The 61,046-nt window shown below is 41.4% G+C and overlaps 2 protein-coding genes across 8 annotated transcripts in view; one reads left to right on the top strand and one right to left on the bottom strand.

Moving 5' to 3' along the window:
* Window positions 1–1,457: 1,457 nt before the first annotated feature.
* Window positions 1,458–42,229, top strand: slc2a4rg (SLC2A4 regulator). 2 transcript variants are annotated; one of them, XM_042408918.1, is made up of 9 exons: window positions 1,458–1,947; window positions 3,512–3,747; window positions 29,019–29,119; window positions 31,440–31,678; window positions 33,969–34,069; window positions 36,074–36,347; window positions 38,092–38,238; window positions 41,270–41,397; window positions 41,854–42,229. In XM_042408918.1, the coding sequence occupies exons 1-9, from the start codon at window positions 1,678–1,680 to the stop codon at window positions 41,963–41,965; spliced, it is 1,608 nt and encodes a 535-aa protein (XP_042264852.1). In that variant the 5' UTR covers window positions 1,458–1,677; the 3' UTR covers window positions 41,966–42,229. The 2 variants fall into 2 exon arrangements, with proteins under 2 accessions (XP_042264852.1, XP_042264853.1); XM_042408919.1 differs by lacking the exon at window positions 38,092–38,238 and having other exon boundaries at window positions 1,459–1,947.
* A 5,720-nt stretch (window positions 42,230–47,949) lies between these two features.
* zbtb46 (zinc finger and BTB domain containing 46) overlaps window positions 47,950–61,046 on the bottom strand; it is a 61,850-nt gene continuing 48,753 nt past the window's right edge. For 4 of the 6 annotated variants that reach the window (XM_042409603.1, XM_042409604.1, XM_042409605.1 and 1 more), the window contains exons 5-7: window positions 57,933–58,285; window positions 56,428–56,470; window positions 53,522–56,304 (exon numbers count right to left, since the gene is read on the bottom strand). In XM_042409603.1, coding sequence (XP_042265537.1) covers window positions 55,505–56,304; window positions 56,428–56,470; window positions 57,933–58,285 — 1,196 coding nt within the window. In that variant the 3' untranslated portion in view covers window positions 53,522–55,504. Of the gene's footprint in view, window positions 52,534–52,631; window positions 52,808–53,521; window positions 56,305–56,427; window positions 56,471–57,932; window positions 58,286–61,046 lie in introns of those variants that run through there. The other 2 variants (XM_042409607.1, XM_042409606.1) reach the window with 2 other exon arrangements.

Below are 61,046 nucleotides of genomic sequence, written 5' to 3'. Positions count from 1 at the left end.
AATTGTCTTCAGATATAATTATGGGCCAATACTGCTGTGACAGCTGTAGCCAATGTTGTATGTTCTTAAAGCACAGGGTTTAGTTTAAAAATAATAAATATAATAAAAAATATAGTGTGACAGTGCAGATATGCAAAAGATTGTAATGTTTTATATTAACCTTCATAAAATATTAAAGTGAGTTTTTACTTTTCTAATAAAGTGGCACATTATAACGTGTGTTTGTCTTTTGCTTTTAGTGTTATTGCTTTGCACAGACCAGAGTATCAAACTAGGCAGCATTACAGTCTTACAACTCTGCAGCAGCCTCTTAATAATAACTGTAACTTGCAATAAATGCAGCTTGCTATAAAAGGTGTTTGTGTAAAATTAAGCAATAAAACAAAAGTGGCTGCGCTGTGCAGGCATTTTAGAATAGGCTAGATAAAGAGGCATTCAACAACGAAAATGGAGAGAAAACAAATGTCAATATACTGTAGGCTATCTTTGAATAATAACTGTTGTTTGAATATGTGTATGGATTTCACATTTTCACAAAGCACTCATAACTTTAGGTAAAGGAATTAGTTGGAAAAAAAGAATATAGAGGCAGGAACATGTTCTAATAATTTGCAATCTGATTAAACTCTTCAGAGTGTATTTTGTACACAGGAAGTGGACACACGAACACTAAAAATAAAAAAGGAAGAAATAAAAAAATAAACAGTATGTACCTTTGTGAAGCGTCTGATGCAATTATCCTAACAATGCAATGTTGCACTAGAGAAAGAGTTTCTGTTACTTTAACTTATAATGCAATTAAGACAACGTCACGAACTATGACATCAAGTGATAAAAAATCAAGCACAACTCTATGACTGTCTCATAGAGCTGACCCTTGCTTCACAAAGTATTACGACAGGGCTATTTTCTTGGATTTCATTATTTTACACATGGATTCATGTTATTGTGTCCGGACATTTGTTAATTTTGATATCAACTATGGTTAGGATATGAAATGTTTACTCTTGTCGACTAATAAAGGGGTTTATAACTTTTGGAGGAGGAAACAATCTGACCAGAGATGTTCATTTCATCGATAATAACCCGTTTGTAAAGTATAGTATGTGCAAGGAAAACACGATCAGCTAAATCACCATTTGATTAGCAAAAAACATAAATGCGTAGTTTGCAGCTGAGGCATGCAGGCATTTTTTTCCTCTGCCCTCCCTCTCCTACCTCGCAGACCGGCTCTTCGTCGTCGACAGACACCGGCCGGTAAACTGATGGACACGCCCCCTCCCCCTCTTCCACCCACTTGGATTAGAAAAAAAAAAGTGATTGACAGAGTTAGAACAGCCAATCACAAGCCGCCTCGCTGTGGACGCGTGCCAAAGTGTAATGTTTATGTATGGCGAGGACCAATAGGAGTGAACTAGAGGGGGCGTGGCATTCTTTTGGAGGAAAGAGGCAAAACAATCTTTTATCCTCCTGACCGGGCGGCTTTTTGGATATCCTGGGTAGTGGTGGCGGTGGCGTTGGTGGACAACTACATGTAGGCTAGAGTAGAAGTAAAGACACAGACAATACCTGTCAACTCGCGACAATCCTGATAAATGTATCTAACTCCAGTAAATTGCACTAAAATCTATAGAAAGCTGGTTTTCTTTCTTTAGTCTCCACTCGCCCTGTCTGAATATGGATTCCAGATATATTTTGGACAAGCCGTTGGTCGGGACGAGGGTCGGTGGTGCGGATTTTCACTGCCGGGCAGGCCGCTCCGTGCTTCGCGACACCCGGGTCCCCACGGTGGAAAAAAGCGGTCCCATGCCGGCGTTCACAAACGGGCCCGTCTTCTACCAAATTGTAATGGACGGCGGCTCCGCGGCGGAGGTTAAAAGCGAGAAAACCTCTCCTAAAGGGAACGGACTGTCTCTGGGTGGTCGGATATTGCTCGACATGGAAAAAGTAAGTGCCATTTAGCCGTGTTAAGTGTGTACGCACGACTCCATTAGCCGGTACAGTCAACTGCACACCAACTCAACACTGATTATATCAAGCATGTAACGTCACCCTGTCATTACCGGCTGTATAATGATAAGTTTAAGAGCTCACACCGCTTTCATGCGCCGTTATTACATTTTAACGGTTGATATATTGCTAGTGCGACGCTCACGAGACACTACAACTATTGTGTATTGTGTTGTGCGGTGTTTTTTTATTGAATGTCGTCTTTACAACTCTAAACCCACTTTATTTAAAGTGTACGCAACTTCAGCTGCTGTCAACCCTTGTTCGTAAGTCATGTCGGATCCCGACCGCTTTAAATGGCGGCTCATTCTGTGTGCAAAGTTTACTGAAAAAAAAGGGGGCAGGGACTGCTAACTACAGTAGTAGCCATACCCCCTCCCCCATAACTTGAGAGTGGAGCTACGGCAAGGCCCGGCTCCTCACATACTACTGAACAAGTATACGTACTTGGAAATAGACTTTTAATATATTTTCTGATTATTTTCTAGCAGTTTATTTTTGTATTTGTCTTGCACTGCTTGTGTGTTTTTGCACTGCATTCCAGCATTCCTGGGCCATGTGTGTTTGCAGGGTCAGTAACTTTAATCATGTCATATAGTTAATAATTAGCCCTGCAACATAAAATATGCATATTGGCAAGTTGCCACACCTACTTTGAGATGGATCAAATGGCATTTTATTCAAATAGGTTCTGTGGTTTGCTGTGTCTGTTTATAGAAACATGGAAATATTTATGGTGCATTTTGTAATTGGATATAAAAGACTTTTATATCCAAAACAATTAAACAAATCACTCAGTCATAAAATAGACAATGGTAGCTGGAACCTTCACCATCACACTAACAAATTGTGTCTTTATTTTGTTTCTGTGTTAGCTGTGGCCCCACTGTGATACTTTTTACTTTTCTGAGATTTGTAAAAAAAAAAAAAAAAAAGCAGCAGAAACAGAAATTGATATTTTTAAATCTGGGATTGCTTGTGTGTTTTGGTTGGTTCCTTAAGTTTCTTGAATGTGAGGTGATAAATTACAATCGTACTTCTTCTTTCTTAATTGCACAGAAAAGTGAAGACATTCAAAAAGGTGCTTTCTGACACCCTAGGGGTCAAGCCACTGACCATGAACTGCAGCGTCCCTGGTTAGCGTCTGGCTGTCATTTCCTGTCATCTATTCAATGTCAGCTGTCAGTAATGGCCCCAATACCCCCAAAATACTTTCAAAAAAGGAGTCATCACTAAAAAGGTGATTTCTTTTGTGCACCAATCTTAAAAAAAAGTTTAACCAAAAAACACACAGGGTCTCTGTGATCATTCAGATTCAAATAAAGGTATAAAAACATCCAAAACCACCAAACAGTCTCATGTAAATATATTATATTTCATGTCACTAGTGATGATGTTGAAGCTGAAACTTAATATTTCTTAAAATGTCTGGTGTAGGCATGCTGATAAAGGTCTCAAATGTTAGATTGGCCGTCATTTTTTTATTTCTGCATTTTTCTAGACTGGCCTGGGGGACCAAAAAGATACCGGTTCCACTGGGATCCTGAAGAGGGCCAGTCCTACTCACTGCCCAGGCATAAATGGGCAAATGCCAGGCAGCTTCATGCACTTGGACATCAGGAACCCAGGGAAACAGGCAGAGATGGCCAACAACTTCAGGGCAGCACAAGGGCAAAACATACCACCGACAGAGAGACAACCTCTCCCCTCCTCCCACATCCCCGTCCCCAGAAACAGGTACAGAGAGGCTGATGTCTCTTCATCTTTGGTTTTATTCCCTGAGTGTTGCATGTTAAGTAAATGAGACATCACATCCAAACAATAACAGCGATTGATACAATTCAGACTTTGGCTTGGCATCTAAACATGAGCTTTGGGCAGATGTGTAATCAACCCTATAGGATTCTGGGGCCTGCTGTGAACTATCAGACCTACATTTGTGTACCTAGCCCTTGTTTCTGCTGACTCTGAATTTATGGCAATAATTGATATTGGCTATTTTAATATTCCACTCACTCCAAACCTGTGCTCCCTAGCAGAGACTTGATTAGAAGTGGAATTCACCCTCTGGCTACAACTGTGCAGTGGTTTGGGCATGAATGGTGTGGGGGCGTACTGGTCAACTGACCACATGTTTGGTGTTCCATCCAGAATTGTTTCAAAATATGCGTTAAGGGAGCCAAAGCTTGAAATGAAGGCCAGGATTGCCCAATCGTCTTACAGAAGCAAAAAAGAGAGAGAATGAGATAGTTATAGTAGGTTGTAGGGGTGTAACGGTACACAAAATTCACGGTTCGATATGTACCCCGGTTTTAGGGGCACGGTTCGGTACGAAATAAAAGAAAGATAGAAAATAGCATTTTGGTCTATTTTGAAAAATGTAAACATCCAACAATGGCTCATTGACCAAAACTATAACTGAAACAGTTTATTTTTGCTGCAGTGGAAACTATTACTGAAACCTTTTAGTTTTTCTGCAGTGGAAAAGGAAAACAAGCTTTCTGTTTCCTGAAAGGAGTCAGAACACCTGCTGACAGCTGTGTTATGCTGATTTATGGTCTAACTGTATATAAAGTAGTTGAAACTAGCTCCACTTCTAGCAACTACAACAGTAACATGCTGCTTACTGATGCTTCAGTATCAATAATCTAATAATATATATATAATAAATGGAAAATTTAAAGCCATGTTAAAAGTCCATGTAACTGAGAATTGCAACTGCCTTATTTGAGCTGGATTGAGTCTCTTCCTTGTGTGTTTGATATTTGTGTTCCCTATCTGTTGTTTTTATTTCTACTTAAACTGTAACTGGTGTGCTGTTTTGGCCAGGTCTCCCTTGGAAAACAGATTTCAATCTCAAGGGACTTCCTTGTTAAATTAAAAAAAAAAAAAAATCAGTTAGAGGGACCAAACCACTACTTTTACTTTCATACTTTTTAACTATATTTTTCTCTCTCAGAACTGGTTCTTACGACGTGCTGTCCGACCACGTCAGAAATCACGTGTTTTTATCGTTCCAAGTGGCGTCACTCAAAGGCGAAGTGAAAAACCGACCATCACAGAGAGGGGAGGGGGACGGGGAGATGTGATATTGTTTTGCTACAGCGATAACAGAGCATGTTTTAATAATAGTGTTGCACTAGGTAAGTGTTACTACAGGCTACCTTGGCTAAGCTGGCTAGCATACATCCATAAGCTCAAGTATATCCAGCTGTAGCTATGCTATAGCTAAGTGATGCGCTGCCAAAACCGTCACATCCATACTGTGACGGTTATGGGCGAATACACGTACTGCTACACCCCTACATCCCTAGTATGTTGGTGTTGTTAATTGGTAAACGTTTTTGTTTATTGGACTTCTCCATGTCCTGCTTGACTGTTTCTAAGCCCCAGGCCTCTCCCCGTTGACCCTGTCGCTATTGACTGGCCAGGCTAGTGGATGTGTTAGTGTGACATGCCCACTTTGTGTCAGACAGGAAGATGAGCCTTGATGTGTTTAGTTTAGTTTATTTGTACATATATATATAAAAAAAAGACAGTAAGAATTTAAAAAAGTTTGAACATTGTGCAGAAGAGGTTGGAAGCCAATAATGGCTTATGAAGATACCTCCCCTATATAAACATCAATAATCATACTTAAAAAAAAGAAAAAAAAAAGATTAAAAAAACAATGATAGCAAAATCATCAAAGTTTCAAGACTAAGCAGTAATGTAAAATTGATAGAAATGTCCAATTTACATAGAAGTATATGTTTACAAGTTGTGATGAGTCACAATGAAATCCATGAAGTGTTATAAATCTTTGCTAATTATAGTCCAAATGTTTGCTAACGTGTTTTGTTTGATGTTTCATGTGCAGTACACTCTTTGATAGTCCTTGGGCCAAACTTACATGCGCGTGCAAACTGTTCCACACAGAACAAGCAGAAAATGCATCCAGGGACAAGCCTAGTGCACTGATAAATGATTATGTAACAGTAAAGAGGATTGGGGCGAGGCTTATGGGCAGAAAATTATGTCATTAGAAACTGAATTTGAGTAATGTGTATTTGAATTTGAATTGCTCAACTTGAATAATTGCATTAAAAAACTGAATTTTAATCACATAATTTGAATTTGTATTTTTAACTTGAATAATTACATTGAAAAACTGAATAGCATAGTTTGAAATTGAATTTATTAGTTTGGAACTGAATTCCAATAAACTTGAAACTGAATGTAATATTATGAAATTTGATTCAGTTGCTTTAAAACTGTATTTGATCCTCACAGAAAATTCAACTCTATATACCTCAGATTCCGTTCACTGAGACACACATCTGGTCATTGAGGAAGAGCAATCGAGTGCAGATTCACAGATTCATACATGTTATACATTTATACAAACCTGTGGTTATGCTTCAACATGCTGAAAACTGATGGTGTTCAGCTCAGAGTGTCATGTCCAGAGAACTGAAGTGAATTGTGCAATTTCAAAAATGAGGCACAAAACTCAAAAGTAATTTTTCTCTGAAATGGCTGGACATAAAACTACAATTTTTACATAGAATAGAGAAACACTTTAGGCTCTTGAAACATCAAGCTCCAATTGGTCGTTGATATCGTTGAGAGAAAATAGTCCTTACAGTATGTGAAAAGGAGTTCTGTGAATCTGCACTCAATTAATCCTCCTCAACAACCAGCTGTGTGTCTCAGTGAATTGAAATTGAATGGCCAGAACTTAATTTGAATTGTGAGTACTGAATGTAGAAGTATAAAGAAAACTAATGAATTCAATAAACTTGCTTCTTCAAATGATGCTATTCGGATTCAGTTTTCCAATACAGTTATTCAAGTTAAACAATACAAATTCAAATTATGGGATTAAAATTCAATTTTTTAATGCAATTATTGAAGTTGAGCTATTCAAATTCAAATATAAATTATTCAAATTCAGTTGCTAATGACACACATTTCTGCCCATAGAGGCTGTAGGCGGTGCCGAAGCACTCTTTCCTTCATTTTACACAACTATTGGTTACTGTCTGTCTCAAGTCTGTGTCTGTCAGACTGCACAGTACAGTCTACAAACTGAGGAGCTCTTCATCAAATTTGTATAGAGGCGTGATACCACAGTATACAATCATTCAAAATATGTCAGGATATTACAATCTTTAACATGAAAACAACAAAGATAGGTCGTAAAATGACTATAATCCATCAACAAAACAGGATACAACTGCCGAGATTGTGCTTGATCCCAGGCGTAGGGGTTTTGGGAATTTTAAACACCTCACTCAGCTCTTTCCTTCCTTCTCTCATCATCACGTGAACTTCACGTGCCACTGGTCATGTATGATGTGTGAGGGGTGTCTCTGGGGAGCATGCAAGACTGAACATGTTTTGAAACGAGAGTGAAGTTGTTCCTACTTCTTTGTGAGTGTGTGTTCGAGTGTGTGTGTGTGTGTACTTTTTCCCACTACGGACAACAGAGCGGCTGCTCTCACATCCCAGTCCAGGTCTTAACCATAATTTGAAACATCTCTTTTTTTCACACTATGTTGACGGCTATCTCAGCACACTCCCACCACAATAACAAACTCTGAGTTGACACTACTCGGCCGCTTAAAAAAGTTGCATAACATTATATAACTGTGTGGTCATATTAGCTGGGCCTCTTTGTTGCTCCATTGACCTTTCAGATTACCTCCCTGTCTTTATCCCGCTCAAATTGGCTTTTGTTTTGAAGTTGTTGACAAGAGGCTCCTCTCCTCTCTCTCACCATGAAACAAGCAGCTTTCTTAGTGCTTAGTGCTACCTGGCATTACATTTTGGTTTGAAGCATTTAAGTGTTCAGTTTAAAAAAGGGACTCTTGTTTGCCATGTAAACCCAATAACAATACATAGTTGCACTTCACTTACACACTATTGGACTGCAGTGTGAGACATATTTTTCTGGCCATAGTGGCGAGGTTGCTTGACATCCCAGTGTGTGTTTGTGCATCCGTATATGTGTGTGACACATTCTGCATTTGCCGCATTATGTGCCCTGCTTAGGATAATGTCAACAAAACCATTTATTTTAATTTGCTCCCCACCATCTAAGATAATACACTCATTTTGTTGCAGGATTAAATATGTTTAAAAGACCTTAGCTAGAGAGCTGCTGCTCATCTCTGTTTGTTTTACATCAACCGCTGTATCAGTTTCGTATTGCTTCTCACATACAAGCTAATGCTTTCACACCTTTTCTTGTCAGTTTGCTAGCGCTGAAAAAGTAGGTCACTGTCCTTTAGACAAGCCCAGGCAAGGATCTTGCGGAAAGAAAAGGGAGGAACCAATACATTCACTCACTCACACATGTACATATTCATCTAAACACATTCAAACCAACACCATTTACTTAAACATTCCCACCTGTCCTGTCAACCTTGCCTCTGTGTGTCTTTCTCTCTTATCGTCGGTCTGTCTCTGATTAGTCTTTCTTTCACTCACACCCCGAAGCAGAGCCCGTTCTACCTGTCAATACTCATCAGCGTGGGATCCATCGTGCTGATAAAGGAACAAAGAGCAGTTTCAGTGAACAAAAAAAGAAAAAAAGGAAAAAAGAGGTCTGACAAAATGAAGAGGGGAGGGGGCGTTTTGTTTTGATGTTAAAAGCTTTTCTTTCTTATCTGTCCTTGGTCAGGTACACTGTCACCACAGTAGGGAAGCATGAATAGAAAACACTGAGTCGGCATAAACAAGACACCAGAGCAACCAACTGCAGTGAGGAGGGGGGGGGGTCGGGGGTGGAGGGGAAAAAAGACGGCTCTGTTTTTAACATAATTACTGCCCAGCCTTTGACTCAGTCTGTTTAGAGTCACCAGGAGGGTTTAGGCTAGGCAGGCAGGCAGGCAAGCCGGAGCACAGTCCACCACTGCTCCATCCCCCTCCGACCACCCCACCACCAATCCTCTTCTCCCAAAGGAGGCATTACAGCCGGTTGTTGAAGGTCAGAGGAACAGCTACTCGCCCCCACTGTAGTCTGGGATGTCTAACCCACATCCAGCCTGCTGACATGGCCCCTTCTCAGGTGGTTGCTTTATTTTATATTTCCATATAAACAGCAGTTGCCTATTAGTTTACCAGTATTATCATTAGTGGCAAAATTCCTTCTGAATTTGAATTAGTATTTCCATCCTTCCTTGTAGCCTTTTTTTTTTTTTTACTCCCTTCCAGACAACAAGAGGTTAAAGCTCTTGCACCGACACAGGCGGGGGGTGAAAGGTCATCCTCAATGAATGGAGTCATGCAAGAGGGGAGGGTCAAATCAGGACGCGAGCAGGCATCTGGCACGTCCACCAGGTCAGCCTCAAGATCTGGCTTACGTGTCGCATAGGCAATTTATAACCACAGAAGATTGTAGCAGACGTCTCATCATCTAACAAACACGTCTTTACTGTCTGCCAACTTAGATATGTACGGAGGAGTGAGGATCTAGTATCAAAGAAAAAAAAAACTTTTCTTATTTAATCTGTGTTTTCAGTGTGCAGCTTTGCGGCTGGCTCTGAATCACTCATTCTTTAACAGTAATGAGGGCCTCTGGAAGAAGCTCCTGCTAATGGGTGAAATATGTGCTGTGTGTGTGTGTGTATGTGTACAATGCCCTAATGAGATATTAATCATCTCCTGTTATGCAGTGGATAAGAGAGGCAAAATCAATTTCATAAGTGAGAAGGAGAGTAGGAGGCATGAAGGAATGTTTTCTGCAAACGGTCCGCTGTGGTGCAAAAGTAATGTTACGCAGGCAAAGTTGGAAGTGGTTCCAACAGATCACGCGTTGACTATACTTTTTTAATGTATAGTAGTGTATGAGTGGGTTGTGTACTGTGCATCTGTCCTCCAGCAGAATGCCCGTAGGGACAGAGAGAAAAATAAACTTATCAAGAAGGAAGGAAACCCTTGTTGTGCAGCTTTGGCACTGCTGCAGTAAAATGCTTTACCCTTTGCTCACCCACACTAATAGACACTTACATAAGGCGTCCTGTTCTGCCTCAGTAGCATTTAGAGATGACACAGTCAACTCTCTCTTTCAGCCTCTTTTCATCTTTCATCATATCCCTCCCACAACTTCTCTTTCATACAAGAATTATCACTCCTTTGATATCGTTCCCTTCTCTATCTGTGAGTTATTAACACGCTCATAAAAGTGCTGAAAAGTTAGACGCAGTGAATCGAGCGTTTGTGCCGGTGTCTCAGTAGTGACGTTTAGCTCCATATTTTATCACAATCTAAACATTGATACCGTATAGTGTAAGACAAAAATGCTCCATAGTTTGGCTGAGATGTTGAGCTTTGTAAGATGCCCTTTCCTCCCTCTTTTATGTCTTTTATCTGTTCCATACATCTCATTTTCTGTTTCTCTTGGCCTTTAGCCCTTTGCCCCTTTGTCTGAGGGTCGACTGGCTAAATCCTATTCAAATCCAGAGGAGATGAAGCCACCAGAACAATGCTGAGTCTCTCTCTGCCCCGGAAAGATTACTCCATCCTCCTATAGAAAATAATACGATTTCTTATCTTTTTGTCATGTGTTTGTCTTTCTCTTTTCTCTCTCTATTTTTTTTTCTGGAACATAAACATGCATGTTTTCAGCATTTTTGTGATATTGTTTAACTTTCACAATTATTCAGTGACTACATCCATTCATAAGGTAGGAAAATGATAGCATACTCATCACTGGAATGTTCACAATGTTTCTATTGGCACTGAAATCACAGATCCACTGAACATTTGGCAGACAGTAGATGTGCAAGCCAAGGGTTGATTTTTGGTTAGAAATATTTCTGCACTGTAATGCAAGTTCAAAGCTTCATTTATCTTGAAATCACACAGGCTGCTTAGATTATATAATTATACATTTAAACTGCAGATTATAACGATAAAGCTAATCTTGCCTGTTTTATGACTTCTCACTGTGGCAGATTAATAGGCACAACACAGTAGGAAAATTCTCTGAATGTACTTTGTAACGCTCCAGTGAATTTGCAAATGGCTTCCAAAACCAGATCCTCGGTGGCTGTGAGAGTAAGCCTTTTAAAGTCCGAAGTAACTGTTTTAGAAATGTTCTGTAAGGCCTTAGTTTCATGGGTTTTGCTTTCTCCTGCTCTCAATCACTGCACATATAAATATCTGAACACACACACACACACACACAGAAACACACACAGCGTGTTGCGTAACTCAATCATAAGTCATCCCAGTCTGCTGATGACAAGCAGTGAAATACAGTCCAGACTGCAAACAGAGAGAAGTCTGAGAAACACCTAACACTTTGTATTCTGCGGAGCTGAATGGCTTACATCTGTTTGAATGTCAGAGCTTTTTTTCTACTACTTGTGTATTAGTGTAGCATTTAGTTTAATACGCATATCGCATTTAAAGCTAATTTGTGGGTTTTTCTCTCTTCCAGGGAATATTTAAAATAGTTTATTTTCATAAATGCTGCTTTTTTCCTATGAATATTTTCCCAATGTTGATAGTTTTATGTAGTTTATTAGTTTATAATTCTCGAATATGATAAAAATCTGAGTTCCTCTCTTCTTGTTATAACATCAAGACTTCATTCACCTGACTACAGCAGTGTGCATGACATAGAAAATACAATGCTCCGTCTAATCACTGAGGTTTCTGACTTCATCCCGAGGAACGTCAGATGTTCATGATCCCACTTGTAATTTAAGGATTATCGACAGCCCTGTCTTTTAATTTGTTTGTAAAAGAAAGCTGCGCTGAACTTCTGGAATTCCGATTGATTTTATATTGACAGTTAAGTAATGTGGGAATTGACTTTTCAACATGTCTGGGCCTGCAAGGGATCGGCTAAATCAAAACATGAATAAGAGCCGAAGATTGAACGGCTAGCAACTTCATTAGAACACATTTCAGAGATTCAACTTGAATTAACTATTTTAAACAGCATGCCACACCCAGGCTGCTGGAACCAGTGGGCCCAGTTCCACTCTAAGCTCCTAGAAACCCACAACGCTATGTGTGTGTCCTTCAGTGCATGTGTGTGTGTGAGTGTGTGTAGACATGCGCATCCCTAACAATAGAGCTGTGTGGACGAACGGTGCAGGAGGACAAGACAATCGATCGAGCAGCTCTACAAGTGAACAAGTTTGTGTGTTTTCCTTTTTTTTAAGTCTCATTTCTCTGTTTCTCTCTCTCTCATCTACACACACACACACACACGTGTACTTAGGTCACTTTTGGGGACATTACATAGACTTACATTAATTTCCTGGACACTTACAAAGTCCCTAACCACTACATGCCTGACCCTAACCTTAAACCTTACCCTTACCTTAACCACCCAAAAATCAGCATTTTACCAATCAGAGACACGGCTTTTGTCCCCAGTTGGACAAGCTGTCCTCAATGTCTTTAGTCTGAAATTTGTCCCTGAAAGTAGCCTATGACACACACACGCACACACACACAGACTATCATTCCATAGCCATAGTGAGGTAGTCAGGTTTCACTTAACACAGATCTGCTAATAACGCCGTTCTATTCTCACCTCCCGGCTATTGCATCATGCATCAAAGTATTTGCTATGCCCTGCTGATACAGTGTCAACGTTTACACGTATGTTTACTATATCTATATGTACAAAGTCACACGCCCACGACTACATACTGTGCAGAGCTATATCTGATGTTCATGAGTCATTTTCGTGCAGTGATACAGAGAGAGGCGGGGGAGGAGTTTGACAGCTTCTTGCTTATGTCCACAATGTTTGTTTTTTCACCCATTAGCTTGGAATCTGCGGTCTCCTCCTTCTTGCTATAAATTTATTGATTTATTAATGTCTTCCGCTCACACAGTATTCTGTTGTGTATCTATCTACAGGCACTTAAAAAAGTGGAAAGAATAGTTGAAATTGAAATGATATAAAATTAAGACCTGAGCTTTGTAAAGACTGCTTTATTTTCAATGTTTGTCTAGTTTTACATTAATAAAGAACAAATAAACAAATGGAATGAATCAACTTTACATCCCTAAAACAAAGTTTCCATTTTACTGTGATATTCAAAGTTTAACTAGGATTAGGGCTGCGAAATTTATGTTGTTTTAAATTGGTCTTCAACTCAATTGTAGTTTATTGAAAAGTCTTAAACCAAGTAGGTGTGACTGTGACAAGGTGTTAAAAATGTGTTTTAGCCAAGAGCATTTTTTTTTTTTGAGCAGAGTAGTCTCTTTAAACGGGAGCAGACACACACCTCTGAAGTCCTCTGACTGCTGCCAAGATAACGTGGAGATTCCGGCCTGGGGAGAGGTAAAAAGTATCCCCTCTTCATCTTAGTGGTGGTGGCTTCCAGCACCAACATGCCATTGCACAAAGCATTGAGTGTGCGACGCCGGTCAATCAGGTGCAGCGCAGGGCCCAGATCACTGCCCAAATAACCCCCGCACCAACTCGTAGCTGTTCCAGGGCATGGGAGTACAGAGCGGTTTTCACAATCTGGTTATTCTCACTCTTCTCCGATCAACTGCACTTCCGCCCACTCTTGGTTTTCATCCAGGGATGCCAGTATTCACTTTTTTTTCTTGTTGTTTTGTTGATATACAATAGACAGTGGTGTAGTCCTTCCGAGCATACCCATATAACATGAGGTTTGTGATTTATTCAGAGGGCAAAGCTGATCTCCAGTGTCAGCTTTTGCTTTTTCCTCCCTGCTTGTCCAATCTGCCTCAATCTGGTTTGGACCAAAAATCAACACCATGGTCACAATATATATACCAGCTCGTGTTTAAACTGTGTTTTGTTCACCATAATTACACATGAGAAGATTGAAGAGAAAGAGAGGAAGAGACACAGAGACAAAGAGAGAGAGAGAGAGAAGGAGGGAATTGAAGGGAAGGGCATAGAGAACCTGAAGGATAGTACCAGTAAATCTAACATTTGTGACAGTCATCTCCTGCAAAATTATTGTGGCTGGTGTAGCATCAAGATACCAGAGCGTGCTGTCCTATTTTCAGAGGGATCCATTTTCTGCCCTTTCACAGACTTGGAAATAGCCCAGTATAAACAGTCTATCATTATAAACATGAAGCTTGATTTGGCTTCATAAAAAATCTACAAGAAGACACTGAAGTACACAAAGAAATATCTTATAAACTGATTTGACTGTCACATCCATGGCTTTTTTTATTTGTGATCTTATTCTGGGTCTACAGTGACCACTTCATCTTAGGTTTAACACTGTAGAATTTGTATTCTTTTAAAAGGAAACATTAGAAGGTCTATTTACATATGGCACGCATTGTATAATTACAGGAAATGTATACAAGATGTTGTAAATGTAGTTGTAAATGGACTACAACTAAGTGATAATATTGTCTTTTTAAATCTGTCAGATTAAGACAGAGAAAAAAGGAGGAGGTGAAAAGATGAAAAGTAAGGGTATCTCTTGTCCCCTTATAAGAATAAAGGGGGACCAGGGAGTGTTTTACATTTTATAGGCATGCTGAGCTGTTGTTTCTGTCTCTGGTTTCACTTCAGCTCTCCTTAATGGGGGGGATTCATGTCAGCTCCTTTACATTTCACCAGATTTACTAGAGAATGTAGATGCACCAAAGGGCACTTTAGGTGCCAAGTGCATGCAAGTCTGCATGTCTTGTATGTGTGAACAAATGAAGTGTATAGTGGTATGTTGGTATTTCTGAAGCTGGTTCTGAAGCCTTTGGACCTGTCTTACTACTGTAGCTGCCTTAATCAGCTACTTTCTGTCTTATTATTTAAAAATAATATCAACTTAAGACAGCAAAGATTAAGGTAATTAGTTCGGTTACTGCATTATCTGGCTATTTATTGCATAACATATAGATAGATGCTTTGGTCCTCATCAGCAGGATCTTGTACAGACACTCGTCCTACAAACCTTTTCAATATGTGTCATTAAAGAATAGGTTCACAATCGGTCTGTCTCAAAACAATAGTCGGTAACGGCCAGTATGAACAGCAGGAATGATTACAGCAAGAGAAATGTGTCAGTGTTCATTTGGGCACCTGACTTTTGTTTTAGAACAGACTTGAATATTTGTAAACCTGTCCTTTTAATACACACATTGTCTTTTGTATTTCTACAAACACAAGTCAGCTCTTTAAGATTTTGCAATAGTCAGTAAACCGAATCTGTGTGTGCGTTTGGTTAAGTGTGTCTATGAGTCTGAGAGCGAAGAGTCTTGGCTGTAGAGAGGCCTGACTGTTTGACAGAAAAACACTTCAGTCACACAAGGCATGACTTTCCCCAGGCCAGAGCTGCTAGCTGCGTCTGGCAAGCTCTCCCATCTGTCTGTCTGTCTGTGCAGGAGAGGATGGCAGCTGAAAGAGTCTGCCCTAGTCTGACCGTTGCCTGAGTTTGGCCTTGTTTGAAAATGCATGACTCTCACAGGGGGGACCAGCCAGTCGCATCCAACTAGCAGTCATTCTCATCCTGTTTTGTGCAACGCAGCCATCGTATTTCAGCATGTTTGTAAAAGAGTAAAAACCAGCAGTCGGGTGCAGAGTCAGGGTGTAATATCTTCTCAGATATCTCGTGGAACAGCAGCTCTCCGTCTCTCCGCAGCTGTCTGTATGTAGACGCTAGGTTTTATCATCATCATCTCTCCAGTGTTTCCACAATGTGCTCTTATTGCCTTCATTCATCTTATTAACTATCCCATCGCTGACATTGGAGGGTGATAGAGGGGCCGTTTTCCTTTCTTTACTCCCTATAGTGTCATAGCCTACTCCTGTAGGATGTTGAAACACTGATAATTTGGAGAGAAGTGCTTGGCTTTTGTAGACACAGGGCCAGAAGATCCAACATTTTTAGATTTGGTTTATGGCTTTTTCTTTGCTGCATTAATCAGTATCCAGTACAGTCTGACAGGGGCCTTTTGGGGTCCAAAGATGGAGTGATGTACTACAGCTTTCTAGTAACTTAAGCATGGGGGTCACATCATGAAATTAAAGGCTCATTCACCACCACCAAAATTAATAGAACCCACTATCACCCTCTATTAAGTTGATTGACACGTTTTTAAATACCCAGATACTAGACAGCAACTACATGTAAGTTAGACATATCTAGTGATGCTGTAAATGCTCAGTTCATCATTGGAGTATAAGTCTAAACTTTTCGTTTTTAGTCTCTTGAGAAATAGATTGAATCATTATGTTTTATTTATTTGTCATAATATTTGATTATGTGAGCATATGGTAATTATACATGCTCATAAAAACTGCACTTTTGACTTGTACGTTTTTTTTTCATTATGCAAATAAAAGCAATAATAACAGCTTTGGCAGAAACAAGAATAGTTTGAGTATCAAAGTGAGTGTGCTGTATTATTTTTAAATGCCTCGATATAAACTGTAGGTTGTAAATTGTTCTTAAATTGTGGGAACATGATAAGTGTGTCTGACCTTTGAGACACCAGATTGCTAGACACAGATCAGTTTTTAATCATAGTTTGTGATAATGCAGCTCAGGCATCAGATATTGAAGTTGAAATAGTAGTGTGAGTTTAAAAAAAATCTGACTATTTATGGGCTATTACCCTTTTTATGTCATTAATATGCTACACATTTCTGTTTGGAGAGAGAGGCAGATAAAATTGGCATGCTGGCTCTGAGGCTTTGAAAGGTCCACTGTGCGACTGTGCTTTTGTTCGGTTGTTTCGCTTCAAATGTTTTCATCACCATTTATTTCTGCATAGTTTATAACAGCGTATATAGATAAGGGTCTGCCTCTCTCTCTCTTCCACACACGTGCTCATTTACAAAGGACCATAAGTACTAGCCGCACCGCTTATTTGTGGGTGTGTTTACTTTTGGCACTGCATGTTTGGGAAGGAGGAGTCTGAGAAAATTCAGCTCATCCACATGTCTCATCACACTCCCTCAAAAGTCCGCAGCCATTTTTCCACTAACTGCTCCTTTTCCTTTCTTGCACTTTTTTTTTCTGCTGTAGCTCCAGCTCCCTCATTTCAAGAAAAAGATACTGATCAGTTTATGATCAGTTTATTTTACTGGCAGGATTTTTCGTCTGTCTCATGCTGCCCTGCAGATATTTGGCTTCATGGGAGTAAGTAGAGCAGAGTGGCTTTGGAACAGTGTTGGTTTGCTTTCGCAAAACACAGGAAACCAGGCAAAGGCCTGCTTCGGCTTGTGATGGCAGAAGAGCAAATCTCAAGAGCAGGCGAGAGAGGGAGTGGGAAGTGAAGAATGAGGAACAAAATAAGAGTATGAGTGCTGCAGAAAGAGAACTGACCGCTCTGTTTGGTGCTCTCCGCCATTTTAATCTTAGTTCTAAGTTTCAAGATCAAAACTTGTTTTCTTTTTCAGTTTCTCCACTTCGGTTGCTATTTTGTGTTATTTCTGAATTGTATATCCAAGTCTGTCTTGTGACATTACCCCCCCCCCCCCTTTGTCTTGTTTAATTCAGAGGGAAACAGGTTTAGTTGATGATATGCAGAATGAACTTAGCAGGCTCGATTTGATCTGGTTTCCCTTAACATCCGCATAACAAACAGTCAGCTCAGTTGTTCGTAGAAGAAGATGACGTGTCTCTGTGATTCTGGAGAGGCAAAACCTCAGTCTAGCCCAAAGTGGTTTGGGTTATTTAGATACGTGAAAATATGATTTGAATGGATGTCACATAGGGTTTTTCAGTAAGAATAAAAAAAACAAACAAACAACTCAGCTGGCATGCTAAATCAACTTGTGAATGAATGAATAGTTTTATTTCCGTGTCATTTACATGTCCCATCCTCTAACAACAAACCAAATATTCCGGCATGTTAACCATCATCTAACAACACAATACATAAATATCATCCAAACATAAACATAAACATCATCCAAACATCTATCTACTAAAGGAAGGAATTTCTGTATGTATGTATGTATGTCCTTCACGTATCTCTTGAAGCGTTCATCCGATTGACTTCACACGTGGCGGGTGTATGGCTGGGGACCCAAGGGATTGAAGTGTTGAATTAGGGTGCAATTTTGACAGGTGATATGTTTACTATTGATAAACTTTGAATAAACCAGTGATCAGCGAGCCACTCCACTCTGTGTAAGGGCAGGGCGGAGCTTCAGGGCTCTGCCAACCGACTCCAGCATGTCAGGGAGAGACCAGAGACGAGGCGTGACACGAGTCAGAAAAAAGTGCTCTAAAACAAGAAAAGTACTGAGCGAAAACAGAACGAAGAGAGGACACCTTTACCCCCAGACAGAAAGCGTATTGTTAGCAGCACGTTTAGCAGATCAGAGCAAATACGTCTATGGGCAGTTCAAAATCAGTTTGTCTCATATGTTCCATGGTGATTGTGAAGTGCCACTACAGACAAAGCTTCGGAGCAAACATACCCACTCAAATCCGTACTGAAGGTGCAGAAAATAGGAACGATCTAAGAGCCCAATGTGATCGATCCACTTTATTTTAGGATGCACATCATTTTATTTTTAAATGAAGTGCTTATTTTAGGCCACCTGAAATGAGAAAAGAATATTTATCTACTATTAGAGTACTCAATCGTAACATCTATATTTTCTCTACCTGGTTTTCGAAAATGCGTTGTGTTTTTTTTTTTTTTTGATTGTAAATCTTCCTTATTTTCTGACTGCAAAATAGTATCATCAGCATAAAGAAGAATGTTTACAAGTACACGGCCACATAATACCTTTTTCCCCAGCCGCTTTACCTCTCTAGCCGAATCATTAATAAAAACATCAAACAAGAACATCAGCTTGTTAAACACCAGAGGGCGTGGAAAACCATTCTGTAAGATACTCATTTACTTTTACACGAGCGGTGGGTGTCCTTTATAAAGACTTAACAGCTTGATAGAATTTTCCATTAACACCTATTTGGTAAAACTTATATTTCAGGAAATCATGATCAGCAAAATCAGTTATTGTGTTTTAATCTGTTTCTAACCACTGTAGATTTGGTTTAAATATGATCTATACAGGCTCTTCCCCTTTGAAAATCATTGTGTTCCTCCTCTTGTAGACTGTTTTACTCTAAAAACTGTACTAATCTATTATTTAAGATGGAGGAATACTATGATCAAAACTTGTTTTCAGCAAGCAATACAATGAATCAAACATTTTTCAATACTTCATTAGGCAACTCATCCATGCCAAAACCTTTTTAAATTTAGTGGTCTCAAATGCCTTTTGGACTTCTTCTCTACTTAGGTCTTAGGAATTAAAAATTCATCACTATGCCGATAGTGCTTAACATGTTCCCTCTTCAAACAACAATACGTTCATAAAATTCATCATCAAAGTTTTCATACTGTCTTGAGACCAGAAGAAGTTCCCTCCCATTCATTTAATACCTTAACCAAGTCCGATAATATTTCTCTTTCACACCAAACCTGTATAGGAATCTTTTTAAAGCATTTTGGGCCCAAATTATTTATCCCACTCCAAAAATGTTGTGGATTCTTTGCTTGTATCTGCTCCAAATGTATTACTTGTCCTCTTTGATATCTTCGTTTGTAGAGCATTTGATTTCCTAAATTTAGGCTTATCCACATTATCATTTAACTCTGATAGTACGAGTATACAAAACTCATTGTACCATTTATCTAGCTCCTCTTGTGTTTTGTTAAAAGTTTGTAATCTCTCAATAAGTTTCAACATCGCTGTACCTCCCATATCTGAGATTAAAAAGGTATCTGCCACAGTTTGTTTCACCGACTTTTTAATCTGTTTAGCTGTAGCAAATACTTCTTGAGACTGGAGCATTTTATAACCAACACTAAAATTCATCCACAGTAATGAATGATCTGGTAACTGACAATGATCTGCGATCAAATTGAACAAAGCTCTATCCTCTACCACCTGTGAAACAAGCAATACCTTAAAGGGATAGTTTGTATTTTTTGAAGTGGGGTTGTCCATAGTCAGTGTATTACCTACAGTAGATGGGGGTCGGCACCCCCCCAGTTTGAGGAAGCAGACAGGAGTACCGGCACGGAAGCTAAGCAATGTACTGCTGGGGACAGGGACAACAGCAAAATGTATTCTAGCCACCTAAATAAAGGCCCACCTAAAAAAAAATCAATATCTGTTTAAGTGTACACTGTATTTAGAATATATTCACCGCTTTGCCTTCCTTTCAGACAGTCCTTTCCTTTAGCACTACATTTTCTCAACCATAGAACTTAAGGTATTTCTATGCATGCTGCGCACTGTAATATGCCACAACAGCTCTTTCTGACCTAACAGCTGATCTGCAGAGTAAAACAGTGCATGGATAAAGTAGGCCTAATCTTTCCCGGCGGGAATTTCCCTTAGCAGTGTTTTCAAGTTCAGCTTAATCAGCTGGTCAGTGTGAGATGTGGCTTAATTTACACATTTTTAGATGTCTAGAGTGGTCCTTCAACTTATGCTTTTGGCAAAGAATGCCAATTTTTTCCTCTGTGGATGCACACTGCACTTTCACCAGCCCTGGTTGGCCTCCTCTACCACTTAGATGTGCTGCATCAACAATTTGAGTCTTATTACCTCGGCCCTGACCCTTACCTTCCATGAAAAGCTGCTTAATCTTAAGAAGAAGAATATTTTCCCCATCTTCCTTTGGTAATCTAGCCACAATTATGGATACATCAGTTTCAAATCTTATTTTGGGCCTCACAGCTGCACCCTCTGAACTTGAACTGAGCTTCTCCTCCAATGACTCGAGGCCCATGACTCGAATGAAAGAGGACAAGCTTGTTGAGAAGGATGCAGTGTTTTAGAAACACTGTAGAAAAAGGGAAGTAAAACTAAGGCCACTACTCAGGAGAGACTTCCTTGCATTCCCCTAGCAACAACATTGTTATTGAAGGGGGACTGATAGAAGTTGTGAGGGAAGTTGCTATAGCTACAAGCTAATCTTGTTGTGTAGGCTGAAGTGACAGTGGGGTAATAAAGTAAGGTACTGGTACACATTAGCCAGTTCACCCACAGACATGAACATTGGAGGTGTAATGTATTGGTAAATTATGCAGTGAATGTTCCATCTACAGATGACTAATTAAGGTTTCTTTTAACTGTTTTAAATAGTTTTAGGTGTGCAAGAAATTGTGGTTAGGATTTAATGTCTTAAAGTGGGATGGAAGTAGTAGGCAGGGTGACATTAGGCATAAGGTAATGGATGCAACTTATCAAACATGCAACTTGTTGGAGGGTTTTGTAAGGGGTAAAGGCAGGACTGCCTGTGTGGGACACTGCAAAAGTAATTATCTGCAATATCACCATGTCTAGCTGTTTACTTAAGATATGGCCACAGTATGTAATTCAGGTAGTGCGTCATGAATCTACTCTGTCATCAGCCAGTTGATTGCATGTGCTGAGTCAACATTTACTCACGGGAACCTGCATTACAAGCGCACCTCTGATGGTGACATGGGATGTTTGCTGTAAAAGTGAAATATACAAGTGTATATGATCCTGTCTGCGTAGTTTATCACGGACAGTGTAGACGTGGGGAGTCAGACATCACTGAGGGAATCATGCCTTTTGCTCTGTGTCTATCCTCTATTATTTTGCCCGAACAAAGCTGTCCGTTGTTTGCGCTTGGCCCTAAGGCTACAGATTGCATTCGAGGATCAAGAGAGAGAAAGAGAAGGCTTTTTGTCCAGGGACTGAATAGCCATTACACTCACAGCCCACATTAAAGAGACACAGCTCCTGCCTACAACAGCCTCTCCCTCTCCAGGGGGTTCAGAGCCTGGGGACTTGCGTAAGGGTCAACATGTGTATAGACTGCACAGTAATGAATGAATTAAAAAGATGCACACACACGCACAACACAATATCAATACATTTTTATTAATTCTGTATTTATAATACATGCTGTTTTCTACAGAGACATGTCATAAATACAAAAACAGGAAAAATAGTAAGAGAGAGCAATGAGGGCAGAGGCAGGGGATCACAGCTGTAAAACATGGGGGCACAGGCCTGTCAGGTCAGAGGATAGAGTGTTTACTGCCAATCATGGCCATCTGCCTGCAGAGCGAGCAAGGTAGTGAGAGAGAGAGACGGAGGACATTACGTAATACAGTCAGGGTTTTCACTACTATTATAACACTTAGGCGCAGCGCCCAAGTGTTTTTTCGCAGCGCCTAAGCCAAATGAACAGAAAAAAAACTATATTAAGAGTTTTCTACCACGTTTTTCTGTCATTTATGATCACGCTAGCTTCTCTGTCCTCTCCTCTGCTCTTTTTGTCGGTGTTTGACCGAGGGTGGGGATCAGCTCCTCCACACACACACACACACACACACACACACAGAGCAGGGAGGCCGTGGTGGAGACAGTGAACCAGGTAAAGTGAAAGATAAAAGTTGATGACAACTACATTTGTTACTGTAACTGCAATAAAAAGTAAAAAGCCAATACGTACTTTATCAAACCACCTGTTCAACAAGCATAAACATGTACAAAAGTGATATTTTCTACTGCTTTGTCCGCAGTCTCCCAATACGTTTTACACGACCACAGCGCGCTGGTGAAGTTAATAGCGAAAGCTGTCTGTATGTAGCATAACTGTTTAGATTAGTTTGTAATATATATTAAAATTTGATAAAGTCTTGTAAACATAGCTACTGGCTGAGATGGCAGCTCCCTTCCCAAACCAGCCCCTCCTCCCTCTACCAGCGGTACCTGCAGGCAGTGAGTCACACCAGCAGGAGAGGGAGGAGGACAGAGGACAGGAGGAATGACTGACACTGACTGATGTCTGCGTTCTTCATTCTCTCTAAACTTCACACAGTATTTTGATGTTGGGGAATATTATTTATTTTACTGATATTTTTAGATTTCTTTCCAGTGAGATATTATTGAGTTTTTTATCGTGGCTTCGCTGTTTTAAACAGCACTGTTGCTGCTATAAAAACAATATTTTGTCAACATATTTAAATCTATTCTAATGCTATTCTGAATTTATTCTTTTTTTAAAATGATGATTCATACAACTCAATTATTTAATAATGAAAAAGAACCGATAAGAGTATTAATAAAGAACTAGACCAATAAGAGCATGGATAAGATAAAGATCAAATTTTAACCATACTCATCCCTATAGCGACAGTCTGGAGGCAGGATGATGGGGACGGAGCCATTGAGAGCAGTGGGTGTGTTATTAATAGTGGGTATGGATGGGGCAGACATCATCAACACCAGCCTGGTCAGCCTCAGCTGTCACTACATTACCTCATAATAATACAGGATATACCAGTCAGACCACATCATACCATTCGCATCGCTGCACTTTTCAAAAGCCCTCATCTTCATCTTTATCTATGACATCTCATGCTTTAGGATAACACACACTGGCTCATCTACATAAACAGTGCACAGTCCAAATTCCCCCCACAGCCAGTCGGGATCCTTTGAGCCTTAAACAGACTGAAAGGAAAAAAAAGAAATAGAGATGCGTATCAGAACACATGACAGAAAAATGTATGGTTAACAATGCTCTTGTGGTTTCGTGGTTGCCGTCTCTTTCTCTGTCAGCCCTCCCTCACGATCTCTCCCTCCTGAGTGTGTGCGTGAGGATGAGCGATGTGGGCATATGTTTTTAGAGATGAGTTAATGAAAAGCTTTGCCTAAGGAAAAGTCTATCTCACGACTGGAATCACCTATTTTGGGTGCGCATATCTCTACCGCTGTGTGTATTTGCATTTGTTTGCGTTCAGCAGAGATAAAAAAGAAAAACAGACAGAGAGAAAAAAAAAAACAACATGAAAACACAGTCGGTCAGTGTGTATCCTATCAGGACTCAAACACAGCACACAGAAAATTGATGTTTACACGTGTGACGGTGCTTTTCGACTCCTTAACCGCCAAGGTCACACAGCGGTGTCCGTGCCAATCTGAGAAACACACATCTGCTTTGGATATGAAGAAGCAGACACAAACACGTAAGCGGTACAGTACATACAGAGACACACAAATACACTCTGATGGCTGTTTTGGGGATCAGGTTGATGACATGATCACATTGGATGGATAAGTGCTATTTAAAGCGACCACCACTGGGGCTGAGAGATGGGGGGATCATTGTTGGCAGCGACAACAAGACCTACCATGCTGAACTCAACACAGCCGTGAATCATGCTGACACAAAATGTAGGCTATAAGCTTCTTGGACAGCCAACTTATAACAATGAAATCTACGGATACTGCCCAACCCTTTCCACTCTGTCTTCCTCTTTTCTCTTTAGTTTCTAAAACTGGCTTCTTCCAAGCAGCCTGTGTGACACACAGTATTTTTCTAGGTAAACAAGATAGACCTCTAGTGTGTTGTCCGGGGCTTAAAGTGATAATCCACCTAAAATCTGTCTTTTGAGAACGAAACAATCACCCCCTGTAGCTACAGACTTGGAAGGCTGTTGTAAAATGTCAGTGGTTTTGCTTCTTTACAGAAAGAAAAGGGTTGTGTGTGAGATGGCGGGGGGGTTGTGAAGTCATGCTCTGGCAAACTGAGTCGTGGCTTTGCCAAACAGGTGGGATACACACACATGCAGGAAGGGTCAGTGATTAGATTAGGTTAGGAAATAGAAGTAAGAAGTTCAGTACATCAGTGATAAACATGTCAAGTTTTTAGACATGTGTGGCCTCTTTGTCGCATTTTAGAGTTGTTATGTGTGTTGGCCTGGATCTGAAGTGGGCTTCTATTGAGCGCAATGTGTGCTAATAAAGCAGGCAGATCCCAGGGATTTCAGTTGGGCTGGTAACAGGAGCAGAGGTGTCGTGTTAAATATAGAGTCTCTCGTCTCCCCAACAACAGCACAGAGACCGCTATAGTACTGGATGGGAGGTGATGGTGTGGGGTGCCAAACAGAAACTCAGCAGCATCATATCACCATTTTCAGTCTCAAAGTCCAAGTGTCCTCTTGGGAGTTCATGTGGAAATGTACTGTGTTGGAAGTTTTTTTTTTTTCAAGTGTATCCAAGTACTGGAAAGTTAATTATGAAAATGATTCCACTAAAATCTGTCTGAACATGGACTCAAAGTAATTTACTGTTACTTGATGAAATGATGGTGATATTGGAGTCATTGCTCATTTGCTCACACAATACACAGATATACACGTGCATGGATACATGTTACTTCCCTCTTTTCCACACTCTGACTTTGTTGTTGCTACTTGTGTCTTGGCTTGGCTCAAAGCCGTAGGCTCTCTATCTCCCTTTCTCTCTGTATGTGCCTGGGCCTGGTTTGTTGACTTAAGCTGGCCCATGTGTTGTGCCGCTGCCAGAGGGGAGGGTTCTTGGCCCAGTCAAGGCCAATACAAGTTGAGGGAGGAAGGAAGGTAAGGAAGGGGGTGGGAGGTGAGTGTATGGTTTTGTTTGTGCATGTACTAAAGTGTGCCAAATGCTCCAACCAGAGGCATCCACAAATGCATGTTCTGCACACACACACACACACGCGCGCGCTGGTACAGTAAATAGGGTGAAGACTTCCCCATTGATGCATAGTACCTGTCTCATAAAATGCACATTTGTCAGTGACAGGGCTCGTAAATTTGACAGCTCCAAGTATGAATGGTGTCACTACACTACATTAAATAGCTCAGTTACCACACAGTGTGTGTATGTGCCTACACATGTTCATATGCACATTTGGGGGATGGGCTGTTATATTTACTGTGCCATCATTAGATTTACTGCATGCCATAAATGTACCATGGTTTGACTGAAAGGCTCTTGTAAACATCCAGATTTGGGAAGTCAAAAACCAAAAACCCAAACACACACACACACACACACACACACAAACACATATATATATATGTATATGTGTATATATATATATCACACACACACACACACTCAAACAGAGAGAGAGAAAGAGAGACCAACTTTGTTGTCAACAGTCTTTGCTCTCCAGTTGCCTCTTTCTAGGTGCTAAATAAAGGCATCCCCGGTTTAACTTGCTCCAAAATAAAGCTCCCACACTTCCCATAAGAAGATGCAGACAGATCTCCTGTTGCTTTAGTGCAGTCACTATTTAGCCTGTCCTTCATTCCCTCCTTGTTTAATGGCTCCATAATTATTTCACAGACAGACGAGAAGTGATGGAGAGAGAAGCAGACAGTATCATTTAGCGTATCTGCAGGCACTGATGTGTTCATCAGCAGTGATCAAGAATGGCGGGGCACTTATCGAAGCAAGCTAGTTTTATGATGGCAGAATGTGGCAGCCATCTGCTTCTTACTCGGCGTAAACATTGATATCAAAGTCGGTCTGATAGCAACAGGTTAGCTTTACCGCTGTCAGCATGAATAAGAGTCAATCGGCAGTTGGCCCTCTGAGACAGAGTGTCTAAAACATGCTGTTAAGCCAAGTCAATTTTATTTTTATTGCCAGCAATTCAATATCCTCTGTCCTTAAACCCTCGATTAGAATAAGGAAAAACTCCCTAAAATAAAAGGGAGGATCATTCTCCCATGTGTACTGAATAGAACACAAATTAACAGAATACAGCATTGAACAGAGAAACAAAATTATAATGGATTTATAATTTACATGAAGAATGTGATAAAGAGGATGCCAAGCAGTTTCCAGTTAGGGTTGTTTATTGCTTAACACGTGCACACACAGACACTCACAAACACTCGCACCAGATGTAATGAAACTGCAGTGGAGCATCAGAGTTCTGCCAGGAAGCAGAGGAAAGGAAAAACCTCAATGTCAGGAAATCAGGGTTTGGTGGGGGGTATTAATGGGGTCTGGTGTGTGCCTGTATCTGTGTGTGTGTGTGTGTGTGTGTGTGTGTGTGTGTGTGTGTGTGTGTGTGTGTGTGTGTGCGTGAGAGAGAGCGAGAGAGAGGGGGATACTAAAGTTTGAATTAGCCCTGGAATCAAGTAATAGGCTGGTTGTCTTCCAGTGTGTGTGTGTGTTTTCTGATCTGCCTCACTGATACACACAAATACACCAAAAACAGACATGCATGACTGTCAGTGGTATGTTATTAGTATACCACTTTTCCACACCATAGGCAGACCAAATGAGACTTCACAAGGAGTCCGTTTTCCCATTCGCGTTTTGATGGTTTGAAAGCACCATTTATTTAAGTCCAGCGTCAAGCTGACAACACGTTGTCCATGTTGGCAAGAAAATGAGAAAAACAGCACAGAAATGTTATTAAGAAAGAGGCAGAGGCACATAAATCAAAAGTGTGTCCCTGGCTGGCCCTGTTTAGCGCTGAAAACAAGGCTAATGACTGAAACAGGACACGGCTAATCTTGTTATCTCTTTATCTCTCGTCCAGACTGTGTGTGTGTATTTATGCATGTGTGGTGAGTCTTGTGTACATGTTTGTTATCCGCCTCTCCTCTGGGTATGTTCTCTGTTTTAGCTGTGGTGTGGATATTATTCTTTGCATACTGTGATTACTGGCACTTTATAATTACAACGAAACTGTTTTGCCAGCTGCCCACATTGTACAACAGAGTTCACACGCACACACATTTCAGCGGTGTTCTGAGACGTTAAAGAGTAAAAAACCGGCATCTTTTGAGTGAACATAGCTGTGGACAATCAGACAGTCTCTGAGAGATTCCTTCATATCTGGTGCATTCCTCGGTGATCTGTTTGCTTCCCATCCAACACATTCTCATCAGCGTGGGAGCCGAGCCACTTTTTGAACTTTTTCTGTGTCCATGAAATGTTTTAGAGACTAGTCACTTCTAACAGTGTGTGTATGTGCGCAGGTACACGTACGCTCACTGATTTACAGTGTACTTCTGTATGTGTTTGTGGACTCCAGAGTGAAGTTTTTGCGTTGTGTGTGTGTGTGTGTATGTGTCTGTACTGAGACTCAGAGTGGATCTCTGCCAGGGCTTAGGGCTTGGCTGGGAGAATGCCTCAAACCAGTTTACTCTGGTTGTGTAGTGGAGAAGTCTGGGGGCGGGACAAGGACCTCTTAAAGCTGCAGACCATGTGTATCTTCCACTCTGTGTGTCTTTGTGCATCAGTGTGTGTGTGTGTGTCAGTTTTGTGTTAGTGGATCTGTGTTAGTGTGTCTGTTCATATGTTTATATTCTCCAGGATTTGGATGTTGCATACATCCATACAGTGCATGGTAGATATATATTCGCTTCATTGTATTGGTTTTGACAGCTTGCTTTTTTTGGGATTTAACATGAGAAATGTATGATGCAAATCAGTGTGTGTGGGAGTGCACAAGTGTGTGGGTGAGTCCTTGGCCCTGCCTTAAATAATTTTCCCTGCGTTTTGCTTTCAAAGACGATAAGAACAGAGGTGAAGAGTGCAAGATAGAATAGATTGAAGGAATAAGTTACGCAGAAGTCTGCGCTTCATTGCAGGGTGACACAAATTACTGTTGTGCTCAGTCACATTTTTATTAGATTGCCGGATGCCAAAGCATACTCTATGGGCTCACTGTGCATGTGTGCATACTTTTGAGTCTGCACTAAGTGTATGTGTACTCTGCCAGTTCAAGTGGGCAGTATAAATAAGGTTAAAGCTGAGGGTGGACTGCTCAGCATGGGGTGTACTGAGCAGGAAGAGAGGAACAAGCGTCTCTCTCCTTCTAGAAGCGGTGGTTGCACAAGCAGTGCAGAAATGCACCACAAAACCTTTTCACTCTCAACGCTTTCCATCACACATGCACATAACTCAAACACACACACAAACAGTAAGTTACCCAAGACGTGCTGTACATGTACTTTTGGGTCCCGCTGTGCTCTGGCTATTTCTTTTGTTGATTTTGCTCGTTACATCATCCAAATTTCATCTACCATCTCTGTTGATATTTTTGGGGGCTACAGAGATTTGTAGTTTTCTCTAGTGACTTGGCCAGGCTTTTGCTTCTAGAATAATTTTCCATTAATCTCATAAACAGTCAAAATGAAAAAAGTATTTCACAGAGTACGGCTGAAGAATGGCAGACAAGAGCACTGCTGATAATCTACACTTGACCTTTTCCTATGTGATCAATCTGTATTTTTGTGTTTTGCAGGAAGCCCTCAGGTCATGCTGATAAGGAGGTGATGGCTGCCACCGTCCTGACTTCACTGTCCACATCCCCTTTGGTGCTCTACCCTTCTTCTGCACCCACAGGTAACACCACTGTCTCAGTGTGTTCATCTTTGCACATACTGAACCTGCAGCTGAAGCTACTCCATCAAATACTGTCTCATCCACTGTATTACACAAATCGAGATTAGTCACTTTAAATCACACTGAGGTTTCTCATTCTCAGACAGGTGAAGCAGGAAGAAAAATTCATCATACATCATTTGGTGTTTTCCCTGACTAAGGCGCCGATCAGATAGAGCACTTTTTGCAGGTTGCAAAACACGAGGCACATAGCACTTCCTTTTTTGTTGAAGCCTACAATTTAAAAAAAGAGCAGCTTGCTGTGTCTTTTTTATTATTGTTGCTAGGCAACCACCTGTCCTTAGCCTAACTGTTATTTTGCTGTGAATTAAATTCACAGATCTGTACCTACTTTTATTTTTTTAGATAGTTATTGATCATGGCAGCTACAGTTGGTCAAATCATATAGCTCTGGGTATCCAGCAACAGTCACCAGTAGTTTGTCCTCCATGATTGTTGTCTCCACTTGTTGTCTTCACCACCACAGAAGGCTCGCCTCTCAATTCATCCGATTGGACAATGGGGAAAAAACACAAATGATCAAGTTTTTTAGCTTGAGATGTTCAGGGCACTCCTGCAAAAACACGAGGCACTCAGCAACGCAAAAGCAGTAAACCAAAAGCTCCAGGCTGATAAAAAGTGCTCTGTCTGATTAGGGCCTTATGGTGACTTAGCTGATGAGTTGTTTATGTTTGAACCTGTATTCACCTAATGGAAGGGAGTCTTACAGTATTATAAGCGCTATCCCCTTATCTTTATACATGCATGTCTACCCAAGCACAGCACCTGTTGCCAACTGTTCAGTCTTGACCATAGCACCACAGCTCCTTTTGTTGTTTCCAGTATTGCCGTGGTTGCCGTCATCATGCCAACTCTGCCAGACGGTCAAAGTCCTGTCAGCTTTTTTTTGTTTTTTTTTTAAATTCTGCATTAAACGAAGGCTACTGTTTTTGCACCCTGCGGTGTTGTTTTTGTCATTGTAGAATTTAGCAGTCATTAGTATCAGACGATACTTTGGGTTTGAGAGAGCTAAACATGGGTTTTGTATGGACAAAACAAGACATTTGAAGTCATATTTCAGATATTTTATAGACAAAACAACTAATCATAATGACAATAATCGTTAGGTGTGGCCCTAGTTTTGAGTTGCAGTAAATGCTCTATTGTATAATCCAACCCCCACTCACTCCACGCCTCCCCTAACACATTAAAAATTGTTTTTTGTGACAATTTCCCCATGTTGTATCTTTTAGAAGTTGAAATAGGACTGGCCATGCTGTCTGGCCCACTCAGGGTCTTAGTAATTCTGTGAAACAGAAATCCTCATACACAGAATGATTTATGCTACATATTCATATGAGCTTAATTTTCTATAGAAAATAGTTATTGGTTGGTATAAGTTAATCCCCAACATGCACAATATTACGCTTGGCACTATCTGGGGGTTTATGTTTTGTCTTTTAGTATGTTGAGCTGCAGTGAAAGTCAGTTCAAACCAGCGGGATTATAGAGTCTTATAGGTTAAGCCTTATTGGATTGGTCAAAAGGCCAAAATGTATAGAAAGGGTTTGGGGGCCACAACTTAGAGAAATAGTATAGTATCTTGTCCAATCAATTAAAGCCATGGTGGGCTTAATGGGCAGAGTTCAGTATAGCTAAATGAAAAATGTTGGGGACAGTGCGGTATCTACTTAATGTAAGATTATTTAAGAGTATTAAAGATATTAGAATGTATGCATCAAACAGGCTGTCATGGCTTAGAGCTTCTGAACGATTCCACGTTTTCATTTCCATTTCAGAGGTAGGATTTGGTCAGGATTGTTGATCATATTGTCCATGTATCATGTAGCCAAGATTTTTTTTTTTCCTTCAGGCTTTTCAAAGTAGTGCACAATTATAATTATGTTTACATTTGGCTTTCTAAGCTCCTGTTCATATTTGTCTAATTTTAAACTATTTTCAACCATTCACTTCCAAGCAGCCTTCCCTCAGGTGATAATCTGAAGTTAAAGGGGAACTGCACAGATTTTACTCATCAACATCTGTTCACAGGTCTTGGGTAGTACAAACAGACAACTGTCCTCAGCCAAGTTGCATTGTGGGTAATGTAGGTGTCAGGTTTTGACAAGGAAGAAGAAAGCATGGAATAAAAAAATTACTGCTGCACCAATTTTTGGTCCTTTTTTTTAAAAAATGCCATCATGAGTCCAACAATGTTATTGGAGTGTAATGCTATGTCATGGGAGTACTCTTTTAAATGTGTGTATTTTTTAAATTCCAGTCCCAGAGCCAGCCAGCAGGGCTTGGAAAGAGGTGCTGTCAGCCAGCTACAGCAGTTCGACCAGCGGCAACTGGAGTTGGGATGCCAGTGACCAATCAGTGCCCTCCACACCGTCCCCACCTCTCTCCAACGATGCCAACAAGAACTTCCTGCTCTCGTCCCAGGGTGATGATGTCAACGAGGATGTCACAGAAAGCACGCACTTCATGTTTGAGGACCCCATACCTCGAAAACGAAAGGTACGGATGGGCGTCAAATGTGACGTTCATGTCCTGCTGTAAGAAGCAGAAGAAGGGAGTTCACATCCTGTAAGTGTATGTGTAATTTAGATTCTGTCCACTCCACTTCCAACCTAAATTGGTGCATGCTGTGTAATACTTCAGGGCCACAGCTGTAGAGAAACATCTCTGATGTGCTTTTGTTATTTCTATTAAAGTAGTAGCAGGGAAAGACCTTGGAAAACCCGCAAGAAGCATTCAGAAAATGTAAGCACCATGCAGTTTAACAGCCTGTGACATAAGGCCCGTGTGGATGATGGATTATGTTCTCTCTTTTACTTCTCTCTTTACTTTTTACTATTGAAATAGTCCAGAACATCAAAGTGTTTACTCTGTCAAGAAGCTTTCCATCTCCTACATCGCCCTTTTAGCGGTGAGGTGGGGAGGTTTAGTGTGAATGAAGAAGAGGAGGCAGACGGGGGAAGGGATGAACAGCAGGAAGTAAGAAAAGGTTCAAGGGATGCATAAAAATGAGGACTATCAGAGGGTGTAGAGGAGGAGAGAATTGAGGTTCAAGGTAACAACGGGCAGAGAAATGAATCTCAATATTTCCTCTAGCTATGCAGTGTCAGGGGAGAGTTCATATACTGTACAATATGTGGGAGTTTGCAATTCAACCTCCCCTGGAGTCGGGCAGCAGTGAAGATTATTGAGATGCCGAATATATAAAACCATAAAGACTCCAAGGACGATGCTGCCAGAGACTCATGCCATATCATAGATAAGCAGACAGGAAATGAAACAGGATGACGGGAGGAACCCACGAGTTGGGTGGAAGAAGGCATATATCATGAGCTAACCTGCTGGCTTGCTTTGTGTTGTAATATAGCCGACGCCAACCCCAGAGGTCTAAACCTTCTATGAGCGGCTGCCCTTTGGATTGTTGGCTGTTTGATTTTGTGCAGGCAGTGAGTAAGAGGATTATTAAACATGGCAATCACCAGTCTTACTGTAATAGTGTTAAGATGCAAGAAAAACGCTTAGGGAATTAAGTGATTTTTGATTGTTTGTAGGCTTTAAGAGTAGCTTTGCTGTGTCATTTTTATTTGGAGGGTTGTTTTAAACAGCATGCATATAACTAGCACCACTGGAGCAGTTTAAGGGCATGTTGCCATTGAATAGAATGAAAGGGAGTGACAGTAGTTTATGAGAAATAGTACTGAGGAATATGTAGTATAGGAGAGAGTTAACATAACCATTGATAAAGCCTGTTCTACTCTCACTTCTCTCGCTCTGTTTTCCTGTGTGTGTCTCTCCTGCCCCCTCCCTCCCTTCTTTTCTTGCCCTTCTTTCTCCAGAGGCTGTTGAAAGGTAATGAGAGTACACACCCACTGTCTTTCATTAGCAGTGATGCAGGTCTCTGCCTGCTCAAAGGACAGCTGCCAGCCCTGAATATGCAAAAGGGAAAATTAATTGAAATTTAAAAAAAAATAATAATAATACAACAACAAAAAAACACTCCATGTACCCATCACCTAACAGCTTACTCATGACCCAAGGAGGGTTATCCTGGGTTTTATGTCAAATCAGATTTGCGAAGGATTAGATATGATAAGCATTTAAAAATAATACTTGTGATGATCTGAGGTTAAAAAGAGGTCAGTGTGGTTTTCACACATGTCCATATACATAGAGAAGTGAATGTTGTGTTAAACATTAAGGCTGCACCTTAACACCAAACTAATTCTGATAAGGTATATCCATACTTCAGCCTATAGCATGCACAGACAGTAGGAAGAGGTCAAAATGGCATTTATTCTGCTCATCAATCTGCCAGAGAACATGAAGATGCTGTGAGGTAGCCAGAGAAGGGTACACTTTTATTGTTCCCTCTCTGTCCCTATCTTTTTATGTCTGTCTCTTTCTCTTTCAATCTGTATGTGCCTGAACTTGTCACATATTGGGTTTCTATTTTTATAGGCTTGCTGCTCTCATAGCTCTCTAATGAGGTGTAGTGTTTGGCCCCTTGTAGAGTGGCGTTCAGTCCCCCACGAAGGCTTTTCTATTGAGGCTGCCACACATCCACACAGAGGAACCTCTGTTCCCATGAGATACTCATCAGCAATCTGCATTCGAAACCAAAGATAGATGCAATGGCATAAACACACAGATGTCAAAGGGGACATCAGTTACATCCTTTACATTTTGTGACACACTTTCTATGAGGCACTTTTTCATGTTTATATTAACAGTCTGTCTTAATCAGCGGTCTTAAGACTCAAAATGACTTTGTGGTGAATGTCTCTTTCAGAACTCCATGAAGGTGATGTTCAAGTGCTTGTGGAAGAACTGTGAAAAGGTCCTCAGCACCTCCTCAGGTATCCAGCGACACGTCCGTACCGTCCACCTGGGGTGAGTTGCTAGTCACACATACGGCACGGTTTCCACCAGTTGACCCCCCTGCCAGGCCTAAGCATCAAGGATTATTTAAAAAATTATATATATCTGAAGATGTTTTCTAAACTAAAATGTGTTATACAAGTAGGGTAGCTCCTTTTAAAGAATAGCTCAGTGTGTAGCGACTGTGCGGTCGTGAGAGAGAGAGAGAGATAGAGAGAGAGAGAGAGAGAGCGTGTGTGTGACAGTGAAACTGCGGTGACTGGAGCAGAGAGTATGAAGTTAGCAGTATAGCTGTGAACAGTGCAGTGTGTGTACAGTTTAGGCTACTTATCAGTGAATGCACGCTACAAATCCTCAAGACCCAAGACAAGTTTCTGTGTCTTGCTTGCCACCCAGCTGAAGTGAAGTGGGTTAGCCCCAACGCTAGCAACGACTTCAGCCCAGACTCACTTAAGGTGGACTCCTTTAACTGTCATTTTAGTGACAATCTCAGCTGCTCCTCTGAGCGCCAGGCTATATAAGGATTGTTATTATGAGTCACATTGATAATCTTCATTGTGAAATTATCATTAGTTAAAAGAATGTTTTATTTGTATTCATAGTCATGTTTTTTTATGAAGAATAAATTCTGTAATTGTTGACATTGACACTGATTATGTCTTTTATAGAACTACAGGCTTAGTTCTTGACTTTAATGAAGACCTTCACTGTCGGTTAAGTAATCCTGTCTGTGCAGCTTCAAAGAAGTAATACGAAGCTTTGTGATTTAAATAGTGTGGTAAGAAAAGAAAAGTGACACACATCTGACTTATCACAACTTGGATGCTGTCCAACTGCCTGTCTTTACATCTGACTAGCTAAGCTTGAATATTTCTGCTCCTGCACACGGGTGTCTCGTGCTTACAAGGTACACTGAGGAAGAGAAACGGAACTTTTAATATCACCAGCAATGTACAATGTACTTAGTATCACAGTGCTTAAAAAATACACTGTCTTGATTGACTGAATATAATATAAATGTGTAAGGTATCATATGTGGTTCATTGTGTCAGTAATGAGTCATACAGTGAGGTTTTCAACAATAAAGCACATATTCACAGCTTTTACCCACCGCAGCAGGTAGACTTGAGATGAGAGGAGAGAGAGAGTCCTACAGTTACCAAGTATTAAATTAACCTCATACAGTATTTGAGGAAAGGGGCCAGGTGTCCTCACAGTTATTAGTCATTTCATCACCAGCCTGTTTGTCTGTTTCCCCTGCTATTACTGCCCCCTGCTGTTCCGAAAAGTAACTTCTTTTGGATATGCAAAATTTTACATCATAGGCGAAGGCGTTAGCATTTTTCCTAAAATTTACGGTCCCAAATCATAATTGTAATAATTGTGATCTAATGCACTGTTTATCTTGGTAAAATAGAAGCGTTATTATTTACTTCTAGGCCGAATTGTCAATGACAGTGACAAAAAGTAGTTTTTTAAATTTTCTTTATTTTCCATTTAGCCAAGCTCAAGCACAAGCAACAGTCTATAGGTTAATATTCCTTAGAGTGCACATGGACCTGAGCCTCAAAATGCTTGCAGATGAGAGAGAAGGGAGTAGAATTTCAAATACTATAAAGTGTTGATTGGTACACATGTTGTGTTGACTGGTACTCATGTTTATGGATTTGAGATGAAAGGGAAAGACTCTCTTCATCTTAAAACACACCTGTATTGCCCACATAAAGAGTTCAAAGTTTACAATACCTAACATTACAAGCATGAGTGACCAACAGAGGGTAAATGCTATGCATCAATAAAGGTGATGTGGTCAGGGCAGTTAGCTGAGCACAAGAAGAGAGTGGCTGCATTTACAGTGTTTTCCAGGTAGGTGAAAAACCTGCCCCCAAAAGCTGCTTGACCCAAAGTTCAAAAGTATAATGCAATATCTCATTTCCAGAGCTGAAACTGAAATTAAAATGGAGCCAAAATAAATGTAAAAAGAGTTCCTAAGTAGTTTCTGTTGCTTCCCTCCAGGCGTAACAGCGACTCGGACTACAGCGATGGAGAGGAGGACTTCTACTACTCAGAGATCGAGGTCAACATGGACAGCCTAACAGAGGGCTTGTCCAGCCTCACGCCCACCTCCCCGACCACAGCTGGTCCTCCGCCCGTCTTCCCTCCACCGCTCACAGATGTCCCTCACTCCGAACACATCAACATGAACGGCTTGCAGAGCCACGTCCCAACACTGCTCAGCCAATCAGCTCCCTCCACGCTCTGCCATATCCGCACTGACCACGCCTACCAGGTAATTCATGCCACAAGACAGACACTGGATACACACACATTTGCACTGCAATATCATTTAAAACAGTAAAAACACTGAAAACTTTAAGCAGTCATTCTGTTACCAAGTCTCAAGGCTTCGGATTTCTGCAGAGGCAGGTTTTGAGATCAGTGTAGAGAAAAAAAAAAAAGCTCTGAGGTCAGGCTGAATTACTTAACTCCTACACCAGTGTGGGAGTTTATATCAGGGTGAGAAAGAACAAAAACTTTCCTGCAAATTTTAACCCAAGTTCACATAAAGAATGAAGTCAATATTTTTTATGACCAGTGTGGAAGATTTAGTGGCATCTAGCGGTGAGGTTGCACATTGCAACCAACTGAATACCCCTGCCCTCACCCTCCCGTTCCAAGGGTGTAGGAGAACCTACAGTGGCAACGAAACTCATGAAAAACGTGAACGTTCAACATGGTGGCCGCCGTGGAAGAGGACCCGCTCCGTCTGTAGATATAAAGGTCTCATTCAAGGTAACGAAAAAACAACGATTCTTATTTTCAGGTGATTATACACTAATTAAAACATACTTATGAATATTATATTCCATTTCTGCCAAGTCCGTTCCGCTAGATGCCACTAAATTCAACACTCTGGACCTTTAAGTCAGTAAATCTTTAGTCACGAAATTTAATAATTAAAAATTCCTGCTTGCAACACTTTTATCTGAACTGCTGTGCATCAGCTTTGGGTATCCATGCCTCCTCCCTCTCTTGTCCTTCCTTTTTCTTCTCCTTCACCTAACTGTACCGATTCATGTGCACTCCTTGCTTATATGCCCTTGGAGGTGAAAATGAAATGTTTTCAGCTGGAAGAACATATTTGGTTAAAGTACAAATCTTTAAAATATTCAATACTGAATGCAATCATTCACAGGGGTTTGGGTTATCATTGAACTTTCATTTACCATGACGACGACACAAAACGCTAGTGTAAGTAATGTATTGTAGAAGCGTTTGTTGAAATTGAGACTGTTGCCTGTAGTGTGGGGAAAACCGAACCGTGCATAATCTTATCAACAACACCAGAGCGAGAGACTTTCAATGGAAGTCAACTCTTAAAACTGAAACGTGATATCACTCCAATTCAAGCAGGGAGACGAGACACTCATTACTTTTGTGGCGGACTTCAAACAGGTGTGAGGCGGTCCCATTCACCGTTTACTTAAAGTTGTTGTGCCGTGAGAGGAAGTTGTGTGTGTGTGAGTGAGTGCAGTAGTAAATATTGTTGTGTTGTGTGCATGTATGAAGCACGTGAATATGCCCAGGAGGGGCTTAGGACAGAGAGGAGGCGGGGGGAGCTGCTGGAGGAGGGTTTTATTTTCAAATTCAGTTTTTTGTTTTTTGTTTTTTGTTTTTTTGCCTTTTCCAGAACAATATCTACCCCAGCTGTAAATGACTTCAGTTCTGCTCTGCTCTTTTTTAAAAACTGTCTGTGCCATTTTCTACAAGTGCCTGCCAGTAATCTACAGCTATAAATGTAAACTCGCAAATTTCCTGTTTATGTAAAATACTACATTTTTGTGGTGGGCAGTTGTGATCTTGATGCATGATCAGCACGATTCAAATTTAGAGGTGGGGAAATTCCTTCCCTACTAAATATATGATCTCTTTTTTTCTGTATTCTCTTCCTGTCTGTTTCTGTCTGCATTTTTCCTGTTCCTCCTTGTTTCTGTCCCTCTCCTGGCTGTGCGGGGTGGTTGTCCATGTTCCAGGCCACTGCTCCAGTGAGTATCCCAGTGGGTCCTGAGCTGGCTGAGTTAGGCAGTGGTAATGGGACCGGGCCTGGGACTGGGACTGGGACTGGGAATGGCATCAGTGTGTCGTGGCAGTCCCCTCCTGTCATTTTCAAAGGCATCCCGGTGAGTGAGGCTTTGTCTCACGCCTTTTTATCTTAACCATAACTTCTCTCTTGCTCTTCCCACCTGTGGTCATTTGAGCTTTTTGTCACTTGCTCTCCTTGCTTCTTCATGCCATCGTTTTTTTTTATATACAGAGGCATCAGGTCGCTTCTTTATTCAGCACAATTCATCCAAAGGTGCTATTTAAAGAGCTTAACATCTACTCAAGATCAGAATACTTCAAAACAAATGTGCGTGTTTGTACAGCACCGAATATGTTGCAATCATCTACTGTATGTGATGTCTGTTATTTATGTAAGATGTATGCAATAACATATAATACAAAGTATACATTTAAAAAAAGTTGAAAAAGATTATAAAGAGTTAAATTAAAAGAAACTGAAGCAATACATGTTTGAAAAAGTGACAAATGTTTATTCTCTGTAACATCCTCAGAGCTTCTAGCAGGCTATTTCAAAGGCTGGTGCTATATTGGCTGAAGGCAGCATTGCCATGAATCAGAGTGTGGGCTCATGGGATAGGAAGGAGACAGTCAGGGGACCTGAGGGATCTAGGGGGAACATATTGTAACTTAAATAGCACATCAGACGTACTCAGGCACATAACTGTTTAAAGATTTACAAACCAATAAAAGGGTCTTAAAATCAATAATAAAACTGACAGGCAACCACTGCAGGGACACAAAAAACTGAAGTAATGTGAGCTCCCCCGGTTGTAGATAAAACATGTACAGATGAATTTTATATGAACTGATTTAAAATGTGGCTTTTTTTTTCTTTTTCCTTTTGAAAAAGACCAGAATGGAGGGCATCAAGGTAGAAATCTCTCCAGCCATTGGCCTTAGCAGTGTGAGCAGCATCACTTCAGCAATACTTTAAGTCATGAACTTTTTTTTTTTTTTACATACCTTATGTAGGCATAAAAATTGAGATTATACTCTAGTATGATGCCTACAGTGGCTATTTCTTCCTATTAACATAGCCCACAGGAAGCCTATAGAAGTCGCACAGTACAGAGCTCCACAAGGTGATAATTTAGCTCTTGTTAATGAAAGGTGCTAAATAATTTTCTGCCAGGGACTGAGGTCAATTTACTTCCAAAGTCTGTCTAAAAGAATAAAATGTTTACCAGTATTCAAAGTTGCACCGAGACTGAGAAGAACAAACCTTTTTCATAGAGATTGATTGTCAACACGTTCACAACTGTTACTAAAGCGGTCTCTGACCCGTTGTGTTTGTTGTGATAATAACTGTAATGAGTATAACATTAGACATTCATATATAAAAGCCGGAGAGACAATGTTCCAGTATGTGCAATCTTTAATTATTGATCCAAGTATCTCAGTTTAGATAAAGATGCTTATAATATTTTGTTAAACTTTTATAAGTATAACTTTTTGTAGTTTATTCTCACAGTGAGAGCATCACATTTGGGACTTTCTGTTGTCATTTTCTCGAAAAGGATGGAAATCTCTTTGGTGAAAATGTATTTCAAGAAGAGGGAGGAGCACAGGGTGACGTATAAGAGTGGAGGAAGGTGCACACAGGTGGTGCGATCTGAAAGAGATTGGAGACTGCAAGGTGGTGGCAGGGGACAACGTAGCTAGGCAGCATCGGATGGTGGTCTGTAGAATGACTTTGGAGACCAAGAAGAGGAAGAGGATCAAATGGTTGAAGTTGAAGGAGGAAGACTGTTATGTGGAGTTCAGGGAGGAGTTAAGACAGGCGCTTGGTAGTAGTGAAGAGTTGTCAGATGGCTGGCTAACTACTGCAGAAGTGGTTTTCAAGAATAAGGGTGCAGAGCTGTAGCAACAACAGAGGTATAAAGTTGATCAGTCACAGCATGAAGTTATGGGAAGGAGTAGTGGAAGCTTGATTGAGAGGAGAGGTGATGATTAGTGAGCGGTAGTATGGTTTCATGCCAGCAAAGAGCACTACAGATGCAAGGTCTGCTTTGAGAATGTTGATGGAGAAGGTCAGAAGAAGTTGCATTGTGTCTTTGTGGATCTAGAGAAAGCATATGACAGGGTGCCGACAGAGGAGGTGTGGTACTGTATGAGGAAGTCGGGAATGGCAGAGACGTATATAAGAGTGGTGCAGGATATATATGAGGGCAGTGTGACAGCGGTGAGGTGTGCGGTTGGAGTGATGGATGGGTTCAAGTTGGAGGTGGGATTAGATCATGGATCGGCTCTGAGCCCTTTCTTGTTTGCAATGGTGATGGACAGGTTGACAGATGAAATCAGGCAGGAGTGTCTGTGGACTATGATGTTCTCAGATGACATTATGATCTGTAGTGAGAGTAGGGAGCAGGTTGAGGAGAGCCTGGAGAGGTGGAGGTATGCACTGGAGGAATGAAAATCAGTAGCAGCAAGATGGAATACATGTGTGTGAATGGGAGGTGGATGAGTTTGCATACTTGGGGTCAACTGTTCAAAGTAATGGGGAGTGCAGGCAGGGTGGAGTGGGTGGAGACGAGTGTCAGGAGTGATCTGTGACAGAAGGGTAACAGCAAGAGTGAAAAGGGAAGGTTTACAAGAGGGTAGTGAGACCAGCTATGTTGTGTGGTTTGGAGGCGGTGGCACTGATGAAAAATTAGGAGGCGGAGCTGGAGGTGCTAAGATTTTCACTGGGAGTGACGAGGATGGACAGGATTAGGGATGAGTATATTAGAGGGACAGCTCAGGTTGGACAGTTTGGAGACAAAGTGAGAGAGGCGAGATTGAGATGTTTTGGACACGCAGAAGAGAGATGCTGGTTATATTGGGAGAAGAGGGCTGAAGATGAAGCTGCCAGGCGAGAGGAAAAGAGGAAGGCCAAAGAGGAGGTTTATGGAAATGGTGAGGGAGGACATGGTGGTTGGTGCGACAGAGGAAGATGCAGAGGACAGGAAGAGATGGAAACAGATGATCCGCTGTGGCGACCGCTAACAGGAACAGCCAAAAGAAGATGAAGAACTATATCAACTTCACCGACATTGTCTTAGAAGTATATTTAAACAATGCACTTGTGATGTCTTTTCACTTCTGCAGGGGCCCGTGACTCATGTCCGGACAATTAGCTTCGGAGAAAAGCGGCAGCCGGCAGCCAGCACACACACCACTGTTAACAAGAACCATGCTTTGATAACGCCGCCACCTAAATCTACACCAGGAAACAGGTATGCAGCAGCCATTTGCAGTGTTTCCACAGTGATGCAGGTAGGACACATTATTAGTATGAATTACCTAAATCCTTTATCTTTTATTAATAAGCAACCGATATTACATTTGGAGCAGTGTGTTAGAGTTAGTAGTTTGTTGCTGATGAGATGTAAAATAAGGACATGGAGACATTAATTTATGCCATTATGCTGTTGAAAGTGGGCATCACTGAAGTCCCAACCAACAAGAATCTGCATTGCTTTTCATGGCTTTGAATCATATCACATCAGATCAAATGAAAAAAAATATTGCAGTTACATGAAATCATCAATTTCAGGCCCTACGACTTCACACACACGCACACATTTAGATGCCTTTGATCAAATTGTACATATATATGTGTTTTTTTGCCCGTGTGGGCTTCTGGATGTCTGTGTGCATGCCCTTATGCTGTCACATCTGCTGTTACCAAGGAAACCCCGTGGGGAGGCAAAGAAGTGCCGAAAGGTGTACGGCATGGAGAAGAGAGACATGTGGTGCACAGCCTGTCGCTGGAAAAAGGCCTGTCAGAGATTCACCGACTAATCCAGCCCCCTTCCTCTGTCCGCAAGATGATCTCTAGCTTTTTCCGGAGCGACAGCGAGGTGGACTCTTCCACTGAGGAGATTTCTTCACGAAGGAGCTCTTCAGTGCTGCTTCCTCCAGTCCAGCAGGGGGGTTCGCTTTCTCTCTTTTTCCGTTTCCAAACACGAAGAGAAAATATAAGCGGCAGGTATAAACAAAAAACAAAAAAATCAGCAAGAAAAAAAGAACTTTATGCAGGTTTGGAGACTTTTTTTTAAAGACTGAGACATTTTCACTTTCTTGACGAATAAGGAAAAAGAAACATTTAAATTGGATTCTGAACCTTCTGGTTTGATTTTTTTTTTTTTTTCCACAGCCTCGACTAAAGGCAATGTTTAAAGACTACAGATAAGCTTTTTGATATACTCTGTTGTTCATTATAGGAGCATCATGTAAGCTACTGTTTATGGGGTGGATCATGTCTCTTTTGGAGGTTCAAGGGTTAACATCAGATTTGCTCAATAAGACCTCTGTAGCATATCCCTTTTTCAATGTCACTGTTTAAGGGACAGCAAACCTACCAAAGGCAAATCGCCTGTTCATTTTAGAACCAACAGTTTAGGTGTAAGCGCTTATCCCAATCATACATCACTGTCTTCTGCAGCCTTAATGGATATTGACTGTATGTCTAAAAACATATCACTCAATATCTAATACACGTTCAGTACAACCAGCTCTACTTTTTCACAAAGATGCACAAAACTGTCACACCGAGTGGTACAAAAAGGTTCCCATTGACTTTCCAAAATATTTTCAAGAGATGTACACAATAGATGAATATATATTCCCCTCTTTTCTATACTTGCGCCCTAGATTTGCACCTTGAAGAAATAAGTTTGTCTTTTAGAGTATCACTGTAACCACAGCGTATACCTGAGAGAAAGGATACCTATTTCTCATATAGAGTTTATTTTCAGCAATGACTTGCTGAAGCAACTAGCAGTTGCACTGTGCAATTAGCAGGATTACAGCATTTAATATTGTCTTTCTTGCTTTGATGTTGTCATTGTTAATAAGGTGAGTTCAGGCAGAAAGGCTCAGTTTTTTTTTCCTTTGACAGCTGATGTTCTTAAAGAGATTGTTTACCACAATGAATGATAACCGCCCTTTGAAACTTTAACTTACAGTCTGACTGATGTTTATTGTACGTCGGGCAGCAACAAAGATCGTAACCCAACAATCACTACCTGATAATATGTCAGGCATTCTTGTCCATTTATTGCAGTTTCACATGGAGAGGTTACCCAATCTTTAGTCTTTTAAAAAAGAATCTAGCATTAACCAGCAGTGCATCATTTGTAGATACCAGACTTAACAGGAAGCAAAACTGTTTTCTGTGGTTTTAGCAGATATATGTTTAGTCCTGTAGAATCATCACTCTGTAACATTTGAAAATGAGAAGTGAGAATCAAAGTCAGTGCAGAGTAGCAGCATTAGTGGTCGACTGTATACTGATTTATATGGTGTAGCAAAAGTTCTACCAAAGTGGAGTTTTACTTTTTAGAACAGGCCTGTAATGATAAATAGCAGGCCAACTTTTCCAATCTTTAGATAAAATAGAGGTGGTAGATTTTTTGATAGAATTTTTAATTACAAAGCCCGAATTTGTTACATTTTTTGTATTTATATTAGTTGTCCAAGATACACAATAGGAAAATGTAAAAAAAAAAAAGCAAAGTCAGTAGTAATCTTACAGACATTTAAACTTCAGGAGACACTTGAAATTCTTTTCTTCTTCTTCTGTTTTTTAATATTTGGAAAAGATGCTCTCCTGCAACACTCCTACAAAAGAGAAATTCAGCTAAATGACTCAACTAGTTATTCTCTCAAGGTCACCAGCCTCAAATTGAACTCTTGCAGGGTGAAGTTTATTTGTAATCGGCTAGAGGACACTGACGAACAACATAGAGATGATGTCTTATTGATATTAGTCATGAAAGTAGAAGACAGAACCCCATATTAGTAGTCATATTTAAGAACGGTGCCAATTGTTAGTAAAACAAACAAAAAAAAGTGATTGTTTTTCTAATTATTATGTAATTCTTGCATTCAGAGGTCCCCAGAAAAATGTTAGATTTTTCCCACATGGTTCAGCGCTGAGCTTTTCAAGGTGATAACCTGCCTCCCATAAACCATGGAATCAAGTCAATTTATTTATATAACCCAAAATCTCAAACTGGCCTCAAAAGGCTTTAAAGTCTTGGCAACATACAGCATCCACTATCTTTTGACCCTGGATTTAGATAAAGAAAAACTACACACACACACACACACACACACACACACACACACACACACACAAAACAAAACCTTTTAGCAGGTATTTTTCTGATCTGGTTTCAAAGGTAAAGTCATGACAGAAGATGTATATTTTTGAAGAGAGTCACCCTTGTGCTCTTTTGTTACCAGCTTTTTGAATGTAATTTCTGCTGCGTGTCCTCCTACTTTCTAAGCGCTCCTGACCTGATCTGATCACCATAGCAACGTATGACAAACACACACACACACACATAAACACACACAAACACAGAGGGCCTGTCTCTTCATCTCTGAGAGGCCTTTCTTTCAGCAGACTCCTTGACTGAGGTACAGTGCGACTTTAGACCTCTGTCGCCATAGAAACACCTGTACTGTCCTCCGTCGCCACAGGGTCACTTGTACTGTCTGCTGTTGGCTGATACCATGTTATAGGCGACCGATTATCGCTTTCTGATGAAAGCTAGGAAGCCTGTTAATTGATCCTCGCTCACTCGTGGTCGCTTTAATAGTAATTAATAACTCATTCAGTTCCCATTATCACAATCACCATATTGTTCTGGAAATGTTTTTGGATTCATTATCCTGCCTGTAAAAGCGTTTATTCCAGTGGCATCCCAGATAAGCTAGGCCTCCCTCTCTCTCAGCTTGTGAGAGTGATCTGCGAGGCCTCTTCCGGTCAGAAAACTTCACAAAGTGCCAATGAAAAGAACATAAAAAGGAAAGGTATACTGACCTAATGAAATTGCACTACGCTGCACTGCGCAAAGACATGTTTTTATACATGGATGTTTTATATACACACATTTTGAAGTGATTTTTTTTTTTTTTTTTTTTTTTTCCCCTCTCTCTCTCAGAGGGGGCGGGAGGGGTGTCGTCACTGCCTGATGGAATAAATGGGGTGTCAGGGATAGAGGTCGTGCACCTCTGGGGTCCCCATTATTAGCAAGTGATCTTGACAGTTCACGTCTTGCTCTCTGTGTCAGATTTATTGAACATAACATAGTGGTGCAGGCAGTTTTAGAAGTGTGGTACTGGGAAGCACAGTGTGGTACTTGGGTAGTCAGTCACTTTGCCTCTCCTTGGAGGAGCGCCAAGGGCCGAATGCAGCACCCACCTTGTCTCAGCGATGGGAAAACATCCGTCTCAGTCAGTGGCTTCACATTATCTTCTCAATAACAGATGATTTACAGTGTTTTATTGCCTGGAGTTTCTTCACAATATTCACACACATTTTACACCGTAAAAATAATCTTTGTGCTTCCTTTACCTAAATAACAAAAATAAAAATAAAAAAAACAGGTTCCTGCTTCTTTCCATTTTACTGAGCTGAGGTAATAACTGTGTAGATGCTGTTATTAGTGCTGGATACCACTTTTATATTACTGTTATTTCTGGTTTGGTCTTTGTTAGAATGTCAAATGCAGCCCATCAGGTCTCTCTCCATCCTCAGTGTAAGCACTTTTAGATTCCACCAGCAGGGTTAGAGGTCAATGCTTTTTGCTGGCAGTGAAGGGGGCTATTAGCAAATGTTAAGCTAACAGGTTCCTGTGCTCGCCGGCCACTATTTCACCTTTTTTTTTTTCGTGTTGCACAGAACCGGTCAGTGACGATCATGGCCCACAGTGCAGCTTGGGTCACCATGACCAGGAAGCACAAAGTTGTTCATGTGCATACATCTTGGACATTTTTGTAGAAAGGAAAAAAAAAAAAAAAAGATGATTACAACTTTTACTGAGAACATTGGAGATGGAGATTGAACCTGGTTTTTCATGGGTGTGCAGGGAAAGTGAGAAAAGAGTTTCAGGTGATGGAAAGCGGACAGGAGAGGCGCAGTGACGATTATAGATGGATTCGCAGTTTCAGGGCTTTCTTGTACATATGCAACATAAAGAGAATCCGTGAGGCTTTTTCATATATTGTTGTTTTTTTGTTGTTGTTTCTCTGTTATATGAAAAGGAAACTTTTTTTTTTTTTTTTTACAGTACAGTTGTTCAGAATATTTTTCTTTCTTGTTTTTAAAAAAGTCGATTGAGAAGCTATAGTGAACATAACACGTAAAGATTCAATGTATATTGTAGCTTAGCGGCAAAGGGGAGAAAAACAAAACCTGTTGAATGTAAAACCTACAAAAAGAAAAGTCTTTTTTTGTTGTTGTTGTTGTTGTTGTTCTATTTGCTGGCTAGTTAGTACTGCCTGTAGTGAACCTGTAACGCATCCTGATTTTTTTTGGTATCCAAATCTTTTAACACCCACAGACAGCTGTCGCCACACTGCTAAATCATATCAAATAACACAACCATGCAGTATTGCTTTACTATCTTACTTTGTGCAATGAGATGCTTTATCATGGAACAAGAACTAACTTGAGCTTTTGGTGACATCTGGGCTACTCGTTGATCTGTCTTTTCTCCCTGCCAAAATAATCATTTTTTTCTGATTACATGTGGTTATTGTTGTTCTGGATGTTGTTTGTGGTTGTGACGTTAAGTTGTTGTTAGGCGGGATAACCTTCAATCTTTTTATTCACGATGAAAAATCCTAACATTGTGGGAATCTTTATCCTGCCCCACACATTCCAACAGACAGCACGCTTTTAGTGTCTTCCAGTTGTTTCCTAATAGACATATCCTTCCCATTTCCTTTTCACTACAGTGATTCTCCTCTGATCACCTCTTCCTTTTTCCATCTGCTGTTTCTTTGTGCTATCCAGCTTTACTGTGGTCCCACCCAAGCCTTTACCCAGTATATTAAGCTAACTAAACCCTTGAAATGTGCATCAAAAAAAAAAAGCCTTTGTTTTTTTCCAAATATGTCAATGTATGTATGTCAGTTTTCATTTGTTTGTAAACCAGCAACAGCAGCAGCAGCAGCAGCAGCAAAGCCAATGGATCTCCTTCCAAATCAAATGTAAAGCATTGCAATGGCAGCTCCACTCAGTTCTCTGCTTCTTCTACTGTGCTCTTATTGTTCGTCCAGGCTTTTACCCTGTCTGTCTTATTTTGACGACCATTTCTTTTCTCTGGTTGAATTTTTACTGAGCCTGACACTGGCTGGTATGAAAACTGACTTTAGCTTCTTGTTTTGTTTTGTTTTTGGTTTCTCATTGATTGATTGATTGTCTGGTTGAGTTTGAGGTTGTTTTGCATGTCTAGCATCGCTCATCCCCCCCCGCCCCGCCCCCCTTATTCTTTCTTGTTAGGAGATACAACACTGAAGGGTTTTATGTGTTAGATTTCCCCCTTTCAGTAACTGATAACCCCAAGGCTGATGTAGTCTGTTTTCCTCACACACACACACACACACACAAACACACACACACATTTTGAGGGGAAAACGTGACGTCAGCCTTGGTGTCTTCACTGGAGGGCAAGATTTCTCCTGTGTGTGGGCTCGGCCTCTGGTCTTCATCAGCAGTCCCACGCACACGGAGGAAGCACTTTCTGAGGAGTGGTGCACTCAAGGAGTATTTGTGTGAATGTCAAGCCTATGAGTAGTGCTTGAAAAGATGGATGACCATGTATGATGCTGATAATGTGATCTATGTGATGTAATGTGACGGAAAGAAAATAAAACTGAATGGAAGAAGTCTGCTGTCAGATTCTTTATTTATCCTAAATATGTAGGTGGATGACAACATCTGTGGATGAATGAAACTGGATTCGTTCCCGTGTGTCTATTTTCTTTTACTTGTCTATTCTGCCCCCTTGTGGACAGCAGCTGGTTTGTCCCCCATCAAGCATTAAAAAAAACAAAGTGATAACAAAAAGCACAGCACACATTGGTCACTTCTTTACAGCAGCAATTTCAAAATTTATTGAGACTGATTGGCTTTTGCAAATAATAGTCAAGCTAATTCTTCCACTAAACATGAAGTTAGAAAGAGGCTTGGACGGCCGGTGGGCCAGCCCCAACATCAAAACAGGAGGCTCATGGTTGACTGTAAAAATGTTTTGTGATCAGTACTATCAACCGAAAAATATCTGCACAAGAGCACTTAATCTGCCCAAAACAAAACAGGTGTAAAAACAGGACAGGTTTTTTTGATTATTTAACACATTTTGTTACAAACACAGGTTTATGATAATCATCAATATAAAGTCAGTATCATATTGAACAATATTCCCAATGAAAATAAACAAACCTCAAGCTTCAAGTGCGACCTTTTACAAATTAAAGACCCTCTGAAACTTGAGAGAGAAAATAAATAATATATAATAGTAATATAAATTCATATATATGAAGGTATACACACATCACTCTTAATAGAAGAACAAAATCTAAAGTAAAAAGCGCCAATTTTGAAATATAGTATAATATAGATATACCCATATCTATGGCTTCATGATTTGCACGTGTGAATCAAGCTATACAGGCTAAATGAGGATTGCAATTTGTACACGTCTAAGAATACCCATATTCATCTGCAATAGAGCAAACAGTTCCAGTTTTGCATCGTGTGGAATGAGACAGTTGTGTGCAGATGCCGAAGACGTCGCTTTGGTTTGACAAAATGAACACAGGCATGCAGTTAAGACCACAGAATCAGGGCACAAAAGGTCATCAACACACGGTGGGAAGGAGAATCTAGTCGCCCATCATGATTTGTCTCTTTGAAGTTTCATCCTCTAAAACTTTTTTTATTTTTTTTTTATTTTTTTTATTTTGCACCTCTAATCTGATCAGTCACATCTCAGCAATCTCTATCCGTCGACACACAAATGTTCAGTCATCTCTTGGACACAAACACACGTCTCACAAGCACACAGGTGAAATGTCATTGAGGCACATATTGAGGGGTTGATGGCAGACGTTTTCCTGAAGTACAACCCAGTATGAGGAAGAAGACATACAGTACAGGTCGTGAGAAGAGCGCGGGGGCCCGGAGGGGAGGGAAGGGGATGGGGTAGGGGAAGGGGGAGGGGGGGAGTCACGCACACATCCAGACGTCTCTCAGTGGCCACAACAGCACCACAGGACAGAGATTTGTCACTGATCATGGGCTCCTTCCACACCCACCATTAACATTCATAAAAATCCAACCCCATTGTCTTTTTTTTTTTCTTTTTTTTTTTTTAAAACCACCCCAAAAAATCACAACTATTTGATAAATGGGTCAAACAAACAAAAACAATAAATAATACAAAAAAAATAAAATAAAGATAGTTGCCAGGCATGAAGAAAGCATCACAAATCATACTGAGAGTTTCTCAGTGGGGGTTCATGAGAAGTGCAGTCCATGGCACCTATAGCAGAGAGGCCTGATGTGTGCAACCGGCACTGGCAACGAAATGTTTCCCAGAGTTACTGCTGCAGTGCTCACTTTCCCTTTATGTGAATGAACTAGAGTCAAGCCAGTAAAACACTGGCAGGTAGAAACGCAGCATGTAGACTCAACACTCCTCTCTGCTATCTCAGTGGGAACAGCGTTTTGTCTACGGGCTGCTTTTCTACTTGATTGTGTGTCATGCGAGGCGTGAGACAGTAGGAACTATAAAAGAAAGAAAGAAAAAAAAAAAAAACAGCTCGGTTTTAAGATGCAGTCTTCAAAAGCTAGCCGGTCCTTTCAGGCAGCCCTTCATATTCACAATAATACCATAACATGTGCACTTTTTTTTTTCAAACTGTGACAAATAGTGACAAAAATAAAAACAACCCAACAACAAAACTGTTAACCACAACAATAAATCCAAAAGCACCTGCACACACGGACTGTGGAACAAAAGCACTTCATGTATACAAGGTACTAGATTGTTTTTGGTTCGATATTAATCAATTAGTGTCCATTAGTGATGCAAAAGCGTGTGCTGAATATATGTTGCAATCAATATCTAACAGAGAAGTTTTGACAGTGAATTTGTTTTCCCCCTTGGTAAAAAAAAAAAAAAAGCAAATACGACAGAAAAAGCGTAAACTGGCACAATAAAAGGTTGATAAAAGCCCCATGGCTTGCTGTCCACAACAAGGCAAAGTATAAAAGCTTTTTTTTTCTTATACAATATATAAAATATCAAAAAAGAACACACAATAAAGCTTAGCATCCAGCACTTAATAATAATTAATAATAGTAACATCAACAACAGTAATCATAGTTCTGATAATCATAACAATAAGACATGTCATCTGCCTCACTTGAATTGTCAATAACTTTGCCAAAAACATGGAAATAATCTTAAGAAATCAATATAGACTTTTTTTTTGGACACTGGACACTCAAACATTCTTGCATACAAACACCCATCCTGTCCCACCCAGCACACAGAGAGAGAGAGAGAGAGAGAGAGAGAGAGAGAGAGGAGGGAATGACTTCTTAAAAATTAGGAATCCACAAACAGTTTTTTTCAATAAATAGCTGTTAAACAAAACAAATTAATATTACACTCTCTACGAATATCAAACTCTGAATTTCAAGCACAAATTTTGATCCTCTTCTTTTTAACCTTACAAAGCCGGAGAAAATATCACCAAAAAAAGAAAGATAAACCATGGAAAAAAGTCTGCATATTCTGTATTCAGAAGTTGGAATTACATGACTGACCCAGAAAAAAAACAACACAAAAAAAAAAAACACAGAAAGAAAAACTATTTTCAAACAAAGGCAGCTCCTCCTTAACGTGCGAGAGACTTGGCTCTCAGGTCCTATCATCACAACCTCCATCCAGTGTGAGAGAAACTGAACCAGAGACAGCCAGAGAGACAGAAAGACTTGATAGTCATGTGGATCCATTGTGTGCTTGTGTTGATTTTCCAAACAGGGAAGCAGAAACTGATGGCCACGTTTGTATTTCAGAGTAGGAAGAGGTTCAAAACTCTTGCATACGCTGTCAAAGTCTCTCTCTGTGTGTCTCTCTCTCTGTCTCACGCACACTTCACTCCCCTTTTAAATCCCAAAAAATCGTATGTACATTTGTCAAATCTCCAGTATTTGTTGGAATGGAATCGATAGAAACCGTGTGGTAAACTTAAGTGAAGAAAAGATTAAGGACCCCACTGAAAGGCATAGGCTATATAAACAGCAATCTGCACAAAGATTCAGTGATTTCTATCTCGTGATAACAGTCAAGAGGACATAAAGTATATCCTTAAAGGTAGGTGCGGTCACCGAGTTGTTTAGGTAAGTAAAGATCAGATCAAAAATGTAAACCACGGGTTCAGGGCTTTGATAGGAGTCAGTTGTCATTAAAGTGCAAGTCTGTGGCAGTAGGACTCTGCATCAACAGTGTGCCATCGGGCTGCCCCGCTCCTCTGACACACGTAGCTTTGCAATAGATTTAGACTGTCCCTTCACTCATAGAGAGACACTTTCCCCAGAAACATCACAGCCAAGGTGGGACCAAGACACTTCCCTCCTGGCCGTCTCCCTACACTGTCTGTGATCCTTGGTTTCCGTGGTGATTGTGATGGCAAACATACAAAGTTGCAGTCTTGTGTTGGCCATGTCCTTGGCAGCGTCCTCGTTGATTCCTGTTGTGACAGAGTATAAAAACTACTGGACTCTGGCCTGAACCCTCAAGAAAAAGAAACACAAAAACACTGCATCAGAAGTAAAGGAGGTAAGCAGAAAAAGCCTTTCACTCGAGCCATCTCTTGACCGCTCTTCTTCTACTATAGCAGTCAAGGTTGAGAAGTGTGTGTGTGTGTGTGTGTGTGTGAGCGTGTTACTCGTAATGGTTTTGGATCATTGTCGCGCATCGCCCTACAGCATTTCCATCCAAAGGAAGGCCTGCCCACGGTGGGACGAATGGGTAAAGAGAGCAGAGGATTCTGCCCGAGAGATCGTAAGAGATCTTCAGAGATTGGTTGACGAGCCACTAACAGGAGCGTGACAGATTCTAGGAGATCCAGGCAAAGTCCTTCTCACTCCCGTTCTGCTGCTCCCCCTCCTGTGCCGAGGAGTCGCTCTCCTCCTTCTCATTGTCCAGTGCTCTGTGTGCCTCAGTGGTTATCCCTGAGTCCTTCCACTTCCCTCCTTCTTCCTCCCCTTCCCCCATCATCTCACCATCCCCTTCGACCATCATCTCCTCCTCCCCTTCTCCATCCCCATCACACTCCGCCTGGTCATCATGGAAACGGTCTCCAGGATACAGCTCCTCCTCTGGAGAGATGTCTCCTCCCACTTCCCCGTTGTGGTCCAGCAGCGCGGCCATGCCCCGACCAGAGCAGTCGGCGCAGACGCCATGGCGACGGGAGCCGTGTTTGATTCCCACACTGGCTGCTGACATGAAGACTCGGCTGCACACTTTACACACATACTTTTTATCTTTGCTGTGGACCTGTTGGACGGAAACACATCATTTCAAAATTTTTATTTGCTTATTTGTTTAAGGTGTGATTTACTGCCCCCTACTGGTGATCGTGTAACTGCACTCACCAGTGTGTGCCTCTTCATGTGCTCCCTTCTGGTGAACTTCTTGCCACAGATTTCACAGGGGTAGGGCCTCTCGCCGGTGTGGGAGCGCATGTGCCTCTTTAGGATGCACTGGTGCATAGCAGAGAAACTGCAGTAGGGGCACTTGAACTTTTTACGGATCACCGTGAAGTCATTCACTGTAGGGACAGAAGGAGGGAGGGAAGAGAGAAAAAAAAAGATTAGTGTTGAATGAAGCTCTTTTAAATAAACCGAGACGTCACTTTTCAGTTATTACATTTAATTAGCGGTATGGTCTAGAAATGTACCATCAATTCCCATGGCCACCCCAATCCCAGTCAAAGCTACAGTTGCCCTGGCAACAGCTCTTCCTCCATACTAAAGCAATAAAGGCAAAGAGATACTATAAACACAGGCTCAACAGTCACTCTGCCTTAGTTGCTCTAGAAGGTCTCTGCTATGGACGGCAGAAAACACAGACAGAAAGACAAACACAGACTATGACAAGAAGGCTGAAGGATGGGAAATAAAGTCACACACACTCAAAGGAAGGGTTCAGCAAAATAAAAAATGAAGAAAAAAAATGTCAATACCATGTCCCAATCTTGTATAGAGGTCTGATAAGCCAATTATCTCAAGGTCTAGACTTATATGATAGTTATGCCAGGTGAAGGGCATTCAAGTAAACAGATTGTTTGTATTGTGTGTGGTGTGTGTATGTGTGCATTTCTACCCAATGAGAAACTTTACCGTTAAGGCATTCAGTATGTGAACATGAAAGATCAGGACTGGATTTTTGAGCACACAAGCACAATACACACTGTACACAAAGGAAGGGTCAGACACACATTTAAGGGGTTATAAGCTTTAAGTGATGATATAATTACCTCCATTTGCAAAACGACTTCTGCTCTAATTAAACACTCGACAGCAAAAGAAAAAAAACAGAAATAAAAACATGCAGGTACACATAAACTGCACGACAGATACAAATATTTTAGACAACAAGTTGAAATGCAAAGACATAGGAAGGAATATTGTGTGAATAATATGTGCACGACACGAATAAAAGAGGAAAAAGGCAAAGAAGTTTTCACATTTTCCATCACAGTTTAATTACAGCATCAAAAAACTACAAGCAGAATTGCATCCTGTTTAGAAAAGTACATCTCTTTGTGCAGTAATTGTGGCTTTTGCAGTGAGAAAATTCATAATCTAAAGCTAAATATTTTACAGATACACATGTTCAAACTCACAAAAACACCACATGACAGCCACACAGTCAGTGTTTGCCATTTCTCCTCAATGGCTGGATTTTTTGCAGAGTTCCTGATTAGTTCCTGTCTTCTCTGAGCCTGCCAGTCTGTTTCAGCGGCTGGCTAGAACAGCGTGTGCTACCTGAGAAATGGGATTTTGTATTAGACAGGATTTGACATTTGGGAGAGCCCTGTCTATATACAACAGCAAGGGGTTAGATTCCCAATAGACACCAGTTCTGCTTTTAGCGCACATAAAAATTACAGTTCTGTGTGCTGGAGTGACCGTGAAATATTAGAGGGAAACACGGTCTTCCCTTTGGGTATGGTATTCACATTATGGGTATACACAATAAGAGCAGAGAGCTCAAACAAGAAAATATCCTGTTTTATCCTGCATCCTGCACTTGTCTCCCTTGATCCCCTCTTTTCTACCCCGCACTCATGACCACGCCATTATCTTTGTCTGCAGCAGTGACATCACTAAGCTCATCTGGTTTAAAGGGCATCTGCCCTTCGGTCTGCACTTCCTCTTTAGATGAGGGGTCAGGGGTTAAGAAGGGCCGGAGCCGTGAAGGACCAATTACTGTCCAGCTCCTGCCGCACTCAGCGACTAGAAGATCTGGAACAGAGGAGATGGACAGAGGGAGAGAGAGAGAGAGAGAGAGAAAATGACACCACCCAACCCCCATCTGAGCTGCTACTGGTCTATTGTTTTAGCTTGCTTTGTCTGGTTCGGCACAGCCCCTCCATCTGCACTGATCTGACAGCAGTGACTGAAGGTAATCATGTCATACTGATGGCTGAGGACAAGCTGCTACATGTCCAGTAGAGGAGGATCTGTGGTCAAAATACTTTGTTTTTCTTTTCTTTTTGAGTTACAGTTTAAAGATTTTATTTATTTATGCTCTTATTAAGTGAAGTTATTTTGTGCCAATTTTTAATTTACATAATTTGATTTGGGTCTGTATTCTGCTCTCGTGATGCGATGCTTTAAAGTTCCTGCAGGTGGTGTGGTTGTGTGGGCTGTGAGCTACAGTACAGCCTGGCAGATCTAAACTGTGTCTGAGTGTCTTTGTGCCCGTAATGCAGGGGTGGACACAAAGATAAAGATCTCTCTGCCTAAAAAAGGAGTGAAGAGTTTAGTCAGACTGGTGACTGGCGACGGAGAGCCAGACAAGTGGTTTAGTTCACAGAGACGGAAAGACACCCCCCTGTCTTTCCATTCACCTGTTCATGGGTCTAGTCATTGCTCACTTAAAACTATTGACAAACCTAAAGACAAACAAAAAAAAAAATCAAAACATTTCTACATAATTTCAGTCATACGTTTTTAGAACAGATCAGCTTTGCATAGCCATTGTGCATTTTTGACACATATGTTTTCAATCCATGTTAAACCAGCCTTAAAAAAATAATAATGACATTAAATTTCACAAATTGTAAAAAATTAAGTGTTACCTATGTAGGTATATATCATATTAATAGTCATTTAATTTGAAAAGAAATTCTTCCCTTCTCAGTGCAATGACACTACAGCGCATATTTGGCATGCATGTACAACACATGTGAGGATACGCTGCTAATTGATGGGTATGAATGTGTGCACATAAGCCAGTCTCAGTTTTCCACATTGATACTACGATTATGATTTTCAACTTTCATCTCTTGAGAGAGCCTCCACAGCGGATCTGTGACCCCACCCTGAGACATTTCCATCCCAGTGCTGCCTCCCAGCACAGCTCCTGGCACTGACCCCACCTGGCAGCACACTTTAACATGTGTCGCCAGGTTTTTCTGGGTGCTAAAAGCCTTGGCACAGGCAGGGCAGGTATACCCTCTCTCTTTGGAGTGCACAGAGGACAGGTGCCTGTGCAGGTCTGTGCGGTCTCTGAAGTGTTTCAGACAGCACACACACTGCATCAGCTTCTTCTTGAAGTGGATAGTCTTCTCATGTCGGTCTGCGTTGGATTTGAGGGTGAAGCTGGCTGGGCACTGCGAGCAGAAGTAGCGCGCCGGCGTGGGCTCGGCCACTGCAGGGCGATAGAGAGACTGGTGGAAGTGGAGAGGCTGGGGTTGTGGCTGGTGACGGGGCTGGTTATGATGGTGGTGCGGGCCCTGCATGCTTGGCCAGTCCAGAGACAAGGCCATCAGAGACAGGGTGTGGTGGTATTCATGTTCCCTGAGATGCTCCAGGCTGCTGAACAGCCGTTTGCACAGGGAGCAGGCAAACCCCTGTGAGGGCAAGGCACCGGGCTCTGGCATGACTCTTTCCCCTGATCCAGCTTCTTCGCCCAGCACCATCAGCCCTTCAGTCCCTCTGCCAGCCGTGAACATTGACGCAGACACAGTCAAACCACCAGCACAGCTCCCTTCGGCCATCTGATCCCTCTCGACAGGAGACTGGTCACCTTCCAACGCTGAGAGAGCGAGAAAGAGAGTGAGAGTGAAAGTGAGAGAAAAAGATATGGTACAAAAGGAACCAACTCATTCTTAATTGATCTAGACATGACATATTTCAACTTCTAAGCCCTGAGCCATACCTGTGTTGTATCCTTTCATGTCTTCTTTGTCTTTTACACCATCCTGTAAGCACAAAACATCCCGTTATGTCACATGCACACATTTATACAGTCTGTATGGAATGTTGTCTGGGCATGCAGCAGGCAGACAGGTGAGACAAGCTGTGAAGATAGTTTTTTTCACACATGTGAGAAACAACCAAAGAAATAAAGATGTGAAAAAGTGAAAAAAAGGAAGAGTGAAGAGAGGTCATAATGATTCAAAGACACAGGTTTGAGATTGGCAAGCAAACACAGGAAAACGTCTTGTAAACAGCTGACAGTTCTGGACGCTAGAGCTGTCCTATGAGACACAGAATGAGCGGTTAAGTTGATATACAGTAATAATATTATCTGTGCTCAACCGCACCTACCCTGTATCCCCTGAGGTGTTTGCAAGGTGCATCAAACACCTGTCCCTACTTTTTCCTCTCTTCTACATCCCATCTAAACTGTATCTCTCCTCCATCTACTCCACGCTCCTGCCATTCCTTCACCCCCACCCATTTCCTCAGCCCCAACACTCCTCCTCCTCCTCCTCCTCCTCCTCCTCCTCCTCCTCGTCTCTAAGAACAGAACACCATGCACTGGGCAAACAGATGGCTTGTCCGTAGAGATAGGGAGTCTTGTTGGGAGGCAGGTCCGCTGAAATCAAATGCTGCTCCTAAATGCTCACCCGCACACACAGCGTACACGCAGACTGACACAAAACTCACATTCACACATGCTCAGACTGCCATGCTCACACGCACGCCCACTCTCACACACATATACACACACACATACAAACACACACACACCGAAGAGAACAAACAATTTCCTGGGCTGCGAGAGCAAACCTCTCATTGTCTACTAGTATTGATTCTACTCATTCTCATCTCACTACCTTGCCCGTTATCTGCCATCTCTAAGCGCACGCTGCCATTGTGACCACACGTGTCATCTCTAATGCTACGTCTATAAACTACATTACCGCGAATGCTTAGAAGTGACTCTTGGCTCGAAGGTGAATTCGGGTCTAGCTATATTAAAAGGATTATATGAAAAAAGAGAATCGAGAGTGAAGAATTGGAGATCTGGAAAGGAAGAGAAAGCAAACAGAAAAGAATGGCAAACAAAAGAAAACAGACAGCGTTTCTTCTCCAGTGTAGCAGGAAATATGCCAGATTCCACACAGAGAGTGAGATACTGAGAGGAGTTGAGAGATGATGTGCTTGTGTGTGGAAAAGACTCTCTACTGTTGAACAATAACCCCATTAGCCCCCACTTCTCCTCATAGAGACTCCACCCCCCATTACACCAATGGTCACTTTCTACTCTCTGTCACCTCTCAACCCCCTCAGTGAGTTTGCAGAAACAGGGTGAAGCGGCCCCCTGGATACTCGTCTCCACTCAGCCTTACATGGATCAAACTTTTATCTGACTGGAGGAGCGGTACCCAGAGAACAGCCTCCGCCCTGGAGCTGAGCCAGGCTCTGTGTGCTTACCTCAGGCAAGGTGGAGGGCTCCGGGCCCTCAGGAGCCTCTTCCACTTCCATGTCCAACCCTTCTGAGCGCAGCGGGGGTGCCCCAGCCCGCAGACCGGGGGCCTCCAGGGGCCGAGGCTCAGTGGGGTTCAGTGGAGTGGGTGGAGTGGGTGGACAGTATGCTGATGTTGATGATGATGATGATGATGATGATGGCGGTAGCGGCGGTGGTGATGGTGGAAGATGAGGAGGAAGAAGAGGAAGAGGAGGAGGAGGAGGAGGAGGAGGAGAGGAGCCAGCCCCCTGTTTGTTATGAATAGTGGCCCCCGTGGCCCCTGGCCGGAGCGTGCTGCAGTAGTTGTTGGAGCGGAGCCCTGAGGAGCACAGGAAACGAGTCTCACCCACCCACTCACGTACAACTGCAACTCTGCTAGCAGCTGGCCACCAGAACACAACGGGAGAGAGTGGGCAGGGGGGCACACAGAGGCTGCCAGTGCTACACTATCAAACACTATGGAGAGGGGGAGGAAGAAAAACTCTGAAGTTTCACTTTCCACCAGCCGAGGGGAAGGGGTTAGGGCTTCTCTTCTCTCTTTCTTTCTCTCTCTCTCTCTCTCTCTTTCTTTCGCTCCTCTGCTCTCCTTCTCCTTCCACCCACATGCGTGCGCAGAGGATGGCAACGTGTGTGTGTTTTGTGAGAGTGTGCATGTGCTGTGTGAGCAAGTAAAATGCATATAAGGAGAGGGCTTGAGGATCCTCTGTAGCGTGGAGGGAGATTGTTTTGGAGAGGAGCCATCTTGCAGCTCGAGTGAAGACTTTCTGTACACGCAGGGTAAAGGACGACTATATCGACCATGTAAGATGTTTACCAGCAACAAGTTAAGGCACACCGTAAAAAGAATTTCAAATTTCTTTCAGAGCCTTTAGCTCTTCATAGTTATTCACACAGAAGCTTTTTCTGCTACATTAATATTACCATTACACTGAGTGTGCATCTCTTATTTCTCATACTGCATATTAATCCAAGTATAATGTGTTTTGGGTTATTCTGTGTGTGTGCGTATACGAGTATGTGCGAGTGTAGGCAGTGTTTTAGGGAATGTCTCCAGAGTTATGCAGTGGGTTAGCCATTCATTGCCCTCCTCTGCACAACGGACAGAATCACACAACCATGAGGCTCGACCATGGACGGATTCCTGGAATGTTAAACTACCGCGCTCGACACTCCCCACTCCCACTTACTGAGAACACACACAAATGTTCAACTCCCTATCTCCTCCTCACCTCCGGCAGTGACAGGAGGAGCAACGTTAAGAGCGAGGAAGTAATAAAGAGATGAGCTACAGGTGAGACGGAGCAGCTCATTAACAAATGTTAAACAGTGAAACAGTCTTTGTTCAAGCCTACGGTAACTTTTGCAATCTTGTGTCACTGAGTTTAATATTGCAGTCGTGTCTGGCAAACTGTAAAGAATGCAAATATTAGCAGGCTGACTCATTGCAAGCGACAAGATGAAAAAAAGTAAAGAAGAAAAGACATCAATGAAGAGTAACTGAATGATGTTAGAGGAACAACAATACAACCTGCATTCTCTACCTGCCATAAGAATGTAGTCAAGACCTATTAGATCTATTTAGGCTTTAGGGAAGCAATTACTGTATGGCGACGGACCAATTGCCAGTAGTTAATCAAATAATACTTGGTAAGTCAGTTAGGAGGAAATAGACAGATAGGATTGGGATTCTCCATGACTCAGAGGGTGAAAAGGCTTAATAACGCCGTCTTACCACTGAACCTGGATTTGGATCCATGTTTCAGACACTATGTACACCAATCAGCCACAACATTAAAACCACCTGCCTAATATTGTATAGGCCCTCCTCCTGCCATCAAAACATCTCTAATCCGTCAAGGCATGGACTCCACAAGACCTCTGAAGGTATCTGGCACCAAGACATTGGCAGCAGATCTTTTAAGTCATGTAAGTTGCGAGATGGGGCTTCCATGGATCAGACTTGTTTTTCCAGCACATCCACAGCACAGATGCTCGATTGAATTGAGATCTGGGGAATTTCAAGGCCAAGGCAACACATTTTTCATGTTCCTCAAACTATTCCTGAACAAGTTTTGTAGTGTGGCAGGGTGCATTGTCCTGCTGAAAGAGGCCACTTACATCACGGAGTACCATTATCATGAAGGGGTGTACTTGGTCTGTAACAATGTTTAGGTAGGTGGTACGTGTCAAAGTAACATTCACATGAACGCCGGGGTCCAAGGTTTCCCAGCAGAACATTGCCCAGAGCATCACACTGCCTCCACTAGCTTTCCTTCTTCCTATAGTGCATCCTTTTTCCATCTGTTTCCAAAGTAGACGATGCACATGCACCCGATTGTCCACATGACGTAAAAGAAAACATGTTTCATCAGACCAAACCACCTTCTTCCATTGCTACATGGTCCAGTTCTGATGCTCACATGCCCATTGTAGGCGCTTTGGATAGGGGTCAGCATGGGCGCTCTGACTGGTCTGCGGCTACGCATCCCCATACACAGAAAGCTGTGATGCACTGTGTATTCTGACACCTGTCTATCATAGCCAGCATTAACCTTTTCAGCAGTTTGTGCTACAGTAGCTCTTCTGTGGGATTGGACCAGATGAGCTAGCCTTCGCTCTCCATGTGCATCAATGAGCCTTGGGTGCCCATGACCCTGTTGCCGGTTCACCAGTTGTCCTTCCTTGGACCACTTTTGGTAGGTACTGACCACTGCATACTGGTAACACCCCACAAGACCTATCTTTTTAGAGATGCTCTGACCCAGTCGTCTAGCCATCACAATTTGGCCCTTGTCGAAGTTGCTCAGATCCTTACACTTACATTTTTCCTGCTTCCAACACATCAACTTCAAGAACTGACTGTTCACTTGCTGCCTAATATATCCTACCCCTTGACAGGTGCCATTGTAACGAGATAATCAATGTTATTCACTTCACCTATCAGTGGTTTTAATGTTGTGGCTGATCGTATTTCCTGCAGGTAAGAGATTCTTAGAAAAGTGTTAACAATTCAAAAAAGTCTATATAATGTGGATTAGGTGACCTTAAATGGAAAATCCCATTACCACTGTATTGATATC

Source organism: Thunnus maccoyii, chromosome 4 (genome assembly GCF_910596095.1).
Source record: "Thunnus maccoyii chromosome 4, fThuMac1.1, whole genome shotgun sequence".
Classification (NCBI taxonomy): domain Eukaryota; kingdom Metazoa; phylum Chordata; class Actinopteri; order Scombriformes; family Scombridae; genus Thunnus; species Thunnus maccoyii.
This window is presented reverse-complemented; position numbering and strand designations above follow the sequence as displayed.

What these genes read in the sequence shown, in the direction of transcription:
- slc2a4rg (XM_042408918.1), top strand. Translation starts at nt 1,678, where the DNA reads ATGGATTCCAGATATATTTTGGACAAGCCGTTGGTCGGGACGAGGGTC. An exon ending in GCACTGACCACGCCTACCAG is followed by an intron (nt 36,348 to 38,091) that starts GTAATTCATGCC and finishes TCCATGTTCCAG; the next exon opens with GCCACTGCTCCAGTGAGTAT. An exon ending in AAATCTACACCAGGAAACAG is followed by an intron (nt 41,398 to 41,853) that starts GTATGCAGCAGC and finishes GCTGTTACCAAG; the next exon opens with GAAACCCCGTGGGGAGGCAA.